Source organism: Acomys minous, assembly GCF_964271855.1.
Source record: "Acomys minous genome assembly, chromosome: 7".
Taxonomy (NCBI): Eukaryota; Metazoa; Chordata; class Mammalia; order Rodentia; family Muridae; genus Acomys; species Acomys minous.
The window spans coordinates 27,132,287-27,204,375 of record NC_140488.1 but is presented as its reverse complement, the minus strand read 5'-3'; positions in this window follow the sequence as shown (position 1 = coordinate 27,204,375).

Here is a 72,089-nt window from a genome sequence, read left to right as displayed (position 1 = left end):
TTGTCACAGAAGCCCACAAATAGCAGCCTACCAAGAAGAGACTTGATACCCTATGAGCATATACAGGGGGAGGAGGTGCCCCTCAGTCACAGTGATAGAGGAAGGGAGTAATGGGAAAACGGGAGGGAGGGAGGAATGGGAGGATACAGGGGATGAGATAACAATTTAAATGTAATATGAATAAATTAATAAAATATATTTAAAAAAAGAAGCCCACAAAATGGTGTGAGGTCTTACCATATTCAACTTGTCTCCATGTTTTAAGGACAACAGCACCAATTCAACTAATAACTTTCCACTATCAAGACTTGAGTCAAAAAATTGAACACCTTTAACAAAATTGCCTAGATATTCTTCCTCTAGAATTCCTTTATATAAAGGGCATATTCTCATCATGTCCTGTCTAAGAAAACAAGTACTCTTTGACATTTCAGTCTATTGAAAGGGCAGAGATTCCTCTAAGTTCTTGCTTATGGTCCAACCTGGAATTATATTTCCAGAGTATTGAACATCCAGGGTGATCTCATAGTTCACAGGAGACTTTGCCACAAATAACATTGGCATGTGACATTCTTCTGGTACATACCTCAGTATAAACAGCTTTCAATCTAATTCAATAAGGCAAAGAATAGTTATATTCAGATACTTCACAACTGGAATTTGATTCAGCTACAGACTTGAGTAAGAGCAATGGCCAGAAGCCATAAAAATTTCCCCTGTTAATACAGTAACAGGAAATAAAAAAAACAACTGTTCCAGGATTCAGATTTTATAAAGATGAATATTTAATATCTCAGAATTCATATTTATTTTCCTGAAAGATCCTAAAAATATTTTATTCTTCTCATAGGCAAAAATGTACAGAGAAAATTTGCATATTATTAGGATGGAAATATCTTTAAAATATAAAGAAGTGTGATATATGAGAATCTGCAGTAAGCATACAAAAACAGTCCTTTGCAAAGCTCTATGGGTTACTGCTCTTATATTATTGACTATAAATAAGGCTATATTCACTACACATTTATTTTCTATTATTTTAGTTTTCCCTTATTGGATACTTGTAAAAGAAAAAGAGGTGATATATTTAGTCACATAAATAGAATGGTTATTTTTTCATTTTGTAAACTACATTTGAGATAAATGTTGATGTTCCAAACATATAATGGGTATTAGAAAGTTGAGTCTAAGAAACTCCAAAATTGCCCTTTTATAGGTATTCTCAGAGCCTTTATATTCCACAAGCACTATAGATCTCCAATAAAAGACTATCATATTTGGTGCATCCAAAATGAATTTGTCTTTATTTTTAAGGAACTTCCATTCACACACAGTCTATAAAATATATTCTAAGAAAATATCAAAGGCTGTTTATTTTCAGAAACTTTGGGCAGCTCCTCAGTTAAATGTGATACAAACTAGCATGTCTGTTAAATGTCCTCCCATATATATAACTTTCTCCATACTTCAGTAGTAAAAACTTTCTTTGAGGCCTTTGGCTGAAATAAGTTTTCTAGATCTCTCAATATTTATTGCATTATTCACTTGTAGTACAACTTATTATAGGTAGTACACTGTAGTAGAGAAATCACTGGCAGTGAATATAGAAAGCCCTAATTTTAGTCCTCTGTAAAATATCCTGGCAAACATTCTGAGTCTTTCAACCTGAGAATTAAGGAAAATAATCTTAGATCAAGTGAATTGACATATGTGTATTGTGAAAGGCTATGTAACTCTGCTAGTACCATAAGCATTTCTGAGTAGTCCATGGTAAAACTATGTTCTCACAATTTGGTTCAACAGAATTCTGTTTATAACCTTTGTCATTTAAACTATTTGTTGATGACAGCAAGCACCACTATGCATTTCACGTATTTAATGTAGTACAGTTTCACTGCAAATAAGTCATTGCATCACATTTATATTGTTGTGTATTTTACAACGACTTTGTATGTAAAGGTCATCTTTTTCACATTCTTATCTGTTATGCTTCATCAGTCATCTAGAAACGTGCCAAAAATGAGAACTTTTAAATACCCCACGTTAGCTTCCTGGCTACTAAGATAAAATAAATATATTGTAAGGCCAATAGTGTTTCCTTTCATGAATTTGCAAAATCCTGTTCTTACAGAAATTCCTTGCATATTGTACATAGCAAGGCAATAAAATAAAATTTCTATTTGAGGAAGACAGAATTATTTTAAGAAACAAAAATCCAATCATGATGTAAGTTTCTCAAGGTAACATAGCAGGTTAGAGATGATAACAAGACTCCAAGTTAAAATATGTTGACTTGACTTCCTCTGATCACCCATGTGCCATACTAAACACAATCAAATTTCATCTAGAACAATACTGGTTAATATCTCCTGGTGCTAAAATGGAACTGGAGGGTAGAAATGGAAATAGCTTACTTAATTCACTCTAAATCAATGCCTCTGTTGATAATGCATCTGCCAATGTATGTATCAGAAATCCAGCTGGGTACTGGTGCATAGCTCCTCAGTCATTGTCTCAGGATGTCCTTGTGACATTAGAGAGAAGATCAGATTTTCAATCAGGCTTCAGCTGTGCTGCCCTTTTTTTCAGTACACATTAAAATTCACTTACAATGACCTCCATACCAGGGACAAAGAAGGGAAATTCTCAGAAGAACTTTTTGAGAGATTTTAGGGACCAGTGTAAAAAAAGTGAATTTGAAGATTAAGTATCAGATATTTTGAATGGGCTCACAGAATATTTAAACAATAAATAGAGCTTGATACAGGTCTTACAATGGATGAATGGTGAATTCATATTTTATATATGTGTTTGTGTAGAAGGAAATATATTAAACAAGTATGTAAGCTTATTAACTTTTTCATATAAAACAGTTTGATCATATTCTTTCCTTTTCCTGAACTACTCCTAAATCCTCTCTGTTTTTAAGGTTTTGTTTTCATTTTTAATTTTTGAGAAAGGGATATAGATTGTAAATTTTAAATGACTTAAATAAATCATAGGGTAGATACCTACTATAATCCGGGAAAAACAAATTATTAATACTTTCCCTCCTCAGACTTATCTTCTTTTATTTGGATGATTCCTTCCAATCTGCTGTTGATATTCCAGCAGGATTAAATTATTTCTTTTGTTTTTTCCTAAGAATCATGCTGTCAGATCTTACAGCAATATTGTCACCATTCAGTAATCAAGTTTCTTTTCTCAAAATGAAAGTATAGCCCTTCTTACACTGCAAGATATGCACATTACTAGACTCTCCATATCATATATATGACAGTATAATGTGAAGTCCTTTGTAGTATGAAGAATAAATTATTTAAATTAATATTTGTATAAATAGTAAATAAAACTGTACATTGAAAACACACAAGGGCACTAGAAAGCCCAGGCATCTTGCTTTGTTAAGAAAATACTTCAGCATATATCAGTGCTTGAGAAATATAGGAGAGGGACACAGAAAATAATTATTCTGAGGACATTGCAGTTGTTGAAACTTGTCTTTCTAGATGTATAGAGAACTAAGTCTAAAATTTCAGGATCACCAATGACCAAAATGGATCTTGATAAATTCATTCTAATTCACGATTTTCTCATTTATAGAGTGGAAATAAAACAATATCTCTACTCCTATAAGTACTGGAAATATTTAAAAAAAAGACAATCAGATAAAGTATTAGCATGCAATAGATATCCAATAGACATTATCTATTATTACTAGCAGTTTCTACATATTTAAATGTGCTGACCCATTGAGATGTGTTATAAAATGTCTGTAACCTTAAAGTTTATAGTATGTACGTTTTGTGCTGCAGGAAGGAGGCACAGGCCAAAGACATATTCTACCTTTTTAATACAAGCTATAATTATATTTCTATGTATAGATTGACCTAGGAGAGGCTATCAGGAGCTTATAAGGTCAAAACATTAATGGAGTTTTAGGCAAATTCCTTTTAGTCTACTCACTGCAGACATAATTTTTGTCAAAATACTTTAAAATTAATCAAACTGATCTGTATGTATCAATAAACAATCTTTGGTAGCTCAGATCATGGTTCAAGGACACCATAAGACCCCACCATGCAGTTTGGACAAATAGGAAAGGGAAGAAAAATTGCATAAGCTATTTTAATAAACTCATTAATGAGCATCTTTAAGCTGTCCAGCTGGAAGAGAGCTCTATGAACAGGGTTAAGTGAACTGCCACCAAATTAATAGAGTAAAGGAGCTGGAACCAGCAACATACAAAATGCAATCCATTTATATATGGTCCAGATGCCTCATCATTTAAAAATAATTATAGCTCAGATGATTTTTTGAAGGAGGCTGAAAAATATTTTGATAATGGTATTGAAATTACTTTCAGAACTTTTAATATATACTGGATTATCTATCAAGCACATTGATAAATCTTTAGTATTGACACATCTCTATACAGTAGAAACTCCTTTGTATCCATTTTTATTAAATATGAACATTTTTTTATTAATTTATTCCTGTTACATCTCAATGGTTATCCCATCCCTTGAATCCTCCCATTCTTCCCTCCCTCCCATTTTCCCCTTATTCCCCTCCCCTATGACAGTTCCTGAGGGGGATTACCTCCCCCTGTATATGCTCATAGGGTATCAAGTCTCTTCTTGGTAACCTGCTGTCCTTCCTCTGAGTGCCATCAGGTCTCCCCGTCCAGGGGACATGGTCAGAGGTGAGGCACCAGAGTGTGTGAGAAAGTAATATCCCACTCTCCACTCTACTGTGGAGAGTGTTCTGTCCATTGTCTAGATCTGGGTAGGGGTTTAAGGTTTACCGCCTGTATTGTCCTTGTCTGGTGCCTAGTTTGAGTGGGACCCCTGGGCCCAAATCTGCCTATCATAATGTTCTACTTGTAGGCTCCTATTTATTAATGAATTTTAAGTAGTTACAGTGACATTCTTTTTTTCAATTTTTTATTAATTAAACATTTTATTTTTTACACATACATTTATATTATTAAAATGTATTTTTAAAACTACCTATAGAAGAAGAACCATGAAACAATCAGGAATTATATAAGTGTTACATTCTTAGTGTTTTGGCTATGTGTATTTGACAGCATTGAAGAAAACGTCTTTCCTATTTTGGCGCATCTAAAATTTTGAATGTAAATCAATATCTATCATATTTCATCATTATCAACTTAAAACATCTATCTAGACATAAAAATATCTTAACCCCTAAAAAACTAATCTTAATTGTAAAACTAAGCTACCAGGTCTTCAACCCCATCAGAGACTTGAGAAGGAATAAACTTGATTACCTGAATATGCCAGCAGTGCAGGTTAGTAGCTTTCTAAATGAGAAGATGAGAGAGACACTTTGCTACCTGAATAGTCACCCAAAACTCTCCATAACATTGGAGCATCTTCTTAAGCCTTGTGGCCCAGTATATCTAAAAGACATATTTGTGAGGCAGGAACTATTGAAAACTAGGTTACCTTCTCTTCACAGAGTTTGGCCATTAACTCTGCCTGCGTACAAGCTTGCCCTTTCTTAGGCATAATTCTGACTGTGGTGGAAATGAGGACAGCTTGTCCACTGGCTGGTTTGCCATATTTGAAGCCATCTCCATACAGAGGTTCTTCGATGTTCATCATCTTCTTTGAGGTAGACTGGGTGTTGTCAGGAGTTAACCTGTCTCATTGTCAGTGAATCTTTAATAAAAAACATTTTAAATGCCATATTCTGCATGTCTGTGAGGTTTTTCAAGACCTTATCTAACTATCCTACCTTATCTTTCTATAGATCTTATCTATCTGCCATACCTAAGATTTATATATTGTGATAAAAGTAGACTAGTGATTGACATGACCATGATTTGATCAACTAACAATTAACTTGTATAACTTATTTATCTTAAACAGCCTGCAATAGCACTTTCAAAGTATTGGAAGTAAACCTTGTATTATAATTGATTTATATGGGTACAATACCTCATATTAGAGTAGAAATATTTATACATATATACACATATATATGTGTATATATAATGTATGTGAAGAATAATTTTACATTTGAATTCTATACCACTGTACCTATAATTAAACTTATTTTGCATTTATATAAAAAATTCTATACCAGTGAATTAAAAATAACCTTGTAAGTGACAAGTATGGCATTAAGATGAGGAGTAGATTCACTAATCTACTTTTTGTTCTGTCTTCCCTATATATTTCTATATTTTTTAGAACAGAAAACAGAGGCTCAGAAAAGAAATTTGACTAGAATGTGAAATAACAAGGATGTAAACACGTTTCAATACAGAACACTATAGCTAGATCACATATTTAAGTTTATGTTTTATCAAAGAACTCCATGTTTTAATAAATAATTTTTATCTTTATATAGACAAACAGAAAAATAATTTGTCATAAAGTATGAATAAGTATATAAATTGAGAGGGAGGCAGATAGAGTAAATGGAAGAGATCAGAAAAGGAAATAAAATTATACTTTGAAAAAATGTGCAAACACTTGAAAGATGTTTTCTGGAAAACTAAAGGAAAGAAAATTAGAAAAAAACTTACCAAAGTAAGAAATTTTTCATTAGTCATTTCATCACAGAAAAACACTATCTTAATTTCTTTTCATATTTTAAAAAGTTATTAAATACTTTCAGGCAGCAGCATGACAGAAATCATAACTAAATGGTTTATTCTAGTGTCTCCAGACTTAATGGAAGGAAATCAAGCAATATTACACTAGACAAGATCAGAATAGAGAGGTTCATTCTTGTTAGTATGATTGGCTAGCAAGTATCTATGAATGATTAAAAGAATGATACTCTCCATTCTGATGTTGCATACATATCAATAAAAAACACTTATATAATAAGGTATCTATGTGGTTTGGTTTTAATATTTATATTGCATTGTCCATATTGAAGTTAAATATTAATCTGTCTGTAAGCAATGTCTTTCTTTTAAAATGGCTTGACTGTCTATAACTCCAGACCCAGGGATCATATGCCCTCTTCTGCCTGCACAGATATACATGGAGGCAAAATACCATATACATATAATAAAAATAAAGGAAAACTAATATATACATATATGTATATATAACATAGAATTAAAAGATATTTAAAAATGGTTTGAAATTCGAAATAAAATAGTCAAACACTTGGTATAGAGAATTCATAGGCTGAAAATAGAGCTGTAATCAGCTTGTGAGGTGTAAATTTGGCTTTGTTTTTAAGTAGAAGGCCATGGGATGTTGGAATTTAAATGTCTATGTGAAACCAAATCACTAAAGTATTCTATAACTATTCAGTACCACCAACACTTCAGAGAATTGCTTTCATTTCCTTCTGAACGTTCCTTTTTGTGATAGTTTGAATGAGACATGTCCCCTATAGCCACTGGAATTTGAACCCTAGGTTGATGGTACTGTTTGGGGATGTCCAAGTGCTACAACATACCTGAAGGAAATCCCCGGGAGCAGGCTTTAGAATGACTTCCAATTCACTCTCTGCTTCATGATTTTGTTTAAGATGTGATCTCTTTGCTTCCTGCTCCTGCTGCCAGGCCTAGGCCTTACTACAGTATTTCCCTGTCCTCTGGAATCACAAGCTAAAATCAGCTTGAATGGCACCCCTCCATTATCTACCCTTTTCTTTCCCAACTGTCTATTTTAATCACATCTCTTCTGCCTCTATCTCTCTTTCCCCTTTCTTTCCTTCTGTCTCCTTTATGTTTAGTCTCTTAGTTGTTCCATAAGTATAAATTCTTATCTCAATATTTTCTTTACATAATTTTCAAATTCTCTGTCCTTTTCATTAAGCTATAGCTACCTCAAAGAGAGGCAACGACACTATACAACTTGACTTTTATTCTATCCTAAGCATTTTTATCATATTCTGACACAAACATGCTACTCACTGAATCTGGTAAATTCCTAGGTTAATGAATGCCAAGTTGGCAAGTTTAGACAAATGCGATATCTTCTTTTCATCTGACCTCTACAACTTAGATCCATTTACACAATGAAACCAGCTCAAGAGCTCTAATTCTAACTACCCATAGAGAAGGCAGTAGAAATTAGCAGAGTGGGTCTTGGTATGAAATTAACAGAAATTAATGGTTGAAGTTGAAAAATAAACAATTCATTTATATCAAAATGTCAAAAATCAGTGTACTAGCAAAATGAAATGTAATCAGTATATTGACAGTTGTTACTAGTCTTCTGTCTCAAAAAATCTATATTGTCACCCAACACTGGAAACTTTCCATTGTCTTCTGAAATCAAACATCTCATAGAAGTACTCAATTAGCTAAGGAGAACTGTTTTGTATAAGGAGTATTTTGATGTACTTGCCAAAGGGCATTCATTCATATCATGTTCAGAAAATGAATTTAGGGGAAGTTTGTTGAATGGGTTCCAATAATAATAGAGAATAAAATTGAATGAAGCAGGGTTTCTGCCACAAGTTTATCGATTTCCTTCCCTTGGGGAAATTTCCTCTTGAATTTAAATGATCTATGAAATTGAATCATTTAAATGCAAATAAATCAGGAAAATGAAAAACAGAAAGCACTAGAAAATCTGGAATGCTTAAGTGTGTATTTTACATTGTAATGTATAACATGCAATATAAATAAAACAGAATATTGAAATGGTAGGAGAACAAAATTAATCTTTCAAAAATAAGTTGGAGATAAAGGATATATATATTAAAACATTTTAAGATGACATGGAAAATGAATATATGCAATTATATTAAATGATATATTATATGTATTTTTCTCAGTAGCCAAGAAAAACTTGTCTTTCTATTTTTGATTGGAAAAAAAACGTGACATATATATTTATGTAACTTGATCTATCTCACACAATCAGTAAAAGGCACAGCAGGGGCTCAATGATCTTTTAGGAAATATAAAGGTTTATATATAAAACATACCTTTTGATAACATAATCTTATAATTATATATAATCACCAAACTAGTACACTCATATATAAATGTTTTACATATATTAAGTCTCAAATTATTATACAATAGATTTAGAGGAAATCAAACAAAATTATGAAAAGAACTTACTGAGTAAGATAAATTTAGTGAGAAGCTATTATCCATGTCATGCATAACCTTTTAATGACAATAAAAAATGAAAACTCCTATAGATATCTGTAAAACCAGCTAACAAGGAAAACAATCCACTCACAAGCACAACATCCAAAAAAAAATACAAGTACACGTTTTATTTGTGATATATTTCATGGCATTAGAGACTGTTAAACAACTGAACAACAGCTATAGCATTTTAAGGAGAAGGCAAGTGCCAAAAAAGTTATGCGAGCAGTCAAGGTATTTCTCACCTTTGACAGCAGTAGAAATATATTTTAAGATATTCAAGGATGAGAAAGTATACTTTCTAATTATTAAATTATAAAAAATGAATAACATATTGATCAAGATGTGAGTCAAAATTAAATTTGATAATATAAGTACTATAAATTAAATAACTGTGGGTAAATTAAGAATACCATAATCCCCTGTACTCAGAAAGGATATGCTGCTAGTTTTTCAGTGTATCCTTGAATTTGTGGAGAGTGCTAAACCCTCTACATATGGTTTTCTTTACATATACATACACATAATAAAATTTAATTTTATTATAACTTAGGCACAATAATATATTTGCAACAATGACTCATAATGAACCAGAACAATTATAATAATGTATTTAAATAATAGTCATTTAAAACTGAAGAATTGCTGGACTGGAGAGGTAGCTCAGTGATTAAGAACACTCCTGTTTTTGTAGAAGTCCCGGGTTCAGTTCCCTGCATCCACATGGTAACTAATAATTGCCTGTACCTCACGTTCTAGAGTATCTGATGCACTGTTCCAGCCTCCACAGTCTCTTGCACAGATCTGATACTCAATCTCAGGCAGGCTAAAACACATACACATTAATAATAATGATAACAATAAATCATTTAAAATAAGCCCTACTGGGTTGCAGAAACTAACAGCAAATAACCAAATAAATACTCTTGCAATTATGACTTGTATATTTTTTGACTCTATCATTTTATATTTTCAGGTTACAGTAGACTATGGTGAACTGAAACAGTGGAGAGCTAAACTACAGATTAGGGTAATGGTGGTCTCTGTGATTGGACTGAAGACCACTTAACAAACTAGTAAAGTGCACCTTTGGATTAGTTTGTAGGGACATCTCTAGAGAGGAAAAGACCTGTATGTGTGTGAGAGTAGCCCATAAGTTTTGAGCACAATGTAATGAGAAGAACACCCACTATTCTGTGTGTCTAGCTGTCTTTCTGACCACCACAATGTATACTGCCCTGCTCTACTGTGCCCTCATCCACGCCCTTCACTCAGGATGGTCTAAAAGTTCAGAAATAATAAGCTGATAATAAGTAAATCTTCCCTCTTTTGCCAAGTAGTTATTGCTCATGTCTTGAATCTCAGCACTCAGAAGGCAGAGACAGACAAGTCTCTGTGAGTTTGGTCTACAAAGTAAGTTCAGGACAGCCAGAGCTACACAGAGTAACCCTGTCTAGAGAAATCAAAACAACAACAACAACAACAACAACAACAACAAGTTTTCCTCTTTCAAGCTGTATTTATTACAGTTATGGAAACTCTCACACAGAGGATTAGGGAGGCACTACCTAAGCAGATGCTAAGAAAGGTATTATATATTAACATTTATATATGTCTTATTATATTAGTATATTAATTAGAAAGCTTGAACTTATTCTTTCCCAACTTGCTCAAACCCATTCAATAGCTTTGGAAAAATTAGTTCTAGTATTGAAGTCATACAATCTTATGTTTCTGAAAAACAACTAAGATAGTATTTTTCATTATTATATTTATTTTGCAAATTATACACAAAACCCACAAAGATATGCAAATAATTTTGATGTTGTGGTATTAGACATATGAATTATTGCATAATGTTTAAGTTAGCATAATCTTATCTATTTCCTCAAACATTCATTTATATGTTGTGTTTATGATTTTCAATATAATTTATTAATTCTATTGTATTTACTATTTTTTGAAATTTTCAAAGAGTACATGATATAATTGTTATCTATAGTCACCTCATCTTGCTGTGTAATAGAACTATGGAGTCCCTTGCTTCTATGTAACTGTACTATAGGTCAGTGTTTCCACATCTCCACGCTACTTCTTCCCTGTCTACTACCATTATACATTTAATTTCTTAGATCCATTATTTTAGATCCCATGTATGAGATTATAAGCTACTTCCCTTTCTGTTCTTGTTTCACTTAATGTAATAGTTTATATATATACATAGATAGATAGATAGATAAATAGATAGATAGATAGATAGACAGATAGATAGATAGATAGATATGGTGTGAGTGGTAGCCTTTTCATCCTCCTAGGGGTGAAAAGTATTGCACTGTGAACATGTAAAACATTTGCTTCATCAAGGCACAACTTAATAGATTTATGTTGTTTCTTTTTCTTAACTATAGTGAATGCTATGTAATGAACATCATGTATCTCTTACATCTCTTACATATGCTAATTTCCGTTACCTTCATGTAACTCTTATACTAGGATTGATGAATCAAAAAGAAAGTATGTTAACTATAGCCATTTCCCATTTACTACATGTCTCTTATTTAATTTTCTCTTGTCCCTGAAGCCTTGAAATAGCTCTCACACTCCCACAATGTAAAAAAAGGTAACGCATACTGGGAATACATTTTGCTTGGGTTTAGTGTGAGATGTGTGTGTGTGCACGCATGCGCACGCACTTGTGCACATGTGTGTTACATATAATATTGTGTATTTATCAGTAGCCATCCCAATAAAGGAATAGTGGCTTTTAAGAAGACTCATAGCTGGGTGTGGTGGCACACGCCTTAATCCCAGCACTTGGGAGGCAGAGTCAGGTGGGTTGATGTGAGTTCAAGGGTAGCCTGGTCTACAAAGTGAGTCCAGGACAGTCAAGGCTACACAGGGAAACTGTGTCTTGGAAAAAAAAAAAGAAGACTCATAATATTTAAATAGGCCAAATCCTATTGCCATGGCATGAAAGAGAGTAAGTTACAGCAAAATATAAACATGCCCATGCCCTATAGCACTTGGCACAGAAAGAACATAAACAACAGAAAATAACCATGGAAGCCAGTCTCTGGAATATTTATACAAATTTCATAATCAAGAAACTTGATATAAGTTTTCTACAATTTAATCTCAATATAAAAAATGATGTATAAACAATGAAAGCTTAAAACCATCCTAAATTACCATTTTTAATCCTTTCAACTATTCTTTAAAATATAGAAAAAATTTTCGTTGCCATTGCTGCTTGTTATGGGGAAATAATCAGAGTCAGCTGTCACCACACTCTTCCTGGACACTGTCTAGGTTAAAATGACTTTGCCATTGCACTGTCTTCCTTAGCATTGCTTTCTTATTCTTCTGAGAATTTGCTGCCTCCAAAATGGTTTGATAGTTTTTTTTTTTGCAGAAACTTAACTGAACGATTCATTGACTCTTTACTAGAAAGTTTACAAAACATTTTAAAACAAGATTTTTCTGAAGCCCTTAAGCCCAGATATCTTCTTCCATTTTCACCAGTTTTGGGACTGTAGTGTTATACTAGTCAGTTCCTAATAATACTCCTACATTGAACTATGTGCCTTAAACAACTCTATTTCTCAATAAATGATTATATATTTATATAGTAGATATATAAACATATTATATAGATAGATAACTTATATAATATACAATATATAAAATAAATAGACAAATAATGCATATTTTTCTTCCTTTTACTTGATAGTGCTTTGTTTCTTTCTTTGGAAACCAATAAAAATACCTTTGTCTTATTAACAGGTAGTAGTAAAATGCTAGAAAAGCCAGAGATAGCAGCAGTCAGAAACCACCAGCAGTGGTGAGATCTGCCCATGCCTGCCACACTCCATTTTCCAGGTCCCAGATCTACGTGAAGTCCCAGGAGTGGCTATCATCAAGGATTACCTCCAGGCCAACATAACAGTGGTATTATCTGCACTGTGTCCACCGTGAACCTGTTCCTGGGTCCCAGCTCTACCTGCAATCTCAAAGGTTGGCAGCCATCATGGACTACCAGAGTTTGACAGCCATAAGGGAATCCCAGAGGCCTGTAACCATTAAGGGACTACCAGTTTTACCTGTACTCCCAAGATCTACTGGCATAAGGGTATACCAGGCTTGCCAATACCAGGGTTAAACAAATGGCTAAAGTCCAGCATAAAAACACACTCAACAAAACTAAGAGCAATGCAGCATCACCAGGACTCAGCTATCTTACTACAATATGCAATGGATAACCTAACACACCAAAAGAAGAAAAAAAAAAAGACTTCAACTCTAATCATATAAAGATGATAGAGGGCTTTATAGAAGAAATTAATAAATACCTCAAAGAAATACAGGAAAATAAAATCAAACAGGTGAAGGAAATCAATATATCCTTTAAAGAAATACAGGAAAATGCAAGGAGACAGGAAAAGGAAATTAATAAAAGTGTTCAGGACCTGATAATGGAAATAGGAGCATTAAAAAAACAATAAACGGAGGCAATCATGGAGATAAAAAACCTAAGAAAGACACAGGAACTGCAGATGCAAGTACCAACAACAGAACACGAGATGGAAGAAAAATCTCAGTCATAAAACATACTAAAGAAGCAACTGATAAATCTGTCAAAGGACATGCTAAGTCTATCCAGGAAATTTGGGACATTAAGAAAAGACCAACCTAAGAGTAATAGGATTAGGAGAAGGAGAAGATTCCCAGCTCAAAGCCCCAGAAAATACCTTCAACAAAATCATAGAAGAAAAATTTCTTAACCTAAAGGCAGAAATATCTATAAATGTAAAGGAAGCTTACTGAACACCAAGCAAAATGGATCAAAAAAATAAAATCTTCCTGTCACATAATAAATCTTAAATGTTGCAATAGATAAGGCCCATGTAAAATGCAGATCTACTAGAATTACACCAGATTTCTCAACAGACACTTTAAAACCAAGAAGGGCCTGGGTAGATATTTTGCAAACTCTAAGAGACTACATATTCCAGCCTAGACTACTATATCCAACACAACTTTATATCACCATGAATGAAGAATTCAAGATATTTCATGAAAAATTAAACAATATATGTATACAAGAAGCCAGCCCTTTAAAAAAATACTAGAAGAAAAAATGTACCCAAGAAAACACAGGATATAAATAACCCCTAAACAGAAAAAAGGGGAAGCACATACAAACACCACCAACATTGAGTTAACAGGAGTTAACACCATTGGTCATTAATATCTCTTAATAGCAATGGTCTCAGTCTCCTCAATAAAAAAGACAGAGAATAACAGAATGGATGAGAAAACAGGACCTATCATTCTGCAGCATACAGGAACCACATCTCAGAAAAAAAGATAGACATTATCTTAAAGGGTTAGAAAAGGATTTTCCAAGCAAACAGACCCAAGAAGCAAATTGGAGTAGTAATTTTAATATCTAACAAAATGAATTTTCAACCAAAATTAATCAAAGAGATGAGAAAAGGCACTTAATGCTCATCAAAGGGAAAATCCACCAATATAGCATCCCAATTATAAACATCTAGGCCCCAAACACAAGGGCACACACATTTGTAAAAGAAACGTTACTAAAGTTTAAATCCCACATCAATAGTGGGAGACTTCAACACCTCACTCTTACCACTGGAAATATCTTTGAGATAGAAACTAAACAGAGAAATAATGAAACAAACCAATGTTGTGAATTAAATGGACCTAATGGATATCTATAGAACATTTCATCCAAACACAAAAGAGTATATCAAATTCTTAGCACTCCATGAAACTTTCTGCAAAATTGAACATATGGTTAGTCACAAAGCAAGCCTCAACATATACAAGAAAATTGACATAACTCCTTTTATCTCATGAGACCACAATGGATTAAACCTGGACTCCAGAAATAACAATAAACCTAAAAACTCATGGGAATTGATTACAACTCTCTACTCAATGATCCCTGTTTCAGGGAAGAAATAAAGAAAAAAATTGAAGACTTTCTAGAATTCAATGAAAATAGGAAGACAATTTGCCCAAACTCATAGTACCCAAAGAAAGCAGTGCTAATGGGAAATTCCATGGCACAAAGTACCTTCACAAAGAAATTAGAGAGATCTCACACTAGTGACTTAATAGCATACCTGAAAGCTCTAGAACAAGAAGAAACAAGCACACCCAGGAAGAAAAGATGGCAAGAAATAATCAAATTCATGGCTAAAGTCAATTAAGTGGAAAAAGAGAGAATAATATAAGGAATCAAAAAAGCCAAGGATTGATTCTTTGAGAAAATCAATAGAGAGAAACCCTTAGCCAAACTAACTAAAAGGCAGAGAGACAGCATGCAAATTAACAGAATCAGAAATGAAAAGTGGGACATAACAATGAATACTGAGGAAATCCAAAAATCTTTGAGTCTTATTTCAAAAACTTATACTCTTCTTGGTAGCCTGCTATCCTGACTTGATACCCTATGAGCATATACAGGGGGAGGAAGTCCCCCTCAGTCACAGTCATAGGGGAGGAGAGTAAGGGAAAAATGGGAGGGAAGGAGGAATGGGAGGATACAAGAGATGGGAAAACCATTGAGATGTAATATGAATAAATTAATTTAAAAAATTAAAAACCTATACTCCACAAAACTGGAAAATCTAAATGAAATGAATAAATTTCTCAACAGATGCCAATTACCAAAGTTAAATCGAGATAGTGTAAACTATTTAAATAGACTTATAAGCACTAAAGAAATATAAGTAGTCATTAAAATTCTTCCAACAAAGAAAAATCTGTGAGCCAGATTATTTTAGCATAGAATTCTACCAGATTTTCAAAGAGTGAATACCAATATTCTTCAGAATATTCCATGAAATGAAATAGCAGGAACATTGCCAAATTCATTCTTTGAGGCCGCAGTTACCCTGATACCTAAACCACTCAAAGACCCAAAAAAGAAAGGAATTTTCGGACCAATTTCCCTTATGAACATTGATGCAAAATACTCAATAAAATACTCACTAACTGAATACAAGAACATATCAAAAAATCATAGACCATGATCATGATCAATGGGGCTTCATCCCAGAGATAGAGATGGTTCAATATATGAAAATCTATCCATTTAATCTACCATATAAACAAACTGAAAGAAAAATAAATCACCCGATCACCTGATTAGAGGCTGAAAAAAGCCTGTAACAAAATCCAACATACCTTGATGTTAAAAGACTTGGAGAGATCTGGGATACAAAGTGTATATCGAAACACAATAAGGCTATATACATAAAGCTGATAGCCAACATCAAATTAAGTGGAGAGAAGCTGAAAGTAATTCCACTAAAATCAAGTTCAAGGCTGCCCTCTCTCCATATGTATTCAAAATAATATTTGAAGTTGTAGCTAGAGCAGTAAGACAATAAAAGGTAATCAAGTGAGGCAAATTAGAAAGAAAGAAGTCAAATCTACTCACAGATAATATACTAGTATACATAAGTAACCCCCAAAATTCTACCAGGGAACTCTTACAGCTGCTGATAAACACCTTCAGCAAAGTGGCTGGATACAAAATTAACTAAAAAAATCAGTTGCCTGGTCTGGAGAAACAGTTTATTTGTAATGAGATCTGGTGCCCTGTTCTGGAGTGCAGCCACATATGTAGGCAGAACATTGTATACATAATAAATAAATAAATAAATAAATAAATAAATAAATAAATAAATACTCTTTTTAAAAATCAGCAGCCCTCCTTTAACAAAAAATAAAGGGTCTGAGAAAAAATAGGGGAACAACACCATTCACAATAGCCAAAAATAATATAATATATCTTGATATAACTCTAACCAAGCAAGTGAAAGACCTATATGAGAAAAACTTCAAGTCTTTAAAGAAAAAAATCAAAGTAGATATCAGAAGATGGAAATATCTCCCATGCTCATGTATCAGTAAGAATAACATAGTAAAAATGACCATCGTACCAAAAGCAATATTCAATGCAATTCACATCAAAGTTCCAATACAATTTCTTACAGACCTGGAAAGAGAAATTCTCAACTTTATATGGAAAGATAAAAAAACAGAGGATATCATAAACCATCATGTTCAGTAAAATAACTTATGTAGGTACCATCATCCCTGATTTCAAGCACTTCTACAAACCAATAGCAATAAAAACTATATGGTACTGGCATAAAAATAGACAGGTAGATGAATGGAATCAATTCAAAGACACAGAAATAAACCCACATACCTATGGACATTTGATTTTTGACAATGAAGCCAAAAACATACAAGGTAAAAAGAAAGCATCTAGACCAATTTTGCTGGTCTAACTGGATATTTATATGTAGAAGAATACAAATACATTCATATCTAGTGAAAGGAGGAAGGATATCAGGCTACCAAGAAGAGACTTGATACCCTATGAGCATATAGAGGGTGAGGACGTCCCCCTCAGTCACAGTCATAGGGGAGGAGAGTAAGGGGAAAATGGGAGGGAGGGAGGGAGGGAGGGAGGAATGGGAGGATACAAGGGATGGGATAACAATTGAGATGTAATATGAATAAATTAACAAAATATTTTTAAAAGAGTCATATCTAATTAGCACTCTGCACAAAACTCAAGTACTAGTAGATCAAATACCGCAACAGAAAACCAGATACACTAAATCAATTAGATGAGTAAGTGGAGAATAGTCTTGAACTCATTGCCACAGGAGACAACTTCCTGAACAGAAGACCAACCAACAGCTCAGGCACTAAGATTAACAATTAATAAATGTGACCAAATGGAACTGAAAATTTTCTGCAATGGAAAGGACACACTTAATAAGATAAAACAGGAGGCTACAGAATAGGAAATGATCTTTACCAACCCTCCATCTAACAGAGAACTAATATCCAAAATATATAAAGAAATCAAGATTTAAAACCACAACCAAAAGAGTACAGTTTTTAAAAATGGGACACCTTGAGTCTGAACCCAGGACCTCTGACCTTAAATTCTGCTGCCTTGTCAATTGAGCCGTCAGAACTTTGAGAGGTATCTCCTTCCCATATTTCAAGCTGTACTACAGATCAACATTAATACAAAAAAAAAAAAAAGGCCTGTGTGGTATTGGCATAGAAACAGACTGAGTGAACAATGGAATCAAAGTGAAAACCCAGAAATAAACCCACACACCTATGTACACTTGATTTTTAACAAAGAAGCCAAAATCATACAATGGGAAAAAGATAACATCTTCAGCAAATGGTGCTGGCCTAACTGGATATCTGTAGAAAAACGCAAACAGATCCACATCTATCACCCTGTACAAACCTAAGTCCAAGTGAATCAAGAAAACTCAACATAAACCAGAAACACTAAATCTATTAGAACAAAGCATGGAGAAGAGCCTTGAAGTCATTGGCACAAGAGATAACTTCCTGAGCAGAACACCAACAGCTCAGACATTAATAAGAGCAATCAATAAATGGTACCTCCTGAAACTGAGAAGCTTCTGTAAGGCAAAGGACACTGTCAATAGAATAAAACAATAGCCTACAGATCGGGAAAAGATCTTCACAACCCCACATCTGACAGAGGGGCTAATATCAAAAATAGATTAAAAATCTCAAGAAACTAAACACCAACAAATTTAATAATCCAACTGAAAATGGGGCACATAACTAAACCGAGAATTCTTAACAGAGAAATCTCCTTTGGCAGAGAAGCACTTAAGAAATGCTCAATATCCCTAGTCATCAGGGAAATACAAATAAAAAGAGTTCTGAGATTCCATTGTACATACTTCAGAATGGGTAAGATAAAAAACTCAAGTGACAGCACATGGTAGCAAGAATGTGGAGCAATGGAAACACTCCTCCATTGCTGGAGGGGATGCACACTTGTACAACCAATGTCAGCATCAATCTGGAAGTTTCTGAGAAAACTTCCCAGCTATGCCAGTCCTGAGTATATACCCCTAATATTCTGTAACATGTCACAAGAACACCTGCTCAACTATGTTCATAGCAGCTTTACTCATAATAACCAGAAACTAGAAACAACATAGATGCCCCTTAACAGAAGACTTGATAAAGAAACTGTGGTGTATTTACACAATGGAATACTACTAAGCTATTATAAACAAAGAACTCATGAAATTTACAAGTAAATGGGTAGACCTAGGAAAGATCATCCTGAGTAAGGTAGCCCAGACTCAGAAAGGCACACTTGGTATATACCCACTTATAAGCAGATATTAGCCATATAGTACAGGATAAACATACTACAACTCACAAATCCAAAGAAGCTAAAGACAGCCCATGGGAAGATGCTGAATCTCAGAACAGGAAATACAATAGACATCCAAAGGAGATGGCAAGAAAGTACTAGGTGGGAGATGGGTTGGGGAGGATAATAGGAGTAGGGATCAGGTGAGTGGAGTGAGGAGGGCAGATGAGGACAAGAACTGGGAAAAAGAACAGAAATATGGGAAGTACATATGTGGGACAGGGGAGGCTCCTGGGAGTTTATGGCGGTGACCCTAGCTGAGACTCCAAGCGATGGGTGTTAAGGAGCATAAAGTAGGTACCTCCTGTAGCCAGATGGGATTCCCAGTAGAGGGAGGGGAACACCAACTCACACATTAAAAAAAATCTTCAGTTCAAAAATGTTCTCATCTACAAGAAACATAGGGGCAAAGATGGAACAGAGATTGAGAGAATGGCAAACCAGTGACTGGCCCAGTTTGAAACTCACCCCACAGAAGAGTGCAGACCACTGTCACTGTTACTGATATTTTGCTATGCTTGCAGACAGGAGTCCAGCACAACTGTCATCTTAGAGGCTTCCTTTGGCTGCTGATAGAGACAGATGCAGGGAATCAAGTCCAATTAATGAGCTGAGCTCCAGGAGTGCAGTGGAAGAGTGAAAGGAAGGATAAAGGGAGTTGGAGAGGTCAAAGATACCACAAGAAGAACTACAGAGTAATATAACCTGGGACCACAGGGGCTCACAGAGACTGAACCATAAACCAAAGAGCTTACATGGACAAAGCCTAGACTCCCTACACATATGCAGCAAATGTGCAGCTTGGTCATCGTGTTGATCTCCTAACAATAGCAGTAGAAGCTGGCTCTGAATCTGCTACCTATCTCTAGGACACTTTCCCCTAGCTAGCCTGTCTTATCATCCATAGTGGGAGAAAATGTGCTTAGTCCTACAGTGTCTTGAGATTTCAAGGTAGATTGTACCAGTTGGGGGCCTCCCCTTCTTTGGGAGGAAGGAGAGAGGGGAATGGGAGGAAAGGGTGAGAGGTAAGACTGGGAGGAAAAGAGGGAGAGGTGGGATCACAATTCAAAGTGATTATATAGATTAATAAATAAACAAATGGAGGTAAAAATGTAGTACAGAGCTAAACCCAGAATTCTCAACAGAGGAGTATCTAAATGCTAAGAGGTACTTAAAGAAGTGTTCAATAACCTTAGTCATCAAGGAAATGAAAATCAAAACGACGCTAAGATTCCGTCTTACATAAGTCAGAATGGCTAAGATCAAAATGTAAGTGATAGCACATGCAACAGATGATGTGGACCAAAGGGTACACTCCCCCATTGCTGGTAGAACTGTAAACTTGTACAACCACTGAGGGAATTAATCTGGTGTTTTCTCAGAAAGTGGAAATAGATCTACCTCAAGACCCAGATCTACCACTCCTGGGCATATACCCAAAAAGATGCTCCTCCATACCTCAAGGGCACTTGCTCAACTATGTACATCGCAGCATTATTTGTAATAGAAACAACCTAGATGTCCCTCAATGGAAAAATGGATAAAGAAAATGTGGTGCATTTACACAATATAATACTTCTTACCTATTAAAAATAAAGACATTGTGCAATTTGCAGGCAAATGATGGAACTAGAAAAGATCATCCTGAGTGAGATTACCCAGGCCCAGAAAGACACATATGTTATGTACTCACTTGTAAGTGGATACTACCCACAAATTAGAGGATAAACATGCTACAACCAACAGACCTGAAGAAACCAAGGAGGGCTGAAGGGAAGATTCTGAATTTCAGAACAGGAAATAAAATAGACATCTAAAGTAGATGCATGGAAGAAATTGGATGGGAAGGTGGTGGGGAGGGTAACAGGGGAAGAGATTATATGTGTGGAGAGCAGGAGTGGGAGGGTGGATGGGCTGACCAGGAGAGGACAGAGAATGGTAATTGATAGAAGGCATCTCTGGGACAAGGGAGGCTCCCTAGAGTCTATGAGAGTGACCCTAGCTGAGACTTCTAGCAGTGGGGATTAAGAAGTCTTTACTGGCACCTCCGGTAGCCAGGTGGGATTTCAATTGGGGATTAGGGGAACCAACCTACACATAGCACCTTTAACCCAAAATCTGTCTCACCTACAAGTTCTTTATGGGTAAAAATGGAGCAAAGATTGAAAGAATGACCAACCAGTGAATGGCCCAAATTGAGACCCACCCTATGGGACCAAGCCAATCTGCCAGTATTAATGATACTCTGTTATGATTGCAGGTAAGATCCCAGCATAGCTGTCTTCTGAGAAGATTCTTCTAGCAACAGATATAAACAGATGCAGAGACCCATAAACAATAGGCATAGCTCAAGAGTTCTGTAGACGAGTGTGAGGAAGGATTGAGGGAGCCTGAAGGGTCAAGGACAGTACAGAAGACCTGCAGAGTAAACTAACCTAGTCCTATGGGTGCTCACAGAGACTAAACCACTAATCAAAGAGCTTGCATGGACCAGACCTAGACCCCCCTACACATATGTAGCAAACATTCAGCTTGGTCTTCATGTGGATCCTCTAATAATGGGAATAGGGGTTGTCTACAACTCTGTTGCCTGCCACTAAATCCCTTCCACCACGGTAGGCTGCCTTGTCAGGCCTCAGCAAAAGAGGATGCACTTAGTCCTGCTGAGACTTGAGGTGCCTGCGTGGGTTGGTACCCATGTGGGGCCTCTCCTCTTTGAGAAAAAGGAGAATGGGAAATGGGGTAGGAGAGTGTGAGAATTGTACTGAGAGAAGAGGAAGGAGAGGGGGCTGGGATCAGGCTGTAAACAAACAAACAAATGAATGAATGAAAAAACTTTAAAGTATACTGGAAAGGCAAAGTTATAGTATCCTCAGAGTTATGAACAACAATGTTTTATAAAGAATTACCTTTTCTGTGACATTTTTATGATGCTATCCTACATTTTCATGAAAGGTGGGAGGTGTCAAAGACTTTGCTTGACTAAATTGTAGAGTTCTCACTGTACACTATTTATTTAGGCTTTAATCTTGCCTCTGCCTTCTTCTACTATGTCCTGTTATTACTGAATATGTTGCCTTGAATCAGAATGTCCCTCACATGCTAATATATTTGAATATTTGTCCCCCAATAGATGGAACTGTTTGGGAATAATTAGAAGGTAAAGAATGGTCACCGTCTGCCTCATGCTTGTGGATCAGACATAAGCTCTCAGCTAATACTCCTGCACCATACCTGCTTACCTGCTGTCATGTCCTCTGCCAGGATGGTCTTGGACTCTAACTTCTAAAATCATGAGCCCCAAGTTACATGATTTCTTTTATAAATTTCCATGACTACGGTGTTTTGTCATGGCAAAAGAAAAGTAGATAAGACAATAAACATATCAGTCAATTTTAAGCCAGAATTTTAGCCAGCTACTTTAGTTAGAGAAAATCTTATGCCACTATTACATCCCCTTAGTAACATCCTATTCACAAATACCAGCACTCCATTGTTTGACAACATGCTCATGTTGGAGGACTTGAGCTCAACCTCTCTTATTGAGATGTCTTATACATATTATATTAACTCTCAATAGCATTATTTCTACTTTAGCAAGTATCAGAATATATTTGTCATAGGCCGGAATGCTGACAAACCAGTATATGATCTGACTGGTTTTACAAAAGCAGAGCTTCAGAAAAGCAAAGTTGTTGCTCTAGCTTCTGAGGAAAGCGTGTTCATGTCAAACTTGCTCAGAATGTCACTGTCAGGAAGAAACCACAGTTTCGTCATGAAAACTAGACTAGATAGAAGCAAGAAGGAACCAAAAAAGTACAATATGAAAGTTTATTGCTGTGGAACCCAGTGTTCAACAATTTTAACTTTCAGCACCTCTGGGCCATGGACCTAGACTTGTGGCATAACAATGAGGTCATTTTGTGGAGAATGAATGACTGTCTCCAGAAGATTCAATAGCCAAATCATTATTTTGAGTATGCCTGCTTGTGCCAATCAAATCTGGTATTACCTATGTCCATAATATTTAACATGGTTAACCATATTCTAATATGATAAACTTTTCTCTTTTAAATAATATAGTGTGTGTGTGTGTGTGTGTGTGTGTGTGTGTGTGTGTGTGTGTGTGTTTTGTTGTGTTTGAACAAGCACACTTTGGTGCATGTGTAGAGACAGCAGAAATTTTTGTAAAATTAGTTGTCTCCTTTCCCCTTTATGTCGGTTCCAGGGAGCCAACTCAGGACACCAGGTTTGCAAGTCAGTTCTTTGCCTGCTGAGCCATCTCCAACCATACCACAAAATTTTTCTCTTGATTGAATAACAAAGCCCTTAAGACTATACAATACCAGCTAGAGAAGAGCACATTTGAGTGAGGTGAGTCTTTAATGAGAAGAGGGTGAATTTTAATAGGGAAGAGTAGTAGCAATTAATTTTTCAATGCAATCAGTTAGTCTAGAATCTGCTGTGGAAAACAGATGCTGGAAAGACCTATTTCAGTGGTATATTTTCTTTCTTTTGCCCCCTGTTGAGGCAACTCCTAGGGAGGGTGAAAAATAGGACACAGTGTGAATGAATAAATCTGAATTAGTTCCCCATAGGTGGTGGATGACTTTTTAGCTCCCAACATCATCACTCAGAGGAGAGTTTAAGTTGAAATTTCATTCCTCTTGCCCCCATCTAACATACACACATATATATCCACAGAGAAAAATAAAGCTAACTTTGTTAATTGTTCTTTGCAGACTACCAATTCAGTCAATATGTCTACAAGTCAAATTCCTGCATTTTTGATAGACAAAAAAGATACTTTGAACATGCTGAACTTTGTATTAAATGTAATACTTAATCAGTGTGTGTGTGTGTGTGTGTGTGTGTGTGTGTGTGTGTGTGCATAGATTATATAACAGTATATATGAATCTCTCAAAACACATGGGCACAAAGTGGGAATTTCAAAGTAAAATAGTTCAGTATCATCTACTGATACGATGGAAAATATAGATTCTCTTTACACATTGATTAAAGACCTTCACCGCATACTTGATCATAGTAATGTTCTTCACTAGAATATAGATCTTTTGGAAAGCAGAACACATTCTCTTCCTCCATACTTAATGCAATGTTGGGAGTATTTGCAATTTGAAATATTTGAATGTCAGTTGAGTCTATCCCACAGAAGTAAGCATCATATTAGTATTTGGACAAAGAGGTACAATTTAACCATAACCTTAACTCATAAGAAAAAATGTGAAGAAAGATTAATCACCTCTAATCACTCACAAAGAGTATGTTCTTAAAATATCTGTTTGTATTGCTTCATAATACTTTTCCTCTACCAACTCCCTTTCTCACAACATAACAGATTGTATGTAAGTTATTACTTAAGACTCTAATTTCCCAAGCTGTACAAACAGATGTTTTACATAAATGTTTGTCATTCATTCCTGTGATAGACACCGTGATGAAAAAAACAACTTGGTGAGAAAAGGATTTATTTGGATTATAAATTGTGTTCTATCATCAAAGAAAGCCAGGAAAGGAACACAAGGCAGAGACCTAGAAGCAGGACCTGAAGCAGAGGGATGCTTCTTACTGGTTTGCTTCCTGCTTCTGCTCATCTATCTTTCTTATGGAATTGTGGACCATCTGCCCCATTTTGGCACTCCACAAAGTGGGACAGGCCCTCTTCCATCACTCATTAATCAAGAAACCATGAAACAGGTCAATCTGATGAAGGCAATTTCTCAGTTGTGGTTTCCGCTTCCCAAATGTATCATGTTGACAAGCACTATACTGCCATACAACAGGACTCTAATCGGTGTGCATGTAGATACTCTAGGATGAGAATAGATAATTCTGAATCTAAACCAAGACTATATATCTTCACCTCTAAATTAACAATATTTTATTAGATCTACTTTTGAAAACTAACTACACTCTAGATATTTTATGACAAACTAGATATTTATAAAATTTATGTTTTAATTCGAAACAAACAAACTAGCTCCATTGTAGAAATAATGAGAGGCCACTTAAAGGAGCTAACAGGGTTGAGTATGAAAAAAATTCATATGGCAGATGTCATAGAAAACAATAAAACTGTGTGACTAAAGGATGGATAAATGCTCATATTGATTCAAATCATGAATGCTATGAGGGGATACAAGAGAGAAGAGAAAGCAATTTGGAAATTGTTTTCTAACTACCACAGGAGGAGTCTCTAGATATGATTATTATTACTCCAGCTTCCTCATTCTTTATTCTAATTTGCTGGGTATTACTAGTATTTCTCTGTTATGTTCTGTCCTGTGGGGAACACAACAAGTTAAGGGTCTGATACATTTTTTTTGCATTTGAACATGAGGGTGAAATGATGAACAAGATTGAGCCCTTGGGTTTTCCCTTCTTCTTCCCTGTTTTCTCATTTTACATATTCTTGCTAATAATAATTAGACCATTTGAGAATTAAATCCTTCCATTTCCAGCCAAGATTTTTTTCCCATAGCAAATACCCTAGAGGAGAGAAAGGTTTCCTCTTCTGTGTGATTTTTGAACAATCGCTGATTAGTCAGCCTTGACAGCTGTTAGGAAATCTTAGTGTAGCTTGAACATTATATTGATTAACTGATACATGGCCTGAGACTTGGCCAGGCTTATTGCTTTATCACTAAAGCATTTAAGAAGTCCAGAGATGTTAGGCCTCATTATAAACATACATTTATCTGGAACTGAAAACTCGAGAAAGTTTAAAAAGTCAGACTTATTTCCAGGTGTTTTACAAAATACTTAAGGGCAAGAAAGAAGACCAAAATGATTTGTGAATTATATATTCTTCATTTGTGGTAGGCATTGACTGAGATCTCAAAGACTATGGTCCTTGTCTCCGAGAAGCTACCAGTCCAATGACGAAAGGGAGTTTTAGAAAGATAATAATATAGTGAAGTCCATGGAGGACTGGGGGTATAGCTCAAAGTTACACCATTTCCCTATCATACATAGAGCACTAGGATAATTCCCAAATCCCCCTGCCACCCATCCCCTACACACATGAAGCCCAAGGGTTTGTAGCAATGCGGACATGATGATATCCTTTTACATATGAACTCATACGCTTTTGATTGGAGTCACATCTGTTTTAGTCAGCTCTTTTACAGTCATGCAAAAATCTAACATAATACACTTTAAAGAAGAAAATGCTTGGTTGGGTTTACACATTTTTGCAGGTTTCAGACTGTGATCACTTGGTTCTGTTGCTTTGGGTAGGGGTATGTGACAGTGGAGGCCTGGTCACACTATGGTGGCTGGAAATAAGAGAGAGGATGAAGGAAAGGGGAAAATCAAGAATACACAGTCCCCTATAATGGCATCCTCCCTTGATCTAACTTCTTCCAAATAGGTTCCACCTCCTAAATATTACACTGTTCTCAAAAGTGTCAAAGACTGTATGTAGTCAAAGCATTTAATACACTTTTTGGAAAGTATTCTGGATTCAAACCATAGCACTGTCAATGAGGAAAATACAGTGCCTGAATCTTATAGCATTAGCACTGGTTTGGGATCTAAATTCACAAGTGTTTACAGACTACCTCTGATAGATATGAGCTGTATGAAACAAGATAACACTAATGGTTTCTAGACATCGTTTATCATTTTTGAGATTTACTTTCTTCTCCTATATGAAACTAATGACATTACTCATGCATCATCTTCCTGGTTTCTCATAAGTACAGAGATATTTATCTCTATTTTACAAAAGATCACAGTCTGTTAGAACTAAAAGATTTGTGTTAGGATGCCCAACTAATCTGTGGAGGACAGCCTCATGTCAATATCACTACTATTCTTTCTATTTTTTCATTTAGCTTAAAAAGTTACTAAACTACCTACTCTGATGGAAACAGGCATCTTCAAGGAAAGCTTTCAAACCTGAGAGGGGAGGCACATGAAATTTCTCAATTTATGGAGCTATCTCTTCAACAGAATCCCTTTATCATGTCTTTCACCATACATGCAATCTCCGTTTCTTCCTAATTAAACTAGTGATATATTTACAATGACCTTTACGTGCTTTAAACAGAATGCTTAGTTCTATCTTCAGTTTATCAGTTCAGACAGTGCACTAAGCATGTTAAGTAGTGGCTGGGCAGACAATTGTTCCAGCTGTGCATTGTTCGCTGCCTTTCATGGTGACATAAGTGGAATGGAAGACACCTGGGGTTTATTTGATTCCCTGGTTTCCTAATGTCTCTTTCATGTGTACATGCCTTGGTTCTGAAAGTTAGCGATTGACTTTCTACTGGCAAAGACAGAAGTCAAAAAGAACAAAAACAAAATAGTAAAAAGATGATAAAGTCAAAAGTGGGGGGAAAATCTACCTTAATAACTTTTATAATCTGCCCTTCCTAGCCTAAGGGGTCAAGTGTTGGGAGGGATATTCTTTAGAAATGTTCTTGTATCAGAATTCAGACATTATCTTCATATTGGTAAAAATGATGACTATAATTTTAGTTTAGTGAACCGGAATGAAGAACACCTGCCTTGCCTCTCATCATCCTGGCATGTGAGAATAGTGATAAATGGCTAGGGGTTATTGGATGTGTCTTGCAAAATGGTACTGGTGGGCTGGAACTTGAAGTTTGTCATTTGCAGACCGGAATTGACTTCCCCAATTGGACCCAATTATGACAGCCATGATAAATAGTCTTTCCATGTTGGCATGTTTATTTCTCAAGATCCTCAACACAGAATTTGGTTTTACGTATTTTTGTGGGTGAGAAAAATACTCTTTTTATGATTTCTTATAACAAATTCATCAACTGATAATCTGAAGGCACAATCAAATTACAACAGCAGATGATGTTAGTTAAGCAAGATATTAATCAGGAAGTGAAAAGGAAGTTTTATTTTCTTTTTCATTTCAATCCTTGGGAAGGAAAATATCTCTCTAGTGACCAAATCAGCATACCCTTTGTCTCATCTTTGACAACTTCATATTTTTCACTAAGATCCTACAGGACAGAGAGAGAGAGAGAGAGAGAGAGAGAGAGAGAGAGAGAGAGAGAGAGAGAGAAACAAGAAAGGAAAGGGTTCAGTTTTTATAAAATTTCCTCTGTTTTGCTCAAGAAAAATCTAGTTTATTTCTAAGTTCTTTGGTGCTTTAATTCTCACTGAGTAGAAATGTTAAATTCTCTTATTTCCATTGTTAATTATCCAAAAACTTAAGTTTGTATTCTAGTCTTTTGTAGAGGTCTTAATGTAATGCTAATTATGAAAGACAGATTACAGGTTGATATATGTTAAACATGTAGAAATAGTTCAAGTAAGATAATATATATATTTATTCAACAGCTGTATTGCAATTGTAACATACTCAATAGAGTAGAGACAAAGTTGACAGACTACATGTTTTTACTCTTTATAACATATACAACTATACTCCTGTCTTTTAAACTATTTTCTTAAATACTGAAGATCAGATTTGGAGTCTTATTTCCTATGCCAGCTCTCCCTTAATAATACTTGAAGTTGTGGTTAATTTTATATTTTTACTAGCCTTTAGAGGTTGTTGCATAACTATCAATTTCTGAAAGTTATACAAATTACATATGTATACAATTATATACACACAATATATAACAATATATGTTCTACAAATATAGCATGATTATGAATTATGTTATTTAAGCAGTATATGATAACATACCTGGACTTCAAATTTCCATATGAAAGAGATATTCATGTACCAATATCAATGAGGATCCATAGGATAGGATTTAATACTGTGTATGCCCATGTTTTAGGGTAGAGACAGAGGAGGCTGATATGCTAATAATCACTTAGACTATGGGCCCATTAGTTTTCAGTTGGGATAAAATAGATCATAACTATGTGGTATATAAAAGAGAGTGAAATTTTCAGCAAACTGTAAAATGTGGAGCTGAAGATTCCAGATAGTCAGTTTTGGCATGCAATGCTTTAGCAAAGTTTTATTTAGAAATAGGAACCAGGAAGAGATGAAAATTAGTTCAATTATAAGTTAGTATGGGAGACTGAAGGATAAGAGAAAATAATTTAATTGCCCTACTTATAACTGGTCTTCATAAGAACAGATTCCAGACTTTGGAAAGTGCAAGGTTGAAAGCTATTATTTCTATTTTCCCTCAGACTCTATTTTGTGAGGGGACTATCAGCTCTGGTTTTATCTGCTTGTTCTATTCTATAATATAATGGTATCTGTGATATGGTCTAAAACTTTATATCTCCTCCAACTTCATATGTTTGAAACCATATTATCAAGCGTTATGTTACCTTAGAGTTGACTGAGGGATGAATTAGTTTAGCGACTATTGACGTTTAAATGTAAACTAAATCACATATACTTAAGTATTTGAACATTTTTTCTACTGGGTGGTGATATTTGGAGAGAGATTGGGGAACTTTCAGAAAGTAGGGTGTTATGAAGTTAGCTCCTCTGAATTAAAAGCGTATCTCCTGCTAGATACAATGCATACACCTTTAATCCACACTTGGTGAAGCAGAGGCAAGAGGGATTCTGTGAGCTCAAGGCCAACCTGGTCTACAAAGCGAAGTCTTCTGAAAGCGAACCTAGATGCTTTTGGTTCTTCTTAGTCTTATTTGTCAATGTTCCAGCCACATGTTTTCGGAGAAATTATTTAAATGTCAACTCCTGGGAAATTGTGGCTCAAACAAGTACGTGCAGGGAAAAGGCTTTTGCCACCCACCAGCATAGCAAAGTGACCGAAGCATCGCTGTCTAGCCTCCCAGACATTTGTCAAAAGGCAGATCTGGCACTGTCTTTTGCCATGGACTCATTCAGAAACGTGACTGAAGCGCTTCCTGAGCTGGAGCACAGAGCTGCTGGCCTGGGCTCTCTACTTATAAACATTTGGTGGATTTTGAATCACTCCTCTCTATTAGATGTAAATTCTCACTCTAAAACATTGTAGTTAATGAAAACTAAACCTTGTACAGATGCCATTAAACGTGTTTTATTATAAAAAAAAATTGGGAAGATAATAACATATACTTGGGAAGATCAGGCTCTGAAGTTAATAAAATTTACAAGACTCCAGAATTTCAAATGGCTATAAAACCCATGAGGACATTCTCATAAGTAATAAACAAGTAGTGAGCAAGAATTATGTGAGTAGTAAACAAGTGCTAGTGGGGAAGAATCCCTTCATTGGAGCTGTATACTACAATGATACAGCTTTCATCAGTTATCACCCATGCTAGAGTTGGCACTTCAGTCACAAAGCTGCCTTTGCATCATCCATGCTCCTGCAAGTGACCCCTAACCAATTGATTTATAAGGAAACGAAGTAAGTGAATTGGTTCACCAAGAAAGATTTGGGCAGAATTGTATCTTTAGTCCATCATCAGTGGTCTACCTGGGTAGCTTAGTTCCTTCATGGTACTTGTCATAAACACGAGGGCGTTGACCAAAAGTAATTTGAAGAGATTTACCCACAGGTTAATCTGATGGAGGAAATTCCTCGATTGAGACTTTCTCTTCCCAAGTATGTCAAGGTTTGTGTGAAGTTGACAAAAATGAACTATGTCACAGAGTCTAATAGGTATTTGTTCACTCTCTTCAGGAAAAATTTAGAGATGCAAGCTAATGAGGTCTTATATTGATAAAAGAAAAATGTACTGGGCTTTCCAAAGAAGTGTGGAAAACAAAAATACCTATATAAATACTGACAGTAAAATCTATATTTATGGGGTTTCAAAAGGATTGAAAAATTATCATAAATTAAGCCAGAAGTCATCCATATCATATTGTGAACAACATTATGGCTATGTCCTGAATTTCAATGAGGCTAAGTTTAAAAGCAAGAGCCTAGTTTATATGCTAAAGAAAATTGGAAAATATCATAACAGTCTGTGTCATGGGTATTGTTCACCTACTTTTTAACCTACATTACAAATAAAATAAGGAATGAAGGAAGAAAGAAGGGAAAATGTATAATTTGACAAGAGTAAATATAAACAGAATTGGAGTTCCAGACATGGTAAACAAGGGGATATACACAAAGAAGCAATATTTGTTAAATATATTAGATGAATTAAAGGTAAACAGCATGCTTTGTAGTACATAACTGAAAACACATTTTAAAAATACTCATTTGAGTGGTTGGTGTCTGACATTAGATAGAATGTCTAAATAGACCACATCCATAAGAGTTCACTTCCCCAAAATAGCCTCTTGGAGAAATGATTTTCCAAATCTAGTTGTGTGGTCACTGAAATGCCACCAAGTGATGGTAAATAGGTGTCAGTCTATGCCTTGAACTAGCAGTAGAATTTAGTGCACCACACCAAAGTTCCATCAAGCTCCTTAAGGCAGGCAACAACAGCATCAGAGTTAGATAACCTTTGTGAAATTCTGAGTTGGATGTGCATGATACTGTGAAGGTGAAGGTAAAGTTGAAATAGACAACCTAAAATTATGTAAATGCCTAGTATATAGGACATCTGAGGAGAAGGCTTCAGTACTAAGTAAAATCTACCTAGAAAAAAAAAAAACACGTAAGTGACACCGGTGATAGAAATGGAGACATGTGAGTTCCAAAGCCTGTTAAAGCTTAGATGATACCACCATTATCCCCCAAACCAGACACTAAGAAACAAGTTGAAGTGTTTTCCCTACAGTGTGTCAGTCCTTCTTTGATATGGTCTTTCTTTACTGATATGGTCTTTCTTTACTATTCTCCCATTCCTTTTTTTTTTTTTTTTTTTTTTTTTTTTTTTTTTTTGCTTTTGGGTTTGGGTTTGTTTGTTTGCTTGTTTGTTTGAATATGAATGTTTTCTCTATGCTGTGGTATACTGGATAGGTACATACATACACACATGACACACATTCAGGGTTTATGTATATATGCACATATGTATACTTATATTTTTAATTTGCAAGAGAATTTGTCTTCAATCTCAGAAGAGATTTTTAATTTTTGAACAATGTTATAACTTTTAAGACTAGGAGGACTTTCAAAGTTCTACCTAATGAATTTTACATTATAGATGACCATGAAGCTATAACTGATACAACAAAATGCCAAGTGAAATGTGCCTGTGGTGGTATGAATGAGAACGGCCCCATAGGCTTGTAGATTTGGACGGCTTAGTCTGCAGTTGGTAGAACTGTTTAAGAAAAACTATTTTATAGATGGAGATCTGAATGGATACAGCTTGGGACAAACTGAGGCATACAAAATGGAGTACAAGTATGGTTATCAGATGGAGGGGCAGAGAGAGAGAGAGGGAGAGAGAGAGACAATATATTATATATATGCTATATAACTGTTTCTCTCTCTCTCTCTCTCTCTCTCTCTCTCTCTCTCTCTCTCTCTCTCTCTCTCTCTCTCTCTCTCTCTCTCTCTTTCAGAGCTAGAGTTGGAATCCAGGGACTTGCATAAAAAGTAGGTAGTTCATTCTGTTCAGTTTTTAATTAACTCAACAACAACAGAAATTGAGACATCATTTGATGTAATGAGCACATATTTTTGAGTCAGGCAAATGCCAGTGGAAATACAGATTCCACAACTTACAAGTCTCATATGGTTATATTCTGAAATATCACTCACAAACTCAAGTTTTGAACATGAAAGTTTTTGTGCCAGTTACTATGCTCATTGTGACAAGATACCTGGTGCAAGCAATTTAAAGCATGGTGGATATATTTTGGCTTACTGTTGCAGGGAGCACAGACCATCATGGAAAAGAAGGCATGGCAGCTAAGCAGGAGATGGCAAGGCCCGTATTTAGTGCAGAGCTCCCTATCTCAATAATTCTAGTGTAGAAAATACTGCACAGACCTGTCTAGAGATTTGTTTTCATGGTGATTCTAAATTACATCAAATTGACACTCAGGATTAACCATCTCCAAATGGTTACTATTTTGAAAGTAACTGTCCTGAAGCTGTCACTATTTTGAAAGGCTGTGGAGCCTTTAGAGTTCCTCAGCTGTGGAGTAGATCACTGTTAGCCTTTGATGGTGATACCTGCTGCTCATTCAGCACTTATTATCTGCTTCTAGGTTTGCCAACATGTGAACAGACTTCGTCACTTGCTCCAATCGCTATGGACTGAGCTATTCCATCATTAAATATGACTCAAATATTTTCAATCCATGAACCAAAACAGTGTTGCTCCTCTTAAAATGCATTTGTCATGTATTTTCGTTCCAGAAATGCAAAAGAAACTAATGAATAACATAAGGATATTGGGAAAGTTGCTTATTATATTTTTAGGGTTTCTGTTGCTGCAACAAAGCGTTGTGACCAAAAAGCAAGTGGAGAGAAATGGTTTATTGGCTGACACATCCATTTTGATGTTCATTATTGAAGGAAATCAGGAAAGGAACTCAAATGACAGGATCTTGGAGGCGGGATCTGATCCCGAAGCCATGGAGGGGTGCTGTTTACTGGCTTACTTCACATGGCTTGCTCAGCTTCCTTTCTTACAGATCACTGATTGAGGAATACCTTAGAGCTGGATCTCATGGAGGAATTTCCTCAACCCAGGCTCCTTCCTCTATGATGACATTAGCTTGTGTCAAGTTGACACATAAAACCAGCCAGTACACTTAGTGTTTGAGAATCAGTTAATTCACCTGTAAAATAATGAACTCTTAGAAACATCATTAACATTGACATGATGATTAAATTAGGTACAGAACATAGGACACTGTTGGTTCTTTACCAAATGCTAAAATTAAATAAAATAATAGAAATATAACATTATTTAAAACATATCAGACACCAAGAGAATGTTGGTAAAATCATTTTGTTTCTGTCCCTTAATTCCTTTGAGTACCAAGCAAATAATGGATCAGAATACCCAACAAATGCATTGTCACAGGATGATTTGGTATTTTTCTAAATCTAACCTTCTTTTGTTTTCCCACTGAAATTATTTTTGATGCAATAATGGATTCTCTGTCCTCCAACTCTTCCCAGATCCACCCACATTGCTACTACCCAAATTCTCTCTCTCTCTCTCTCTCTCTCTCTCTCTCTCTCTCTCTCTCTCTCTCTCTCTCTCTCTCTCGCTCCCCCATGACAAATGCCGAAAGAAATGCAAAAACTACATAACTACATGGAGTCTATTTTGTATGGCTAACTACCTCTGTACTAAGTGTCTGCCCTGGATTGTAGCTAATATCCTCAGTGGCACTCCAGCGGAGAAAGCAGATTTTCCTTTCCCAGCAGGTATCAATTACAGATAGCTTCCTGGTTAGGGGTAAGGCTTCATGTCTACTTTTCCTGCTCAGTGCTTTTACTCATGTGGCTTGAACCTGTAACAGGTCTTGCCCATGTTTGTCACCATCTCTGCTTTGCTTTCAAGAGTGCTTACTTTGAGTCATCTACCACTTCTGGCCCTTATTCTCTTTCTGCCTCGTTTTATGTATAGATTCCTGAGCCTTGAGGAAAGGGCTTTGATAAAGGCATCTCATTTAGATTTGAGTATTCCAAAGTCTCTCACTCTCTGCACATTCTCCAGGGGTGAGTCTTTGGGGTTGTTTCCATCTACAACCAAAAGCATCTCTGAGAAAGGCTGAGCAAGGCATTGGCATTGATCTATGTGTATATGAGCATGTCATTGGAATTCACTTTGTTGTTATGTTCCTTTAGCCAAATAATAGTAGTAGGTGTTTCTGTCTCAGATTCTTGGCCACTTTGGTAATGTCACTTATGGGTACCTCTTATGGAGTGGGCTTGAAATATAATTTTCTACAAAAGTGACTGGCTATTCCCGTGATATTTATACCACTATTGCACCCGCATATCTTGCAGGGAGATGACTGTTATAGGTCACAGATTTTATAACTAGATGATTATTGATTATCTTTCTGTTCTGATAGCATGCAAAGTACCAAACAGTGCCAAAAATAGTAGGCAGTAGGGGTGAAGTTTCTAGTTATGCAGCATCTCAACATCTCTGTGTTCAATGGCATAAATCAGTGTTGTCTTCAGCAACAGGACTTATCATCAAGTTGTGAGAACAATCAATAACCTCCAAGTCTAACTTGCAATTTAGACAAAAGCTAAAGTTTCTAATACATATTTTATTGTGATTTATTTACATTACATCTTGATTGTGATCCCCTTGCTCAAAAGCTAGAGTTGTAATCCCATTTCACAATTATAGAAGGTACCTATGATCATTAGGTTTAACTCTAGCCTGAACCAGAAATGAAATCTTCCTTACCTCAGACATTTCCCTTAAAGATTATTTCAGCATGTCAGGAGTTCCTAACTTATTCAGGTATTATACTGGAAGCACACTTCACTAATAGAGCAGAGGAAAAAAAAAGACAAAAACCAAAAAACTGCAGGTTGTTACTTTGACTCTATAGGAAGTAACACAAGTCAGATCAAATTCCACATTTCTGTTTCAACTAGCTGGTGCCCAGAGGCTCACTGTTGTGTACTTACTTTTGGGCCTTGAACAAGACATAAGACTGTGCTTTTCCAGTTATATTTTTTTATGTTACTTAGAGAATCATGAGGTCAAAGCTATTTTTCCCTGGAAACAAGAGAAATCTTCTGCCGTGCATGCAAGAAGGAAAGCCCAGAGTAGATAAAATAATTGGGATTGGGATTCTTTCCATGGTCTTTGGAAGCTAATGGGATAGAGTATCCTGTTAGCGTCAAAGATCTTCATATTAGCTAAAGCCTTAGCTATTATATATTGTTTTCTCTTTTCTCTGGATGAGGTCCATACTGCTTGTAAAACAATACTATTATTTTTGTACTAATGGGTAAAAATCACAAAAATTCTCAAATGAATAATTATATCAGTTTATATTTGGCTTTTCAATGGAGGATATGTGTAAACATACACTTCTTTGCTTGGTGAGTTTTAGCTTGTAAGACTTTGCTTACAGTAATAATAAAATCAGTACACTTCCTAATGGAAACCACAGGCTTATTAGACTTAGAACACTGGATTTGACCATTCTCAACTGGTTGCAGCTAATCCACAGAGTGAAGAGTACACAGGGAAGCAGTTGAAAAGTGCTATTTTTCACAAGAGGAAGTGTGGAGGATATAAAACAGCCTTCCAACTTCTGTAAATACTTTTCTCTCCATTATTTTGGGGGTTTTGAACAGACTTTTCATTTAAGTGCCTTTCAGTTTCCATAACCGCTGTGAACCTCTTTTGCCCTCTTTCTGGCACTACCCTGTCTGGGATCAGGGAGCATTTGCTAAAGGCTTTCTACTTTTTCTTTTCTTTTCAAAAAGTTTCCTCCTGTCTTACTCCATCGTCTTAACAACTCAGTTCAACTGCCCCTACCAAGTGAGACAAATGACCTCAGAAAATGTTCTGTGCTTCATTGAGAGAGTTGCTAAATAATATAGGACATAGAAGACCTGAAGCCATATGAATGAGGAGTTAATGGCTAAGCTTTACACAGTGGCTGCACACCAGCCACAGAGGGAGAGCTTTGGAGCAGACACTCCTTCTGAGAACACATTTTCATCCCTCTTTCATTCTAATCTGATATAAGGATTCCCTCCAAATCCACCCACCATGCCACTAAGTCCCTTCCACATAGTACTCAGACCAATCACATAACACTTGATCATACACAGGTCATTGCTTTTCACCCCAGAAGCTCCTTCAACTAAATACAATTCACCCTCCCTAAATGCCTGCCAGAAAGCATAGCTTAAATGGGCCATGAGATTTCCCTCCTTGTTTGCTACCTCTCAGTCTTCCAAGCCCTCTGTCTTCCTATACCACGCAGATTGCTGGGATTATGCATTTCATAATAAACTATCCCTTTTCATGATCAAATTAATACAGTAATGTGGGCTATATATTAATTTTTTCTTGGCACTAAGGATGGGCTTGACCTTTGATCTATGACTGACCAACTTCATAGGTCAGTATTAAGTTCAAAATAGTAAGACTATTTTATTTCATAAGCTGTAGTAATTTCTTTCTTACAGATCAGGCACCACAAAATTTTATGGTTCATATATATTATCTGTAGCTCATCATTAGCTGATTAAAAAGATTTGAAATTCATATTTGTACTCTACCCGAATTAATTGGAGCTGGGGGCTGGAATGTACAAGTAGCAAATGGAGTATACAAATCCAATCTGGGCAGGAGTCAGGAAGAATGGCTCTGCTTTGCTTTCCATCAACCTTTTCTTCATTTTTCTCGATTTTTCCCATGATAATGTCCTTTGCATAGATATAAGGTCTCCTGCAATGTGCCTCTTATATCACTGAGTGAATATTGTTATTTCTCTCTCTTGCATTCCACATCACTTTCATAACATTTGTGTTAGGAACACTGTGACATCAGATCTGAGCAGGCTTAGATCACCAGTTAGTTTAGAGGAAATAGGTTAAAATTCACTAACTCACAAGTAACCACAGCCTATCAGTTCCAGAGCTGGCCTCCTAATTTATTTTCTAAGTATATACTAGTTTGTCTTCCCAGTTTGTTTGCTCAGACAGGAGTATTGCATACCATGATGGTCACCACAATAAAGGTTAAAAAGATGAGCTTTTGAGTCACACAAACAATATTTATACACTGACTTTGAAATTTCTAGCCACATTTTGTAGTAATATAAATTCCACCATGAAAATAAATACAATTGTAATACCCATCACACACAGTTATTTGGGGAACAAATATGAGATAACAATGCAAAAGTTGTGAATCATATTTTACTCTGTGGCCATACCACCCTGCATATACCTGATCTCATATGAATCACAGATCAACTGTAGGAGGTTTCCAGCAGAAATGGATATATTCATTTAAGGATAATATTCTCACTCATATTGCCAGGATTTCTTCTAAGCTCCATGATATACCATAATAAAGAAGAGTCATAACAGATTCAAAAAGACTAACTCTAAAGAAGTCTTGGTGATCAGGAACCTCAAGCTCAGAGAAAGAGACTGAGTTATCTCAAATCATTTGGAAGGCTGTGATATCTATGAGGTTAACACTCAGATCCCTATTCTCTCCTTCCTTTATACAAGTTTGCCTCTGTGATAGTTTTAACAATGGCTTTTCTACATTGACAGAATACATAGGAATGTATTCTTGTGAGACAATGGGTCTGAGTAAGCTCCATGCTATAGGAACATAGAAATAGCACAGGAGAAAAATCAAATGAAGTAAAAGCAGATAAATGCTCTGCAAAATTAGACATTTCTACTAGAATGGAAAGAGCATCTATTATGTGCACATTATGCAAACACAACATCACAGAAACAAGTATACCCAGCATAAGTATGAACAGGTAGAGGGGGAAAAAGTCCAAATTTGAGAAGCAGTATTAATAACAATACCTCAGAATCAAGAAAAGTTAACAGAGAAAAGAAAGGGAAAACTCCATTCTGACACAGGCTCTGCTAAATTATCTTCCCAAACATTTAAGAACATTAAGAGGATGTTTCCTATTGTACCTTGCCAGACTCTGTCTTATCCTTTATGGATCTATTTATAAGGAAGATCAACAATCTATCTACATCTTGGTTTCTATGTCCTGTAAAGGGAAGCTTTTCCACAGCTGTTCAGCCTTCATGAAGCTCCCTAACTCATCCCACACAGTTACCACAAAAGCTGTTACCACAGACGGATTTGACAGAAGCCATTTAGTTAAAGTGCATTTTCAGCTGCCAAAAATACAGTGTAAACTACCTTGGCCAAATTCTCACTCCTAGAGTTGTTTCCCCTCCTCCTGGATTTCCCATAGTGAGGTGTCAGACTGACCCTTGCCTCAGCAGGCTTAATGGAGAACAGACAGCAGATTTTGGTAATGGATCAGTTCCTCTCCTCAGCATGCTCGATCTATAATGAAAATGAATTACTGTGTTTTAGTTCACTCAGAATAACCAAGTATGGATTAGTCTTTGATTCTGACTTTACAGATGCACAAATCCTATTGTCTAAGGCCTTAACAGGACACTGTAATGTTTCAAGTCCAGATGTGCAAAGGAGAGCTGTGCATAGATTAGCCAAATGTCCATTTATTCACTGACACAGCAGGATTCGAATAATAGATCTTCCAAAACAATTCTCCTTAGTCAGTTTTCTTCTCAAGCTTGTGCTTCATAGGTACTAGAAAGCTGTTCTTGGCAAAGCACTGTAACAAAGCAGGAAAGTTTTCTCTGCAGGTTCCTTGCATCCCTCTTGTTAATTCCCTGTCACTGTGCCACAGCACTGGATGTTTCTCTTGCCCTGCTGTACTGCCCCACTTAGATTCCAGGTGATAACTTAGAACACAACACTCTTCTCATCTCATGCCACAACTCTTATTTTTTTTTTTACTAATCAATAATTTAATTCAGAAAAAATATGAATTGAGTGGTTTCTCTATGGAATCTCAGTGTTTATTATGATATTGTTACTCAGTGTTAATAATCAGGTATTATTACTCCTTTAGAAAGGAAACATGTTTTTCAGTCTTCAGAAAGATATGCTTCTGAAAAAACAAGCAAAAATAAGACTGTTAACTGCACATATTTTGGAATGGTATTACTGTAAAGGGTTCACATTTCAGTATTCAAGTAGTTGGTATATATGAAACAAGTTCTGTTATTGTTCATGATGTTTATTTTGAATCAGGACCTCAACATGTAGCTCATGGAGGCTGAGAGTTAGATATATAGCCTGGCCCACCTCTCAGTTTACAATGTTCTTACCTCAGTCTCCTTGAGATTATAAGCACACATACCATGCCAGGCTTGAAGAAAGCTTGATAATAGAATGTATCTCAAGTCTTATTCAGAAGATGCTATCATGTAGAAGTCATTGTAGTTCTCTGGCTCTTACCATCTTTCTTCGCTCTCTTCTGAAATGTTCCTTGAAGCTTAGGTGTATGAGTCATAATATGCACATCCAATAAGAAAAAGAAGGACGCCATTCAGTCCTTTATGCTCTGCATTTTGACCAGTTGTAGGCTGTTCCGCTATTCTTTCTGCTACAAAAAGAAGCTTCTTTGGTTGGATGTGAGAGGTGCACTTATTTCTGTGTAGAAGAGTGAGTATTGAGAAGGCAGATGCTTTAAAGCTACATTATGTTAGTAACGTGATGGTAGTAGGTCCTTCTCTAGGGCCTAAGAGCTTTCCAGCCATGTGCAGGTTTATAGTCCAGGCATGAGTTCAATACAATTGAGGGCACTTTAAATTCAGGTAGACAGCTTCAGTTGTTCCCACTCTATAAGTGCCAGTCTTTCACAGTTAGACTCTATCTTGCTGATGCTATCATTATCATGGTCCTCAAGCTCTAGAAGTAGGTAAGATTGTTGCCCTTATGAGAGTTTGACTCAGGGAGGAGGCTTCCAGGCCTGTACAAGCCTGATTTCCCCAAGTCCTCTAAAAGAAGTATGTGGAAAATTCAATAAATAAATAAAAATATTTTCAAAGCTCAAAGTCAATGAAGAAAGAAATAGAAATGACAGAAAAGAAAGAAATATCATATTATAAAGACAGACTTTAGGAGACTAAGGTGATGTTTGTGGCAAAGGGTATAAATTATACAAGTACTGTAGCCAAGGTTCCTGAAGTAATATCAGTGTTAAAGCTCCTAACCAGTCAAAAGTCAAATGCCATGGATTAGAAAATTTAAAATTGTTACAGAATCAATATAAAATGATGCCAGCGGCTGATTTAAAGTGGGACTTACACAGTGTTTTCTAGTGAGATCAATTTAAGATAATGATTCAGCTCTTTTGTGGGGCTATATTGGGAACAGTGAGTGAAATAACGAAGATGTTCTATGTGCTCATGAAATGACAAATCAGTCAGAAAACTTAAAAGGCAGTCTTGAAGAAGTGTTCTAGACATAAAATACTTGAGAACAAGGTTAGGCATTCAAACTTCTCAACTATTCTTGCTGTCTCAACAAAGGGGCTCTTTCAAGGTAACACATAGTGAAGAAAGGCTGGCAAGAATAATTTATACATGGCAGCAAGATCATGCCATGTTCATTCTATAATCAAGTATATAGTATATTTTCAGGATGAATATGGATACAAAGGACAAGAACAACTCAAGTGTCATAGAAATAAATTCACATATTCTTATTTCAAGGTCCAGATGTGTCTCTATGCTTGTGACCAATGAAAGAATAAGTATCAGTGATTTGAAATGATGTTAAACAATGTAGATAAAAAAGAGATGAAAATGGGCTTTGAGAAGCTAGAGTAGTGGCTGGATTTAACCAGTAAAATGTGATGATAACTTTGAAGGGTGTATGTGCTGGATTTGATGCTTTCATGCTCTGTTCATTTCAGATTCACTTTACACAGATACATATACACACAATATATGTATGTATTTTATACGTGTATGGTAAATAGAATAGCATAACCATTTAATATAGGTTCTCTATGTTTCAATCCAGGTTTCAATGCTTCTTTGTTATATGATCTTAAAGAAATCATTTGAAATACTTTTCCCTTTGTTATCCTCATCTGCACATTGAGTTCAATTACAGGACTTTTTCTTAAAGTATTTTAATGAGGATTAAATAAGTCAATATATGGTAAACTGCTTCATAAAAATCCATAGAACGTCTTAGTTGTTGAGAAGTTATGATGATATGACTAAGTATTTCCCACATGATAGTGTCCTGTCCTTTTCACTATTTTCCATTTTTTCACAACCTCCTCTTTCTCTTATACAATGTTCCATTAGCCTTGAAGGAAATGGTAAATTGTTTTATTTGGAGCTAAGCACTCAGTGGTCATTTATTCTCAGAAGCTTATGTAGCCATACATCTCTGCCTTCATCATGACACACTGGAAACTGTCCTTCTCTGGTTGAAGCTGAGCATGTTAATTGTACGAAAAATGCACCTATCAACAGCCAAACAATGACAGGAGAGGAACTTAGCAGGGCCTCAACCATCACTGATGAGCTATTTCTTACTCATAGGTTCAGGGAAATGGAGAACCATTGCTTTCAGTTTACTAGTGATCTCACTATGCTCCAGTATGTAACCCCAAACCAATCGTTACAAGATGGCCCTGATTAAACTCAATGCTCATATAACTAAACCAAAAGGAATGAATTTGAGGAAAGGATAAGATAGTGTGTTGATATGGGTAAGAGGGAGATATGAGAAGATGGGGGAAAAGAGTAACTAAAATGTATTATACAACTCTATAAAATTATTGAAGAATTAATAAAAATAACATCCAGTTGCCCATTTCTACCATCACACTGCAGACAAATATCTCATTTAATTCTAGGTAGTAAAACACATTTCATCCTTCTCTCGCAGACAATTATAAGATTCAGAAAGCCAGTACTAATCACAAAGGACATATACACATATTTTAAAGCAACCAGAAATTATTTTCTCTCCATACTCCCACCATTATTATATATCTTCCTATATGAAATTTTAAGCTCTCAAAACAAAAACAAAAACACCTGGTCAGTCTTCTGATGTAGAGTGTTAAAGACAGCCATGAGAACAAAACAGAATGAAGCAGAGAGGAAAGAAAATCAGTGTAATTATGGAGGCTACCGAGGAAGATATCAAAAGGAATATCAAATACTGAAGAATGCTTTTCTGAGGTTTCTAAGAAAGTAATAAAAAGAGACCCATGCTCGTACATTGTGGCCTTAGGTTTTCTACACCTACTTTATTTAGGGTTCTTAAATACAACATCAACCTCACTTCTAACACACCAACCAGAGGAAGGGAGAAAGAATATCAATAAGAGAAAGGGGTTTGGGACATATTTAGATGTAGTTCCTTAGGACAGTATCACTGTGCTTTGTAGATATACCAGCTGTCCAGTCCAATACTCAACACCAAACAGTCACATGAGTCCATAGCAGTAGAAATAATCCAGAAGGAAACAAAAGGTTTCACTGAAACAATATGAGTGGTCAGAATCAGCCAGAGTACCACAAGAAGTTCTCTGGAACATTCCTTTCTGCAAAATGAAGACAAGCAAAGACCAGGGAAGACCAGCAAGTCTTGCAAGGCAGGGTAGCAATGCAAAACCTCCTATTCTCTGTGGATTTCTATTTATAACCCTTCCAAACCTCACTCACTCTCTCATGCATGTACTCCCAGCAAACCATGATATGCCTTCTCACAAGATCTTTTCTAGAAAAAACATCATGTGACACAAATGAATGTTCAAAGAAACCAGAAACTTCCACTTCAGCTCATATCCTAAACAAACAAACAAACAAACAAAAACAGTGTATTCAAAAGATGAAGAAAACTCCCTACAAATATCCATGGAGAAAAATAAAAGAGAGAGTCTATAAAGCTACAAAGTTTAAGCTAGCTTCAAATATCTCAGGCACACAATATGTTCCAAAAGGCAACAAAGTAAACAGATCTTTGAAAGAAAAGGCTGTGTACTAAGAATTATGTTAACCTAAATTGTTCTTTGTGTTTAGAGGCACAGATGTGTTCAGTTTATGGTTCATGAGGCTCATAGAACAGTGCAAAAGCCAAATTGTACCATCATGATGATGTATGATAACTTCCAGAACTATGACTGAATAATCACAATTTACAAATAAAAATACTTCATTAAAATAAGTATGTAATTGCCCTGAGCAAAACACCTAGGTACCCAGGACTAACAGAAGCATCACAGTGAGAAATGATGTGAATGGCTTTCAACTTGTTAGGAAATTACTTGTGCCTAGTAATATGTATATATATATATATATATATATATATATATATATATATATATATATATATATATATATACACATCCTACTGTTCTATATAAATAAAATAGTTTGCCTAATGAAAAACACCACCCCAAATAAATGTACCTTATAGAACTACTAATTTATAATTTACTAAATTTTATTTTTAGCCTTTGAAAGTTCTTGTAAAGCATCATGCCCTCTATCTAGACAAAAATATGTTTGTTGCAATTACCTTGGTATATGCTATTTGAGCCTCATCTCATTCATAAATTGTTTCTTATCCCTTTATAAATTACTACTTATGTTTTCCTAATTCCTTAGAAGATCATTGGACCTGACAATTTAAATGATGAGATTAAATCTATTTTAATATATTCATACTTGCAAATTTCTTATACTACAATTTTCTTATTTCACTGTTCACTATTTCACGTATATCTGTATCACATCTCCATATAATCTGTAATTTTCATGGGAATAAAATCATGTTCCTCCTGAAGAGTTGTTAATGATGTGGGAAAATACTTATTATTTGGTGTTGAATGGAAAAAGCAAGATAAAATTCAAATAAATAGTGTGATAGTAACGACATAAAACAGAAAGAATAGAAGCATATATACTAAAACAGGCTAGTGGTATTTTTTTCTGTCTAGTAAAGCTATAAATAATTGGTAATTAAACTCAGCTGATTTTAATTTTTTCAAGGATACATACATACATTTTATAATAAAAATATTTATTAAATATAGCTAAAATGTTCAACTAAATGTTATTCATCATGGAGACCTGTTCAAACAGGCACCTCAGTAATTCCTTTAGCAGTTACAACACAGACATGTTTAAACAGTTCCCTGGATTTCTCTTAAATCACATTTCTTTTAAAACAAATCATGTTTCCTATTTGTTTCTGCAAATCTCAAATTAACCACCTGTATAGGTTAGGATACTTTATATTTCTAGTGAGCTAAAAACTCTCACTCAAAGTGTCTTGACATAATAGAATATTGATTGCCTCCTAGAAGAAAAATCTCCAAAGCATGGCTGATGTTAGACTGCCAACATACTATAGCTTACTTTAGATTGAGCTTATGGTTTACTTAAGAATGAGTTTGGTTCAGGAATTCAAGGTGTCTTGCTGGTTTCTGCCATATTCCCATAACCGTAACTCAGCTCTCTTTTTCTTCCTTTAAATGTTGTCCTCAGGCTTTCATTTTTATTGTGTCCAAAAATGGCTAAAGTGATTTGAACCCATCAATTGTCAGATTACTCAACATGCTTAGGATGATAACCTCTATGCCAGTACTCACACAAAAATTGTTGAGGGTACATGATGCTTGGATTGTATTGCTTACTTTGTGTACCTATTCCCACAGTCATTTAGACAAATGTAGCATACAGATTAGGTTAAGCTGAATCTACTTCTCATAGGAGGACTTGAAAATGGTCCATTTCCAAAGGAAGCATAGATTTCTGTTATATGTAGAGAAAAAAATAGATGCTGGATACAAAGCCAGTTATCTACTATACAACCTTTTAGGATATCATCTTCTGTTTCTGTCTCTGCTTCTCTCTCTCTCTCTCTCTCTCTCTCTCTCTCTCTCTCTCTCTCTCTCTCTCTCTCGTGTGTGTGTGTGTGTGTGTGTGTGTGTGTGTGTGTTTATGTGTGTAATCATATGACAAGGATAAACCATATAAATTAGAGAATATTCAACCATTTAAGTCAGTATGTTATATAAAAACCATATGAATTTGGTAATATTTCTTCAAGGAGACATATTTTTATAATCAAAAATGTTTATTAAAACACATTTAAATTCTTCATATAAATTTTTTTCATGGTAGAGATATACACAACAGGTACAAGACCTATTTTGTGTGACATACATATCTGGACATACATCTGGATGTGTGTGTGTGTGTGTGTGTGTGTGTGTGTGTGTGTGTTGACATTTAGAAAGCATTAATATTGTTGGAAATCTATAAATACTGATTTGATCAATTTATCATGGCAGCACATATCAGCCATGACTGATGTGTACAGAAAGAAAGCATATATCATGAATATAGAAAAGCAAAGGAACAGTGCAATACAATTTATTTTATTAAAGTGCTTGCTAGTGAAACATCAATGCTTTTTGTTCTTATTGTCTTCGAAATTCAAATTGACTCAAGTTCTTTCCATGGTTTCCTTTCAACACACTTGCTGAGCAACCTTAATAACCTTTACTAACATCCTCAATTTCCTTGCCTGTCAAAACAGATAAGCAGTCAGCAGCTGATGAGTGGGTGACATTGTGACCCTAACATCAGAATGACAAATCTAGTTTTCTGAGGATGAACAAGCTGACAGAAAGGAGTCATTCATATATGTCTATTGAAAACAAACAGAACAAGCAACATATATCCTAAACTGTTCAGCTACTGATGTGCTATGAGTAGAACAATATGAGTAGGGGGAGAAAGACATGTCCCACCAAGTAAGTCTTCTTTTATTTTATTTAAAAGACTTTAACGGTTATATTGCCTCTTCGTCAGCTTTTCTTATTTGGTGATTCAGTTAGTCCTACTCCTTAGAGTAAAAATTTGCCTAAGTAGTAGCAAATAGGGGTAAAATAACTTCCTAGCAAAATTGTTTCAGAAATATAGTAATCAAATGCTCCAGCTAAGAACTGCAATACTCTCCCTTTTTTCTCAGGTTCTCAAGCAGTTCCACGCTTCAGTTACCTACTTTTGTTTTCGTATAGTGGAAGAAAACAAGACCTCCAAACTGTTATACTTATGAGTCTTCCTGGTAGAGTAGTCATGATCTTTGAGAAATAGTGTGGAAAATGCAAAAACAAACTATATTTTCCCAACACAGAAAATATTCTAATGGCATAATGCCTACCAGAATCATAGGAGGGAGGACCTGAAAACCTTTATATCCTGTTGAAAAACAATTAATTTTCTTAGATGTTTATGTAGGATTATTTTCTGGTTTCCATGATAATTTTTTCATAGTCCACTCCTAGTTCATCACTCTGTCAATTATCCTCATAATTCAAATTCTATATTGAGCCGTATGAACAGAATATAGGCAACCATTGAAGACATTATTATTCAATGTCAATGATGTTTTAACTAAATCAGATATTTTGATGATACTGTGATTTAATTACTATGGGATGCTCAAAATGAGAGTAGAAATAGCTGATTACTATTTTCCTTTGTGCTTTTGGGATAAAACCATTGAAGTTCTATAAGTGAAATGTGTTTGACTCTGTTTCAGAGATTCTTGGAAAAGTATCCCCTCTTATTAATGACTAAATTTTCAAGAAGACTTCTATTATCTGACTGAGATTTTTACAAGTCTAAGTATTGTAGAATAATGTTACTGGAGATTAATGTAATTTTTAAGTCTATAATACGCAGGGAAATTGGAATATAGAGGAAATTTGAAGGGGAAGAATTAATTATTTCTTATAAAAGCTTGCAGGAAGAATTCTGATGGAAAAGCCATTGGATATATCAGTTGGGATGCACATATAAAACTAAATCACATCAACTCCATGCCCAGGTAAAGAAGTAGATGAGCAGAAAATATTAAGCAGAAGCATCTACTTAGAGGAAGAAATACTACCATATGCTGTAAACTTTCAAAAGTTGTAGCCAGCTAAAGAAACAAATAATGGTGCTATGTTATCTTGGGAAAGCCATTCAAAGGGAAGCTAGTGGATGATACTCAGGTGTATTTCAGGAATAACCTAAAATCTGTATAACGTGCCAATGACTGACCACTCTTAGAGAAAAGTTCAAATAACATCTTCAAAAGTAGGAGTGCATGACTACATCCATCAAATTCAGTACATACAATGAAGAAATCATCATAGTTATAAAAGCCTACAATTTTTAAATTCCATGATGAATACTTAGACTGATATAAAGCCCAAGAATATTCTGAGAGAATATATGTTTCAAGGTGATGATGTCAACTCAAAGAACAGCGCTCTAACTACCTGGGGAATAAAAAATACTGCATTCTGAAGTCAAATTTGAATGCCCAGGAACATATATCTGGGTTACCCTAGGTTCCATATTCTGAAGGGGAGGCAATTTCATGAAATTTTACAATAGCAGAACAAAACAAAGAAAATCATAAACTAAGGATATTTAAAATGACATTGGTAGAGATATCAGACAAATGGTTGTTATTCTCAGCGACTCAAGGAGAAAGACCACCAACACAAATCATCATGCCTAAATTAATTAAAGCAAGAAATTTTATTTGTGTACATGGGCTGCCTCCCCTAAAGTGGAGTTCAAGAGGTCAGCACTACACATGAGGAAGATAACATTGTTATAGCTCAGGGGCAGGAGATTTCTAAATGGGAAGAAATAGGCAAGGTTATGGGAGCAGAACATAAGGATAATCTGATCATAAACTTTTGAAACAATCACATGATTGGAATGTGGTCATAACATTGTAGTAATAACAACAGATAGTAAAATTAACCTTTTAAAAACAAAGGTAGGGTTGCAAAGTGGCCATCACAACTTTTTGAAACAAAAGCATGATTGCCCTTTCCTGAAACAAGAAGTACAGAACCATTTGTAGTTATGGTTACAAGTGGGGCATAGTGCAAATTTTGAGAAACTGAGGTTTCATCATAAATAGGAATGAGCCTAGCCTGTCTTTACTGTAAGATGTCTTTTAAGCCTAAGAGGAAGGCAGGTTGGTTTATCAGTTACAGATCGATAGAAAAATATCTCCTATAGGACTCATATGCTATCTGATAATATTCTTAGCTTTCAGGTAAGTGGAAGCTAGTATTCTAAATTGATGAAAGCTAAAATGCCTTTGTATATTAGTTACAGACTGTTAGTTTTGACACAAAAGTGTGCAAGGGCTGGCTATCGAGGGGACAAAGTTTTTTAAAAAGCACAAGATAAAGTATAATTAGGCTTTGAACCAGAAACCTTCCAACATCTCCACATCATTGCAACACTACTCAATTAATCAGTCTTTGTAGATTCAGCTTCTTCCAAGAACTTTTTGTTCACAGTAAATTGAAGGAAAATATAAGATCTATTATAAGATTTTAGAATAAATAAAAAAATGTATACCATCCACACAGTAATATTGGCATCAATTGAGCTCTTCTTCCCTTTCTTCTGACACTACTTTTCCATATTTAACTTTTCTTGAGAGAAAAAGAAAAACAAAGCTAAATATACTTGAGATGTAATAAACTTTTAAATGCAAAAGGACAGAAATGAAAGAAAATTCATTTAATTTTTCTTAGAACGAATATAAAACATATACAGAGCTTACCAAGCTAAACATGACCAATTAGTAATATGACAAATAATTCTATCATAACAATGAAACCTATGAAAGTAAATCACCAATAGTATCACTGTTGTTCCCAATTTTCCTTCTGTCCTCTCTTACATTTTTGTGTCTTTTGCTTTGATATTGATTTATGTCCAACAGTTTGTGAAAAGTCGGTCCTTGGACTCCTGCTTTAATATCCAGTCTAGCTGAAATGAAAGCATCAGTTGAATGTTCTTCCTCCATTCACACTAAGTAAGTGAAGGTTTGACTAATGCCTAAAAGTGACTTGAAAACCTTACTCTTTTAGTTGGAAACTTTGAAGTGTAATATTGATGCCAGAATGTCTGTGCAGAAATAAACCAAAGCTTCTCTCTGTACACATTTGACTTAAATTTACCCCTGGGATCTCCCCTGTTTTCCCTGTCTCACTTGAGCATTTCCAAAGGGGCTACTCCCTTCTTTAGTTACCTATTCACATGGAAATCCTCCTGTAAGGCGCTACTTCTAGGGAACCCAACTAAAGATATGCAAACATGGCTGAATAATCCCATTTTCAAAAGATCCCCAATGAAAGGAAGAAAAATTCCTTTTTCTAATTATACTATGAAAGAATTTGATGTTAACAATTATTTCAGTAATATTAAATCTTGGTGACAAGACAAAGAAAGTACCACATTAAGATGACCAGTGAGATTACTGAGCTATGAAAACAAAACAAGGATCAAAATACTGTCCTTACATAAGTAATGATCATTAATATGCATAACATGAGTAGCTATGGATTAGATTCTAATTACTGAAAAAAAATAGAAAGTATCTGAGACCATCAGGGAATCTGAAGGAAGAAGATAAAGTAATCAAAGATAAGATTAGGAATGTGTGTACATATATGTGCAACAGGTAAATACAATTCATTCAAAATACAAAAAAAAACATTAAAAATATTTTCATAAAAAAGTAACTCTGTAGTGTAAAATATCACATGATGTCCCATGGAAAGATAATACAAAAATTAATACAAGAAACACAAATCAGTTCATAGACTTCTTAAGGCATTAATTTTTAATATTCATAATAGCACATGCTTGTGTCTAGTCATTAAATATATTGTGTACAAAAAGGACTTGATTGATGTCAAAATTCTCCACTGCACTATTCAGTATGAGAACATGTTAAAATATTGTCTTCCATGTTCTGTGTAAAATAAAAAGTGACCCAGATATATCATACTTAATCAAATTGCCTTGGAGAATAAAAGCTACATCATAGCTCAAACCAAAAAAAAAAGTGTTGAGAATGCAATTACAACTTTTATATAAAAAGAAAAGGAAATGAAATTGAGGCTAAAAACATGCTAAAATAAATACGAATGTGTTGAAATATGTCAATTGTGTGGACAATATGGAAAAATATTTAAGTGAATCATAAAAATATAACATCAAAACTATTGGAACTGAGGCTATACATTTATATTTTCAAGGGGAGTTAAATTTAGAAAACTTGGAGGGAAGCATACTCGCAATCATCAAGACATCAAATGTATCTGAGAGTAATAAAAAGAGAAGAGAAGCCAGTGCTCATAACTCATGAGTCATCTCTTCACCACCACACACCCCTGAACCTTTTTTGGGAGGGTTAAGGATACATAACAACTTTTAATATTCACAAGAGTTTCGACAATCTACAGATGAAGAGACTCAGGCATTAAGTGGAAGGTGTGAAGAGGAAGAGGCAGGAAAGCAAACTTTAATCCATTGCTCCTAGTATCAGGCTATAAAGAAACTATCACAGCTTTCTTTAGGTACATATAATTCATCCACAATTCCAAAGCACCTGCAAGCACTAACCTCTCCAAATTCAATTTCTATTATGCTTTCCATCACTCTGTACATTGTTTAAGTACAACAGAGATGTCAGTGTAGACATAAGGAAGCGTGGAGAAAAGAAGGGAGAATAAAAAAACCGTAGAAACACCAGTTACTATATTGAGTCAATTATGCAACTTTGTGCCCTCGTTTTCTGACTCAAATTTCATTTTCTATAATGGCAAAGTGGACAAAACTGGAAGAATTTTAGTAAGTTAGTACCTATATGTATGGTTATGGAATATGTGTTTATGTACATGCATGTGTGCTTATGTGTGCATGTATGTGTATATATGTGTGTGTGTGGAATGCTACACACATGGGTGGTGTACACAGTTAGAAAACATATAATAATTTAATATATTTAATTACATTGTTATATTTTCATTGAATACTTTCTTCTATAATCACCAAGAGGAAAATTATCAGATTAAATGGATTACTCTTGTCCTGAACTGGACAGAGGGTGATGTTTTCTCAGTATACATGTGGAAAAAAAGCTTGAAAGGGTAACATGCAATTTAAGCATGTAAGAGAAACAACCAAGGTTCTTAGATTATTACAGCACAATATTAAAACCCAGAAAATATGCCCACACCCTATATTCAAGAGCCCCGAAAATACTGATATTTGAAATGCAATCTACTGAGCCAGAAGTATTTCCTGTCACATTGTCTCCATTCTCCAATATGTCACAATCATGGCACAAGTCAGTGGCAAATGCCTCAGCCTGAAAAATGCTAATAGCAGTGTAAGTGTACATATAAATACAGAGTTCCATTCTACTGGACACCATTGTTAGAGTCATTTGTTTAAAAATATTTCTTCACCAACTCGGTGCTCAGTTTGCTTTGATGCCACAGACTATCCATACATGTGAAAATAATTTTCAAGTCATCCACTTCTAATGAAGATTAAGGTAGTCCATTATCTGAAATAGCTAACATCTTAATGAAAAAGATATAGTTATGGAACAAATATTTTTCTATCACATGACAGACCAGAGCACCAAATGATATAAACAAATTAGTCTCAGAGAATATGCAAAATATGAAACCTTACCTAGTCCAAGGTAAGATAAAAAGGAAGGATGCCATTGTTCAGTAATTGTTTGAGTGTCCTAGAAGGACAAGAGAGGTGGAAAATCCCATATAGTAACTGAGAAGGAATGGAAAATTAAATCTGATGCTTCAGCTGTAAGTAAAAATTATGGTAAGGAAAGTATACACAAGCTAGGGAGATCTACAAATGTTTTCTATATAGGAATTAAGAATGGGTGGGAAACTTTAAAGATGCTGTAATATTACTTACAAAAGGTAAGCCACTTTGAGCTGACAATATGTATGTTAATTTATTATGTTCCTCAGTTGTTTTCTGTCTCTTCAGTCATCCCAAATTCTCCCTAAAGAGGCACAATTCAGGAGTAAATCAGAAATGATAACCTGGTGTTGAAAGGGTTCCAGAAGTGTTATTGGGAAATGGTTACATTTTAGCTAAAAAGTACTGATTAGGGCAGTGAGATGGCTCCATGCATAAAAGCACTTACTACACAAGCCTTTTGATGTTGGTTCAGTCACTGGAAAAAATGTTATGATGGTAAAAGGGAATCCACTCTGCAAAGTTTTCTTCTGACTTCCACAAGCATTCTGGGGCATATAAGCCTGCATATACATAATAAAATAAATAAAAATTGTAAAAGTATATGCAAAGTCTATGATAGCAGTAATAGTTTGACATAGATAGGAATATAATGAACTCAATAATATGAGAAGGAAATTGGGTGTTTATAATTTCTAAACTACTTTATTTTTTAAAGAAATGACTAAAACTAAGAGAAGTAGCTAAAGATTTGAGATGAATTATTAGCTTGATTTTCAAAAGCATAAAAATGTTCTATTCTGGAATAAAAATCAAGAGATAAATGTTGGTTTCCAGCAAAACTGTTATTAAGCAGATGGCATTTGGGCATTTATGAAAGAAGCCAATATGGGTTCACCAAAAATTCATGTTCATTTCTTTTTTTATAGTGTTACTTAGCCGGCAGCCTTGCTAGATATTCTACTTAATGTTCATGTAGATTGCAAAGAGAGATGCAATAACTTTAAAGGCTAGATGGCAACATTCTGGCTGGAATCATATAAGTAGCTATTTATGAAGGTGAATAAACAATACCAGAGATTGTACATCAAAAGATAAAACAGTGGCATCATACGTAAACAGGTTTCCCTTATAGATTTCAGTTGTACAATTACTGACAGAAGATACAGAAAGTTTGCCTATTAAGCTATATGTAAAAACAAATGAAAAAGATACATGTGAAAGATTATTCACTTATGTTACAATGGAGGAAATAGTGATGGTGGTTTGAATAGAAAATATTTCACCTATATCCATGTGTTTGAATACTTAGTTTGTAGATGCTGGTACTCCTTAGGAAGATTATGGAACCATAAGAAAGCGGAGACTTACTGTGGGAAATAGACACTGGAAATGAATCTTGAAGTTTTATGGCCTAACCCCACTTCATGTTGACTTGCTGACTAAAGATGTAATGTACGCAGCCAGCCTCCCACTTCTGTTGCCATACCCTCCCTACTGTGATAAAAAAAAATATCCCCTTCTTTTCCAACTATACACTGGAATAAACCTTTCCTTTCTTCAACTGCTTCTTTCTGTGCATTTTTGTCACAGCAGTGAGGAAGTAACTAATGTGCATGGAAATGGCCCAGCTTAATTGAATTCCTTTTTATTCATAGTACTAGTGAGTATGTACAGATGGCATTTTATAAGAATTCCATGGCTATCCACTAGATTTTGAAATGAAAGTATTTTCTCAAGGGGCCTACTATGACATGAATCCCATATTGACATGTTAATGGACTATAATTTCCCCCTCTAATTTCAGGCTCTCCTTCAATCTCATCTTCTGGAAGGATAAGTCTATTTTATTTCTACAAGTCAAATTTAGTCAATAATATCCAAAATGTCATTACACTCTCACATGGTGGTAAATATTTGGCCTATCAGGAGACAAGTATTGAAGAAGATGGAGTGGTAAAAAACATTTTGCCTAAGAAATATATTACTGCAACAGCTTGTAGAGCCAAGGCCAAGTATAGGCTGCACTTGGAACATACTGCAGAGAGACACAGGAACACAACAGGGCCTTATTGGTAACATGTTTAAAAATCAAACTTTAGCTTTATAACACTTTACTATGGATTCTATTTTCTTGTTGTTGTTCTTGTATAACACATGACACTCATTATCACCTAGTTGACAATCCAGGCATGTGACATACCAAATAGAAGTATTTTTATGAATGTGGAGAGTATGGATTCTGTATTATAGAAAAACATAATAGCATCAGGAGCAAAAGGGTTGTACATAGAACAATTATCAACTAACATTTTAGTACCTGCTGAAGTGTAATGAATATTTAAGAGATGGCTAGATTAAGTAATGACTAGGTCCCCAAATACAAAGCAGAGCAGTATATGCTTACCATATTGTTTAATCATGATGGAATTTGAATGAACAATTACCTCAACAATAACACAAATAATCATATAATATAGGGTATTTTAATAGTATTAACATCATGAGTAGATGCGGGAAAGAATTTTCCAAGTAGGACACTGTTTGCCCAATAATTAAAGGCCAACAGTTCATAAGTGGAACTTCATAAAACTAAAAATTTCTACATAGATTGAAAAACAATCAACTGGGTGAGGAGGACAGCCCACAGAATGGAAGAGAATCTTTGTCACTTGCACATCTGACAGAGAACAAACATGTTTAAATACTTAAAAATACTTAAAGAACACAAAAGAGTCAAAAAAAATAAGAGAGTCGTTTGAAAAAAATGGGCCTAGGACCTACACCAAGAGTTCTCAAAAACAGAACAAAATGACTAAGAAATAATTTTTAAAATGATCACCATCCAGAGAAATTAAGGAGTGCAAATCAAAACAATTTCCAGACTTGACCATATCGTAGAATGGCAAAGATCAACAAAATAACATAAAAAAAAAATGCTAGAAGTGATGTTGGAAAAAGGGAATGGTCATTCACTGTTGGCAGGATTGCAATCTGATAAAGTAACTATGGAAATCAGTGTGGAGAATTCAAAAGAACTTAAAACATATCTACTATATGGTTCAGTTATACCATTCCTTGCATATGCTTGAAAGACTGGACATTCTATTCCATAGATAGTTGATCAGCAACACTCATTGCTGCCCTAGTCACAATAACTAGGAAATGGAAATTGTATAAATATCTTTGCACAGATGAAAGGATAGTGAAAATGTAGTACAAATACACTATTGGGTACTATTTAGCTATAATCATTTTTAGGTAAACAGATAGAATTAGTAAAGATCATAGTGTTGGAGGTAACCCAGACCAAGAAAAACAAACATCACATGTTCTTTCTTATCTGAGGCCCCTAGCTCCAAATCTTCAGATGTGAGCACATATCATGGAGTTACTACAGAAACCAAGAAAGTAAAATAAATAAATAAATAAATACATAAATAAATACATAAATAAATATATAAATAAATTAAAGGACCATTTCTGGGATATGTGGTTTGGAGAGCAATAGAGAAAGAAATAGCATGGTATGGGTAATCTAACTAAGAGAAATGGAAAGATAAGAGACTCCTTATGGAAATATGGAAGAAGATAATAGAGAAGAAAAAGGGAAGAGGGTAAAAAGCAGAAATAGTATGAAAAAGCCATAAGAAAACATACTGTTAGTTATCTTTTAAAAAGTACATTACACAGCATTCTATGTATAAATATAAATATATATTTGAAATGAAACATTCTCATCTGTGCTAACAATGATTCCTTCATGAACCAAAGACTACCTAACAAATACTTAGCATCAGCCATGAGGTCTCCTTTGAGTTGCTAGTTGGGTTGTCCAAGAGATTTCTTCATCCTACAGCCTTTTGCCATTGACCTTGCTTGACTCTCAGAGTTGGAAGGTAAATCCCTATTGTTGTACACACCATAGGCTTAATATACTGGCCCCAGAAGTCCCTGAATTAGAATTTACAGGAATGTCTTTTTCCTTAGGACTAACTTTCAAGGTACCACAAGGCACCATGCATAATTCCAAAGAAGGGAAGCAACCAGTAGTCCTACCTATATATGACACCTATGAACAAACACAACAACCAAGATGGCACAATAACCCTAGAGGTGCATTAGTGACACGCATGCCTTGATCATAACCAACATCTCTCTAGTTTGATTTAAACACACAAAACAAGGTTGGAATCATGGCTGGTACTAGCAACTAAGCCAATTACAAAGGGCTAGTCAAGTCATGGCTATTAGAGAGGAACCTACAACTTTCCCTTTACTAAATCAGAATAACCCCTAAAAACACTTCAAGTAGTTATTCTTATACCCCCAGATAAGCGTAATCCTCACCCCTCACTAAGGAACCTTCTTAGCAACAGACAGAGAACATCAGAAAAATACCATAATCATTCAAAAAGGAAAGTTGTGGAGCCCAGTATCAAGAAATATATCTACAAAACAACTCTAGTATCTAATTTTAAAGGAACATTATTAAACATAGGGCAGAAAGATTGCACAAGCCAGGAATGATGGAGTTTGCTTTGATATTGTATCCACTAGTAATACCAGGAGCTACACCATAATATCTGACCAACATGACTGCCTCCACATGAGCTAAACAAGGAGAACAATAATAAACTTGTTAATGTGGAGAGGGTAAACCCATGAGACATCAACCCTACACAAAGAACTATTATAGGCAAGTAAGGGATGCTGAGAGTGGGAGGAATAGTCTTCTTAAGGAAGAGCAAACCAAAAAGAGCAAAGAGCAAACCAGTTGATTGTTTTTGGTTATCTAATACCAAATGGCCATCTGAGAAACATACATACAAATAACTACTACACAGACCACAAAGGTTATGTTTAGAAATATATGTAGATACATATACATATGGATGTAACAAGAAGTAATGAAAAAGAGATCATGTGAGAATCATTTGAGAGAGGCATGAGAAAAATAAATGATGTAATCATATCTCAAAAAAGTTTTAAATGGATATTCTGTTTCTGTAATGTTTAACAATGATTTTCCTGGTTTTAAAGTACATTGACATTATTAAAATATATTCCATCATTCATTATGCATTCTTATGTAAGCTGTCTTATGTTGGCTCTGTTTCTTAACAATTACAGTTTATTATACAACCCAACTATTCTATACAAGACGGGAAAAAGGTTAAAGGGAAACAAGAATAAACCTTCCGGATATCAGCTCCATGGGATGGATCCCTTGTTGTCTCCGGGCCTGCAAGTGGATCCTCTCCCTGATCCAATCCGCACCCTCATGGTCTGAACCTATAGCCTTTTCCTCTCCTCAGCCTGTGTCTCTCCTTCTGGGTGCAATGGTTTCTCCTCAGGATCCCTCCTCCCATCGATGTTTGATTAGAAACAAAATACCTGGCTGGAGTCCCTGGTTTGCTCCTTGAATTCCAGACCCAAGGATAGTTCCTCCTAGTCTATAACAATGTCCATCTCAGTGGGGTATCCATGGTGTTTCCAAGGGGCAAAGCCTGGGGCAAAGCCCGCCAAGACTTCTTTCACCTAGGACAAAGACTGCAATCCTTCCACAGACTTACATCTTCAATCTCACAGAACCTATTATATAGAAAGGATCAAAGTAACATTTACTTCATGTTCTCTGTAGGTTTCTGAATTACATCAAGTAACTTTTGTCATCATGAATTTAAGTGCTAAGAGTGATTATGTCTAATTGTCTGTTAAGAGTAAACATGTATACTCATATAATTACAATGTGTAGTTACATAATTATAATGTATAATTAAGCAAATGTCACTGGAAAATGCTGGAAAGATCTGCAGAGCCCTGCTGGAAGAAGGAATGATTTAGTCTCTAGAAACTCCCAGACTCTAGTTTGTTTTTGTTTTTGTCTGTTTTGTTTTGTTTTGTTTTGTTTTTTAGTTTTTTGAGAAAGGGTTTCTCTGTGCTATCTTAGTAGTCCTATGCTTGCTTTGTAGACCAGGATGGCCCTGAACTCACAGCAATCTACCTGCCTCTGCCTCCCAAGTGCTGGGATTAAAGGCATGCACCACCACATCCAGCTTTTGACTCTATTTTGTATTGAACATGTGTACCAGATTTTCAAGGAGTCTATGAGTTGAATGACATATTAGAGTTTAGTATTGTTGTTCCAGATTGAGGAGAAATAGAAGGACAAACATATACGGCATCTTTTCTATTACATTGCAAATAAGTATTTCCTTGTTCTAATTTAACCATGCAAATAACTCATCCCAATGCAGGCTTAGGACACAATACAAAGGATTATATCCAAGTCATATAATTCAAAAACTAATATCTTCCAAAATTATTCATTCACAATGTTATATATGACCATGTAGGTAATTTGACTTAAAAAATATCTATCAAGTTACTGGGTTTTTTTGTCTGTTTGTTTGTTTGTTTGTTTGTTTTTCAAGACAAGGTTTCTATGTGTAGCCATGGCTGCCCTGGACTTGTTTTATAAGCCAGGCTGGCCTCAAACTCACAGTCATCCACCCGCCTCTGCCTCCCTGAGTTCTGAGATTACAGGCATACACCACCATACCAGGCTACTTTTTAAAACATAGTGTTTATTATTTTGTAGCTTTCGGGTGTAAGATTAATTACACATATGTAGAGGTCAAAAGGTAATTTGTACTCTCTCATTCTGCCATTCTGCCATACAGGTTTTGGGAATTGAACTCAAGTTACTGGTCTTAGTGGCAACCATCTTTACCCACTGAGTCACGTTTCTGGCCCCAAAAGTATCATATAAAGGTGGAACTTTCCTTGATTAAATGTCTCTGCAAATACCCTCACTGACACACCCCATGTCTCCTAGGTGATTGCTAATCAAATCAAATTTACAATGAAAATGAACTATCACACGAGCTATTAAATGCCTTCAGATTTACAATTTTTACTTCATCCTAGTCTATCATGTGCTCAGACCAGTACTAGTGATTCAGCTTTCTTCTCCAATTTTTCTGAATGCTATCACAGCTCTCAATCTGTCCTTAGGACCCTCTATTTATACACCTCGATTATTGGCGTTTACAAGTATGTAATACCATGTCCACCTAAGGTATTCATTTTGGACAATTTTTTTCATTTGTGCCATGTTATTTCCCATTGTTTCATAAATTAAAATCAGAGTGATTTTTCCTCTTAACTAAAATGTAGCTTCTTTACTGATAAGAAATAATATGCAAGATTTACTTCTTTTCTGTGTCCTCTGTTTGTAAAACAAACTAGAATGACTATTAAGTGATGTCTTGCAAACTATTCACTGTTCTTGGGACTTTGTTAAATGATAACATTAATGTAATTCAGAATCCTTCATACATTCTTAGCTACCCTGTACTTGTATATGTATACATTTATATTTTTCTTCCTAATATGTTTTAAGCAGCAATAAATAGCATTAAGTTTTAATGGAAGCTTGACATATAGTATACAGAATGATGTTTGCACTGTAATTAGAAATTTCAGCAAGCTCCAACTCACAGTACAAACGAAAGTAAGTATCTCTACAATTTGATGAATACTGGATAATGACACACGATCTAGTAGCAAGAAATTTTCTATGAAGTATTAAATCCATGGTGGTCATCATTCTTTAAAGGTCCTCTGATCACTCTGATGAGAAATCTAGAGTTCAATCAAGCAGGAAAAATCTGGTAGGCAAACATATCTGAGGGAGTAGTGAATCACATTGGTGTCACCATTCAACAAAGTCCCTGGAAAAGTTAATGGTGTGCTAAACATCCCTCAGTTAGTCCATCCCATTTTTCAAAAGCTGCTAAAAGGAAACCTAGCTCTACGCTTGGTAGAGCTCCTGATGAAGGCAGATGATACAAGATGGCATAACTCATACACCTAAAGAAAGTGATTTAAATCCGTACAGCAAACTCAAATTGTTTGCTCCAGTTGGCTAGCATATTTCCATAGTTACAGCCACTCAATTAAGGCATTTCCAGAGATGCACACACCTTAAAGAATTTAATTTGTATTGTATTTAAGAAAGGTAACACATACCCTGCTTTCTGAACCACTTTACTCATTTAACTTGACCCTAAGGATCAACTACCTTAACTAGTACTTATGAAACAAGTGTTCTGTGTTGTATATTGTACTGGAAAAGTACACAACTAATAAATAAAGCATTTTTCACATAAGAGCTTAAAATCCAATAGTGATAAGGGCATGTATTTCCTAATTTTTGTTATCTTTTTTTTTAATGAAAATAAAGATGTTTATTTTTGTACCTTGGAAATTCCATCCTGAGCCAAAAATAACAGGGTTCTTTCTGAGTGCAAAGAACAGATTGAATAGCATCAGTTTAGGGTCTCTCCTTCATTTTCTCATTGGCTGGAAAATCAGAAGTTTTAAGGGTCATCTGACTCTCATTAATTTACATTTGTCTTTTTTATTAATTCTTTTACTTTACATATACATTTATATCATTACACATATATACAATAAACTACCTACAGCAAGAACCATAAAACAATCAGGAATTATATAAATGTTACATTCATAGTGCTTTCGCTATTTGTATTTGGTAGCATTGAAGAAAACATCTTAGGCATAACAGATAGATATAATTCTATAGAAAGATAAGGTAAAAGAGTTAGATAAGATCTTCAAAAACCTCAGAGACCTACAAAATATGGCATTTAAAATGTTTTTATTACTTTAAAGATTCATTGACAATGAGACAGGTTGACACCTGGCAACACCCAGCCTACCTCAAAGAAGATGATGAGAATCCAAGAACCTCCTTACGGAGATGGCTTCAGGTATGTCAAACAAGCCACTGGGCAAAATGTTCTCATTTCTATCACAGACAGAACTCTGCCTAAAAATGGGCAAGCTTGGATGCAGGTGGAGTCAGTGGCTGAACTCTGCCAAGACAGGGTAAGCAAGTCCTCAATAGTTTCTGCCTCACAAATGTGTCTGTCAGAAATACTGGGCCAGTAGGCTGAAGAAGATGCTCCAACATAGAGAGTTTTGGGTGACTGCTCAGGTAGCAAACTGTCATTGTCATCTTCTCATTTGGTAGGCTGCTAACCTGTACCACCTGTATACGCAAGTAATTAATTTTATTTCTTCTCAAGTCTCTGACTTGAAGACTAGATAGCTTAGTTTTATAATTAAGCTTAGTTGTTTATGGACTGTCATGGCGCATGCCTTTAATCCCAGTCCTTGGGAGGCAAAGGCAGGCAGATCTCTATGAGTTCAAGGCTACCCTGGTCTACAGAGTGAGTTCTAGGACAGCCAGAGAAACCGTGTCTTTAAAAAATGGCTTAATTATTTAGGTTTAAGATGTTTTTGGGTCTAGATAGATGTTTTAAATTGATAATAACAAGATATAATAGACATTGATTTACATTCAGACTTTTAGACGCACCAAGATAGGAAACACCTCTTCTTGTCTTTTTTTTTTAATCCAGAATCACTGTTGGCAGATTTATTGTCAATTTGTTCCATCCCAACAAAGATACCCTTATTAAATCAACAAAAAAGTATACCTATTTATGAGTTGAATACACAGGTTAATTTTTAAAGAATGCTTTACTCAGATTTGGTTTAAAACAAGGCACATACATTTTATTTTTATTCCTTTATTAATTTCCTTAAATATTTAACTGGACAAGGAAGAGACAATAATTTCAAAACACTGATAGAATCTGAAAGTTCTTGGCATAGAAAAATAGTGGTCATGACCATTAATGTTATATTCAGTTTTTAAATTCTTCATATCCCATATAATTAAATATATATCAATTTGTTGATTTTATAACTGTTATAACCCAACTAATCTGTAGACCTGTTAACTATAGCTACTTTATGAACATATACAAGGAGTATAAGAATAAGGAAATAGAAAAAGGAACAAAGCATGAATACATAGCAGAAATTTTCACCAACAATGAGTGAAGTTTAAAACGAATTAAAGCAACCACAGAATGATAGTTTCACATTTTATCTCATTTGTGGTTCTTCAGTTTTATATAGACACACAGATATACTCATATGTCATGAAAGCAGAAGAGAAATTGTCCGGTAGGACAAAGACATCAGCAAGTGTGCAGGTGAAAGAAAAGAGCACATAGGTGGTATGAGGGGATTCATGCTCATCACACACTTTGTACATGTATGAAAACCAGAAAAAATAGAATTAAAAGAAATGCTATACAGTGCAACACAACTCATGCTGCTGAGTCTCAGGGTCATAGCAGAAACAGGGACAGAATGATTGTAAGAGCCAAAAAAAGTATGGAGTGAAGGAAAGGAAGAATCTATACCTATAAAGTCCCATTAACATTACTACCTAAGCATGAGATGGATAAAAACGATACTATATACATGCTATCAGAGAAGTGGAAAATCTCATGTGGCCTCATCCCTAGACAAAGACCTATACACAAATAAAGATTACTGAAAGCAGGAGAAATAGTCTGGCATGGACGAACCTACAAATTGGTTATCCAATACCAAGTGTTCATATACAGATTGAGAAGGTTGTGTTTATATATTTAGCAGTGTGTGTGTGTGTGTGTGTGTGTGTGTGTGTGTGTGTGTGTAGCAACAATTAAAGAAATAGAGGCCATAAATTTGAAAGTGGAAAGGGAAAGAAAGAAGAAAGGAAAGGAGAAAATAATTGTTTTAATTATATGAATATTTTGAAAAAGAATAAGGCTTGACAACCACATCTATCTGAAATACGCATTTTATATCTAGAATATTTGAGGCATTAGATTCTGTGACACCTGAAGAATGTTTTATTATGTGCTCGCTAGTATTATTCTCTACTCTTCTGAGCTAAATGATGGGATCCTGTGCCAAATAACACTATCCTAGAGCACAGTAAAACTGTATTATAGTACTCTACCACCTGCCTTTCCTGCATTCAGTTATAAGCACAGGACAGAATTACAACAAAGTCCCTGTCCTCATGTCATTTGGATAATTAATCTGATTATCTCATTTTCTTCAAAAAGAGATACCAGAATATACACGATTGAACCTTAATATGTAAACCTAGCCCAGCTTGTGTTACACAGCAAAGTGTGAAGGGAAGAAGCTCAAAGGACTCAATAGCTAGAGGTTTATGTCAAAGTGTCAAAGTCTCTTCTGTCTGTGGGCAGATATAACCAATACTAGTCTCTTCACAGATCATGGTCCCTACAAACGGCTATCAGGCTAGTTCAATTTTGAAAAAGTTGTGCTGTTTGTCAAAATATTAACACAATACACAATATATGTTTTACATATCCCTAGTGTATCACAAACATATTTCTTTCTTTTCTTCAGACAAATGTAAATTTACGAGACTTTAGTATTTGAAGTCTCACTGCAAAATACAGTACTCACATTTCAATATCTTCTCAAACACTGTCTGGAGTAGTTTGGAAGAATACCATTACGATTATTGCCTAAATTCCCTAATAAAATTTGAAAAAGACTCTTGGAATCAGGAAAACACTATAAAATGATTTCAGAGAAATGGCTGACCTTCAGAGTTTACCCAAGCCTAACAGTGAGGTTGGAGCCCTATAGATGGCTCAGTTTAAGAGCACAAAGTGCCCTTGCAGAGTACTAGAGTTTAGTTCCCAATTCCCACACCAGGCAGCTCACAATTTCTGTAGCTTCTGATCTAAGGGCACCCAAGGCGTTTGGCCTTTGCAGGCTTCTGCACTCACATGTACACATACCTACACACATACACATATTTTGAAATAACTAAATAATTTTTAAAATTTTGATGTGAGGCTAATTCTCTGGGTGCCCTATAGCCTGTGTGTCAAATACAACTCCAGCTTGTTTTAGAACAGCTGCAAGCTAAGGGTGCATTCTACATCTTATAGGGTTGCTTCAAAGCTAACAAATAACAAAAATGTCTGACCGACACCTCTATCCTAAAATCATTTACTATCAGAAAGTCATGCCTAAGAACATCCCCTAATTCTCTGAAAACTTCTTTGTGTGACAATAAAGATGCAAAACTTTTTATCCATAATACTAGGCCAACAGCCTGTATCCCTTCTCACCTTATTTTTCACTGGTGTTCAAAGGCTGTCCAGAAGGGAAGTACACAAATTATTATTAATTAGTTTGTCAAATTATAATACATATTTGAATCACTTAGGTATCTTTTTTTAATGTTTTTTTTTAATTTGGGTGTCTTGTTAAATGCAGATTGTAATTCACTATGTCCAGGATGCTGCCCTAGAGTCTGAATTGCAAATAAGTCCTCAGGAAATACTAATGCTTCTAGCCCATAGGCCATCAGTCTTTAAAAAGCTGGTTTTAGGCATGTACAATTTTCAAATGGTATAATTTACATTTTCCTTTCACTATTCAATGAACTTTGACAAAGGTATAATGTCCTACCACAAGCATCAGGAAAAAGAAAAATCCTGTCAGCCTATAAAGCTCCCCCATGTCTTTTCTGAATCAGTCTCTTAGTCCAATCCCTGGCAACCATTGATTTCCTTCCTATTCCTATATTTAGTTTTTTTCAGAATGCCAATTAAATTAATAAAATACAATATTTAAATTGTGACATGTAGCTGCTTTACTAACAAAGGCATCATAAGATATTCAACTATAATTTTTTCATTTGCCGAAAAATTATGATTGAGTCAACCTGGAATTCCAGAATTTGGGAGACTGAGACAGGAGAACCCTACCCTTAAAAGGATAGAATAACATAATGAAGGAATGTCTTGCATAAAAGCAAGTGTATATTTAAATTTGTAAGAAGCAAGTTAACTGTATTCCACAGTGATTGTGCCATTTTACATTACCACCAGTGATGTATGAGAATCCATACTCCCTAACAAGTGATTGAGCAAGAGGTCATTTGTTTATTTTCTTCAATCATACAGTCCACTTCAATGAAATTTAATTTTGTGTTTCTATAATAAATAGATTATTTGAGTGTCATTTTTTCTGTGCTTTTTTTCCTATTTCAGTGTGCTCTTGAGTGAAACATCACTTCAAATCCTTTGCCCATTTTGAAAATGGGTTTTTCATTAGAGTCTATTTAAGAGCTCTTTTTAGCTTACAGAGATAGGTCTTTTATCAGGTATCTGTTTTGCAAATGTTTTCTCCTTCTCTGAGTCATACCTTTTGATTCTGTTAGTGTTATATTTCATAATACGTTTTATGTGACAAAGTCCAATATTTTTAAAAAATAAAAATGAATGCTCTTCTATAAAATGTTATCTAAATATGGAAACAGAAACTCATGTATTGCCTCCTACATATTTTTGTTTTTTGTTTTATGTTTATTTATGTGATTTATTCTGAGATAACTTTTTATAAATTGTATGAATCATAGGTGACTTAGTGTATATCACTATGTTCCCCATATTTATTGTTATAATTATGCAATAAAATAGTATTTATATTCAAGTTACAAGATGTATACTAACATGAACTCATGTAGTTGAGCATTATGTGTGTGTATTTTGTGTTGAGTTCAATGGAAGTGACTAAAAGATCAGGAATGAAATTTTCACATTGAATTTTTTGTTCTATTGTTAATTATGTGTTCTTTGATTAATGCACAATGAGATTAAATTTTGAAATCAAGTAGTAAGAGTTCTCTCAACTTGTTCATTTTCAAAAGTACTGTTAGCTATTCTTGTTCTGCTGCTTTTTCTGAACATTTTTAGATTGTCTTGTGATTATCTCTAAAAGTCAACTGGAATGGTAATTTTAATGGCATAAAACTACAAATCAACTTGAAAATAAATTTTATCATAAAAACTCAAGTTGATAGAATCAGTAAGACAGTTTATAACTCAATTGATTCATATTATCTTCTATTTTCCTATTTATATTTAGATTTTTGAATGCATAACTATTTCATGTGTTTTGGAGAAGTTAGTGTGCTTTCATAGTACATATATTTTGCATACATCTTAATTTACAGTTTTTCAATATAAAGTTGAAATGTGATACACAGTATTTTTATTTTTCTCTTGTTAGAATTTTAAAAACTCATTTCTATGTTTTAAAACATTTTGGTAAATTTTACTAAAGGTTTTCTATAGAGATACATACCATCTCTGAATAGAAACTGTTCTAAATTTTTGCTATCATCTTACATGATTTTTACTTTTGTTGGTTTTTACTTACGTTGGTTGGCTTTCACTGTAATGTTGAGTAGGAATTGTGCCAATAGGTCCTTCTGTCTCATGTCTGACTTAAGAAGAATATAACTTGGTCAAAATTATTAACTGTGGGGATTTTTTGTTGGTCATACATTTTGTCATACCTTTAATTGACTAGGAGATTCTTATGAGCCTGGTGTAGTGGTACACACTTTCAATCCCAGCACTCAGGGAGGCAGAGGCAGGTAGATATCTACGAGTTCGAGGCGAGCCTGGTCTACAAAGTGAGTCTAGGATAGCAAGGGCTACACTGAGAAGCCTTGTTTCAAAAAAACCAAATGAGATAGACATAGACATAGATGAGAGAGAAACAGAGAAAGAAAGACAGAGAGAGAGACAGAGACACAGAGAGAGACAGATATAGAAAGACAGACAGACAGACACTTGCATGCATGTACACACACATACACACACACACACACAGAGAGAGAGAGAGAGAGAGAGAGAGAGAGAGAGAGAGAGAGAGAGAGAGATATTATTATGAAAAATCTTAAGATGCTGTGTTTTTCATATGAATAATTTCTTACATATACTTACAGGGAATTCATCTGATGGATGCTTAAAAGTTGAACAAACTTTCTATTTCCAAGAAATACACATCTTCACTTAGTTACAATCTGATCCTTATTCAATTTTTCCGAATTCAATCTGGTAATGCTTTTTTAATGATTTTTACATCCAAGTATATGAAGGCTATTACTTTAATTTCCTCATATCAACTCTACTTATTTTGTTGTCAATATAAAAGTGTCTGGCTAGTTACATATCTCATATTGACTACTGCCCTTGGCAAAATGTAATTTCTTAAATGAAGGTTAAGAGAAGCCTTAGTCTTTGGTTACAAAATAAAATATGTAGAAGGCAGTTAGATGGTATGACATTTAGTAAAATAATAATAGTAGAGTCTCCCACCCCAGTAAAAGCTATGACGGGTTTGTAGTACCAGGCATGAATTCATTCCTGTGGAGGTGACTTCAAATCCATTCAGAAAGCAGCTGGTCACCTTACAAAAGTACTTGATGCAGACTTCTAGGGTATCTTTTAAATGGATCTCAATTATTTGAACATCTGAGCCTTCTGGTGTCTCTATATAAGGAAGTACATCTCTGAACTGGCAGAGATGATGAGTATCATAACTGACTGTTGTCTACTATAAAATGAAGCTTCTCAGAAGGAAAAAAACTGAGAGCCGCCCAGGAGTATGAATATAATCATAATCCTACTTGTATATATTCATGCCATTCTGAATGTGTCCAGTCTCACCTAAAATACTATTTTTAAAATGCAATTGGTATTTGATTTAGTTTTCATTCAAAAATATATCAGTAATACTTTTCTTAACATGAACGTGAAAGGTTAGTAATGCAAGATGTAGTCTTCTTGTAACCTTCTTTAAAGCATGCTATAGTCTCCTTTTTATTAAATTATTTATTTATTCCTGGCCTACACACCTCCTTCCTCTCTTCACAACCCCATCCTACCTCCCTTTTTTCTCATCCCCTATCCCCTACTCCTCAAAAAAGGGGAACCTTTCATTAACCCACCCCAGCTCATCAAGTCACATCAGGACTGAACGGGACCTCTTCCCCTGTGGTCTTGCAAGGTGATCCCACCAGGAGGAAATGATATAATAGCAGTCAATGGAATCCATGCCAGCCCCTCTCCCCTTACTAGAGAACTTACTTGAAGCCTGAGCTGCCCATCAGCTATATCTGTGTAGTGAGGCTAGATCCAGTCCATGCACGGCACTTGGTTGGTGCTTCAGTCTCCACAAACCCCTCTGGGCGCTGGTTAGTTGGCTCTAGTAGTCTTCTTGTGGAGCTCCCGTCACCTCTAGGTCCTTTTCTCCTTCCCTCTACTTTTCCCCTACGTCTCCTTACACTTCAACCAATGTTTGGCTGAGACGCTCAGCATCTGTTTCTAACTGCTTCCGGGAAGAACATCTCAGAGCACAACTATGCTAAGGTCTTGTCTATAAAGATAACAGAGTATCATTAAGAGTGTCAGGGGCTGGCTCTCCGCCATGCATGGGACTTGGGTTGGTCCAGGCATTACTTGTACAATCTCTGCTCTATCTGCTCTATCTTTATCTCTGCATGTCTTGTAGGCAGGGTAAATTTTTGGTTGCAGTTTTTGGGGGTGGTCTGGTGTTCCCCTCCCTCTACTAGGAGTCTTGTCTTGTTGGAGGGTGTCCTCTTTAGTCTTCAAGGCTCCTGCTACTGGGAGTCTCAACTAGAATCCCCTCATATCCTCCCATAGGCTTATGCCGACTTAAATCTCGAGCATATCACAAAGATGCTCTTATCCACAGTTTCTCCTTTCTGATAGGCCTTCTGTCCTGCCTACTCTCTCCCCAGGTCCAATCTCTGCCATCATTTCTCCCTGTGCTCCCTCTCCTATCTTGTACCCTCTCTTCAAACACTACTATATCTATTCAATTTCCACTTCTGAGAGTTAAGCATCCTCCCTTGGGTCCTCCTTGTTACCTATCTTCTTTGGGTCTGTGCATTGTAGTATGTATATCCTGTACTATATGGCTAAAATCTGCCAAGAGTACAAACCATGTTTGTGTTTTTGGCCCTGAGTTAAATCAGTAGGTATGATCTCTTCTAGTTCCATCCATTTGCTTCCAAATTTCATGATTTCCTTGTTTTTAATAGAAGAGTAGCATTCCACTGGGTAAATGTACCACAGTTTCTTTATCCATTGTTCAGTTGATGGACATCTAGATTGTTTCCAGATTCTAGCTAACCTTCTTCTGTGTCTCAGGTAGGGCCAAGCATTGGTATAACATTCCATCATTCTCTGTTCTATCTGCTCTATCTGCTCTATCTTTATCCCTGCACATCTTGTAGGCAGGGTGAAATTTTGGTTGAAGTTTTTGCAGTTGAGTTGGTGTTCCCCTCTCTCTACTAGGAGTCTTGTCTAGTTAGAGGGTATCCTATTCAGTCTCTACAGCCCCTATGACTAGGAGTCTCTGTTAAAGTCCCCTTCTCTTCCTTCTAAAAGCCTACCCAGACTTAGGTCTCCAGCTTGCCATAGAGATTCCCCTGCCCATATTTTCTCTTTTCTTTAAAGGCCTTCTGCTGAGACTCACAGGTAAAATTTAGGCAATGCATAGGGAGTCCTATGGAAAAGTAAAGGGAAGGAGAAAAGGATACATAAATGAAAGGAACTCCACAAAAAGGCCAACAAAACCAAGTAACCAGGGCCCAAAGGGGCTTCCTGAAACTGAAGCACCAACCAAGGACCAAGTATGGACTGGACTTAGGCCCCTTACATAGATGTAAATGATGGGCAAATCAGGCTTCATGTGGATAAGAAGAGCCTGAGTTGTTCCTGACATGGACTCTGTTGTCTGCCTTTTTTTATTATTTCCCCCTGGTGGGACCACCTTGCCAGTCCAAAGGGGAAGAAGATCTGCTCAGTTCTGATGTGACTTGATGATCTGGGGGTGGATGGGAAGGGGGGGTTCTCTTTTTCTGAGGAATAGGGGAGGACAGATGTGGGAGGGTAAGAGAGGGTAGGATAAGAGGAGAGGAGGGGTGGGGGCTACAACCAGGATGTAAAATGAATAAGTAAATTAATTAATTAAAAAAAGAAAGCCAACACTCAACTTGCAGGCAACATCAAATAGAGAATGGTGGATTTCTTGATTGAGAGAGGAAAGTGGAATTCAGAGATTCTGAGGATGTTTACATATGTAAAATAATAATAATGAAGAAGAAGAAGAAGAAGAAGAAGAAGAAGAAGAAGAAGAAGAAGAAGAAGAAGAAGAAGAAGAAGAGGAAGAGGAAGAAGAATTCTTAATTAAGAGGAAAAGAATTCATAAATCTATAGGGGTCTCACTTGTCTCTGTATAATGTAAAACATTGCAAAGTTGGACAATAGATTTTCAAATTTGCAAGATTAGCAGTTCTCAGAGCTCATATACCATGTGGTGGGATCAGCTTGAATGTGGGATCAGTCTACATACAGGAATGCAGTAACACAGAACTATTACAATGCAAGTTTTTAAAAAGTGATGTTACTACTTATAAAACAATAGAAAGAAAAATAGAGTTTGAGGACTCAAAGTAAGTAATTCCTCAAGGCTCCGCAAAAGTGCATGACCCACAACACACTAGACACACTTAAAACACTCAACACTGAGTTTCATAAACTACGATAACTAAAAGAGTGGTGTCGGGTGTTTCAGGCAATCCTGTTCTGGCAGTGATGGTTATATAGCTCCAGTTAAACTTGAGTGTTTATTCTTATTTCAAAATGCTACATTCTCATAAAATTCTATAGTTATTCTGAGAATTAAGTGAGGATGTGGATGAGCTGAGCCAACCAAGGTCATCTACAACTTAGAAAATGTTAAAAGCATTAAAGAGGAATAAAAATTATACCACAAATAATAGTTTGTAATCCGAACAAAAACCAATACCTATGAAAGAAGTTGACAAAATTCAAATAATCGCCTATATTCCATTCACAATATCCACAATACCAACAAAACTTACTGAATATATAAATATGCAAGAAAATGACTAATATTGTTAATGTGTCAAATTGTTCACCTAGACCTAGAGATCGACTACAATTCTAAACAAACCTATAAGGACTTTTGGAGATACAGACATATTGACACAAAAGTTTACTTAGAAATGCCAGAAATTATACAAAATTAGAACAATCAAGATACTGCAATGAGATTGAAGAACAAACATCATGTGGAAAGAAGATGGCTCTGAACATATTAAACTGAGTGATCACAAATGTGCAAAAGCCACATGATGAAAATTGATAGACTTCTTGAGTTTTCTATTGTTTTAATTGATAAGTTTAATAATGTGTATTTATGGTATAGCATAATGTTTTTATATAGAGATTCATTATGCCAGAATTAGATCAGGCTAAATATGTATCTTACATATTTCTCTTTGGAAGACAATATTCTAAATCTACTGTCATAGAAATTTCCAAAGTACATTGTTATTAAAGGTATAAGTGAGATTTTGAGTCTTTTGAGCAATAACTCCTGTCACTTGTTTACCATCCTCTTGTAATTACCAATATTCCTGGTTTATATCATGCATGCTGTTTTAGGTATGATGATATTTTCCATCATGTGTTTATGTAATGTCATCTCTATCCATTAGAGTAAAGTTGAATAGATTGACTACGACTTTTGGCTATGGTGAATGATGCTACAAATGAATGTGAAAATGCAGATATTACTTGACCATAGTAATTTCATTTAGTGTTTTGGGTAAACAAATACCTAGTTGTGAGATTTATAGATCATGTAATAGTTCCATTCTTAACTTATTAAGAAACCTCCACTCTGTTTTGATAATATTTGTACTAATTTGTGTTTCACATTAACAAATCTCTCGTCTTTTTTGCAGTGTAATTAAAATTTTATTTTAAATAACATTTTCTTTCTTGCATTTTTAATAATACATTTATTTTATTACACATGCATAAAACAAACTACATACAGCAGGGAGAACCATGTGACAATCATGAGAATAATGAGTTCTATACATGT